Source organism: Lolium rigidum, chromosome 7 (genome assembly GCF_022539505.1).
Source record: "Lolium rigidum isolate FL_2022 chromosome 7, APGP_CSIRO_Lrig_0.1, whole genome shotgun sequence".
Classification (NCBI taxonomy): domain Eukaryota; kingdom Viridiplantae; phylum Streptophyta; class Magnoliopsida; order Poales; family Poaceae; genus Lolium; species Lolium rigidum.
Genome location: NC_061514.1, coordinates 340,059,649 through 340,131,552, shown reverse-complemented (window position 1 = coordinate 340,131,552; position 71,904 = coordinate 340,059,649). Strand labels below are relative to the sequence as shown.

Below are 71,904 nucleotides of genomic sequence, written 5' to 3'. Positions count from 1 at the left end.
GGATGGTTGATAAGTATCCTACACTAGTAGGGTTTAGTGGAATATGGTTAGGTAATGCTCAAGATTTGGCATAGTTGCTCCTGAGGTTCATCACATTGGTGTGATGCTAAGCATGGAAAACTAAGTTTGGTGTCTCATAAGTTAGGAACTAGGGTTGGTCCTATTTGATCAGCTAAGCATGAACACATTTAATACCAATGTATTAGAGATGGGTCTCTATTATCTTATGAAGCCATGGCAATTGTTTAGTTGCTACTATAGAGCTATGAATGAAATTAGAGTATCATGATCACATGTTCTAACCTAGGGTTTAGGTTTAGAGACAATTTAGGTTTCATAATGATTAATGGAGCTAGGGTTCCTATTTGTATTAGGGTTTTAGGAATCACATGAAATGATAAGGTTGTAACATCATTCAATATGTAATTAGGGTTTTCTAATTACCATATAGGTCTATGATTAATAACTTCATTATCAAGTTGAAGTTATTAATAACTATGAAATAAAAATAAGACTGGATTTGATATTTTTTTTTTATTTTTTAATGAATTAATAATTAAAGTAATTATTAACCAGAGTTTAAATCTCTCTAATAATGATTTAACAAAGTAACAAATAAAGAAAATTAGCTTTAATGATTTCTTTATTTATTTACTGGTTTTTATTTGATTTGGAAAGTTTTCCTAATTATTGAATTTTAATTGAATTTAGAATTAATAAATAAGGCTTAAATAACAAGTATTAAATAATTGAATTTTTATTAAAAAAAAAAATTCATATTATATTTTTATTGGATAGATTTTTATTTTCTAAGAATTTTGATAACTCATTTGTATTTTTCTGAGTTAATATGAATTTTCTAGATTTATTTAAAGTTGCAGCAATTTTCTGGAATTAAATTTAAATGAACAACACTTTTGTTACCGTGGCATACCCTAACCCTAGTCACTGACCGGTGGGGTCAGTGACACGTCGGCTGCCACGCAAGCGATGACTGGTCAAGTTTGACCGAGCGATTGATCTTGCCGACGGTTGAACGCCGGCGGTCAACTGGGGACGGCGCCGCCGATTTACGGCCTTCCCAGATGCGCGGCTAAGCTCTCTCGACTCCCCTCGACACGCGGAACACCGTGGTGGTGCTAGATTTTTGAATGGTTCACCGGAGCGTCGTCGACATACATGTCTGCGGCGGAGCAACTCCGGCGAGACCACGAAATTGAGCCACAGACGATTATATGATGTGCGAGTAGGCTCTAAAGAAGCGTGTACTCACCCTGGTATTGATGATACGGTTGGTACCGTCAATTGCGAACAGAGACGGCGAGGAATTCGCCGATTCTGGCGAAGTGCTGCGGAAGGAATTGTTGAAATTAGGCCGATTCCTAGCTCCCCTGGATGCGTGCTTCCGCACACTTGCTCTACGCGTCGAGGCGCATCTCCTGGACCACTTGCCGAAGTCAGGGGCGGCTCCTATCGTCAGCTTCTTCTCCGACTCCGACGGCCAGTACATGAGAATGGTGTGAGTTGGAGAGGGATTGAGAGAGAATGGTTGGGCGGAGGTGAACAAGGATGGCACGGCGGTCATTCTGGTGCTTTTATACGCCTCGAGGTGGTCTGGAACGACGACGAGTCGTCGGCGACGAGCGGCCAGGATACGGTGGAGATGCGGTTAGGGTTTTCGGTGCCCGAATCTAGATGGTCCGACTGGCTGCGGACTCCACGGCCATGCGCTAGGGTTCTGGGTCGACGCTTGCGTCCAGCTCGTGCTTATCGGCGATGAGGACGTGGCCGACGAAGTCGACCACGGCATCCCGTGGCGTCCATGCGAGGAAGACGAAGACCACGTCTTCTCGCACGATTTTTAAAGCAGGGTGAAACGGTATTTGATTTGGGTTGGGTTGGCCTGGTGGGCTACTGCTGGGCTGGTGATGGGCTGGTGGTGGTTGTGGTGCTGGGCTGCAGGTGAGTCCAGGTAAAGTCTTTCTCCTCTTTTCTTTTCTGTTTTTATTTTCTGTTTTATACTTCCTATTTGAATTCCTATTTGAATTCAATACTGTTTGCAAATATTTCAATTATGTTGATTCGATCAAGATTTGGTATACTGACTATTGTATTACTATTCTATTTGAATTCATATTTTATATTAGATTATTGGTATATTTGTGAACTTTACTCAAAATAGCAATTTAAACATGAATTGATATTTTCACTTAAATTTCCTTTTTGTTATTAATTCCATTCAATTTAGAAACATAAGAGTTGATACCTTCTTCTCCAGGTATTTCTGAAATTGTGATTATTTCTTAGTTCCTATTTGAGAAATTAATCACCTCCATGTTATTTCATGTGAGCAACATTTTATTATAGTTTTGAAGGTTTGATGATAACCCATATTAAATTAGCATTTGTGTTATGATCTATTAACACTTTGAATTATCTAGAGTAGATATTACTCTCCTCAAGGTTGGGTCTTAATTATATAGGTAAGTGGTTGATAATCACACTTATGGTTTTAATTATAAGATGTATCACAAGGTTTTCCTCAGGTTTAACAAATGAAGTATAAGATTTTATTAATATGCCATACTAGGGTTCTAATGATATTCACCTAATGCCAATTGGTTTGAATTTCAATTATGGCCTAGGTTCATATTATGATCACCATAGTGATACATAAACTAGGGTTGAGATATACTTTTAGTTTGTAGAGTTGGGATGACCTCATATTGCATTTGCTAGGGTTTAATCTCCCCTAACCAAGGTAATATGATTACTTGCTTAATTGTTTCTATTCTCCTTTAATTACTAAGGTATTTAGAATTGGTTTTATCTCCTACCAATAGATTTCTGTTATTATCCTTAATTTATCATTATAGTAACTAAAGTAGTTATGGTTCTTTTTATAGTTAACTTTGGTTACATGGATGAATGGTTTTCACCATATAAAGTATAAAGTTTAACTCTAAGGTTTTCTTATGTACTTTAGTTGAGGAATGAGTGGAATATAGATGTGATAAGATTCCATTTATGATCCCAAGTGATTCACAAGTTAAAGTTAGGATATAAGCCTATGGTTGCTTACTAGTTACCTCCCTATGATTTCATGTGGTGAATAACATCTACTAATCCTATTAGGATTTAACTTATCCAGTCTTACCTCAAGAGCATGATCATGGTTTAAGCATGATCAACTTGTTCTTATTATCTTTACCTCAAGTTCTTGGGTTTTATGATCATTACTCATTTTATAATGATCAAGGTTTGGCTTTCTAAGGTATCTCTCATTAGATGAGGTTCTCACTTCCATGATCAAGCACTGTATTGATCAGCTAGGGTATAGTACTTCTAATTTACCTTCTTGGATGGAACTATTATGGTTGCCTCATTAGTTTATATCCCAGGAGAATGCCTGAGATACTACTTAGGTATCTTTCCAGGGAATGATGATATAATCATCTGGGTATATGGATAGTTCTTTCCCTCAAATCCTAGTGTTGCCTTAACTAACTTGAGTGTGACACCAAAGCTTGGGCTCTCTCATTTGAGAAGGATTTTAGTACTAACTTAAGTTAGGTTCCATAGAGATTACTGTGCTCATCAATATCTATGTTTCACATAATTGGTTTCTCTCTCTAGGTAATGTATTAAATAATATCCTAGGGTTCTTCTTAAAGATGATGTTGTGATCATATGAATATATATCCAAGGTTTAGCTCAAAGTTTGTCAGTTCTTGTCTAATAAGTAATATAGAACTCTCACCTCTCTAGGTTTGATGTATTTTAATTTGGAATAGAGAAGGATATATACTTCTTGAGTGGATCTCCTTGTTATAATTCCAATGTTGAAGTGGAATGAATACCATGAGATTTCATGGTAAGATCATAGATTAGTTTTAAGACATGGAAAAGATAAATCAAGAATAGTTTCACCATTTCTTGTTACTTGATTTCCAATTAAATGGATGTTCATATGTTATGGCAAGGAATACCATATTATGATCTTTAATAAGATCAAGTAATTGATCCTTGATTAAGGTGTCGTTGTGTTTATTTTAATCTCATTTGATCTAACCCCTTAGATCAAATCATCTCTACCCAAAACATTATTTTAACAAATGTCACATTGAGGTTTATAGCGCTTGACTTGATGAGCTACTTCAATTCCACCAAGGTCAAGTGAAACTTCAGTTACTGTGACTGTTTTACTTTAAAGCGCGAAAATTCCCCAGATTTTCTATGCATGAATGCAATGCACACATCTGTTTCCTCTATTTTTGTAACCCCAATACCTGGGATATTACAACTAATTAAAGTAAAACCAACTCACATGAAGTCATGATTTCATTTATTTACTCTTGAATAAACCTTATATGATCCATTATTGCCACTTAGGAGCAAACCCTAGCTTGTTACCCACATATTAACAACATTGATCACCATCCCTAAATATCACACCATTGGAATCAACCTCAAGTATCATACCCTAGTAGAATCATGATGATCAACCCTAATACCAATCTTGTGTAGTAATTCACATCACATGCTCCTACTCAACTTGTTATCACCAGATTTTGGCTAAATCAAGAGGTGGGCCGCGATCAAGATGGGCTTGGAAGATTACATATGGAAGATCTATGAAGCGGCCTTGCACGGAGAATTGGGGCTAGTTAGCCCGTGTATCTTAATATGATAGATTGTGTATCGATTTAGAAGTTAGAGTTTATCTCGTGCACGGTTTAGTGCACGCTCTCATTAGAAAGTCCGCTGGACTATAAATATGTATCTAGGGTTTATGGAATAAACAACAACTCACGTTCAACCCCAAAACAAACCAATCTCGGCGCATCGCCAACTCCTTCGTCTCGAGGGTTTCTATCAGGAAGCGACATGCTGCCTAGATCGCATCTTGCGATCTAGGCAGCACAAGCCCCACGTTGTTCATGCGTTGCTCGTACTGAAGCACTTTTGATGGCGAGCAACGTAGTTATCATTAGATGTGTTAGGGTTAGCATTGTTCTTCGTTTAAGCATGCTTACGTAGTGCAACCCTTGCATATCTAGCCGCCCTCACGCCTATCTCAGGTGTGGGGGCGGCACCCCGCTTGATCATTATTTAGTAGATCTGATCCGTTACGATTGCTCCTTGTTCTACAAGGATTAGTTTAATATCCGCAATAGTTAGGCCTTACAAAGGGGGAGGATCCGGTGGCACGTAGGGTGGCGTTCGCAAGTCCTAAACGGGATGTTCCGAGGATCAACTTCATGTTGGTTTTTAGGCCTTGTTTAGGATCGGCTTACGAGCACCGTGCGTGGCCGCGAGGCCCAACCTGGAGTAGGATGATCCGATTATGCGGTGAAAACCCTAAACCGTCGTAGATCTCATTAGCTTCATCTTGATCAAGCAGGACCACCAAGTATTCGTGCACCCCGTACGAATCATGGGTGGATCGGCTCTTTGAGCCGATTCACGGGATAACCTCGAGAGCCGATCGAGGCTCGTATTTAATGTTTACATGTATGCCCTGCAGGAAACTAAGCGAGGCATCCCCATCACCTTCCCGACCGGTATAGGTCGGTGGCACGCCCTTGCACTTCGCATCGCCGCGTGTGACCGGAAGAGCATTGCGGGCCGTCGCTCGGAGGGGTCTCAGCCAGCCGCAGCTCTAGGCTCTTCCCGGCTCTACGGTGTTGACAAGGCCGCTGCCCGCCGGTGGGTTTTGGCAGTCAACACATTCTGGCACGCCCGGTGGGACAATCGTCTACATCAACCACATCGCCATCTGCATCTGAGATGGCGGGCGGCACGCCAGTCACATGCGATGAGATCAAGGCCATCCTCGAAGCCGAACTCATCGGCTCTTCCCACCAAACCCACTCCCATGGCGTCAGGGGGAGGGGTTCCACGCCCGAAGGCGCCTTCGATGAGATAAATTTCTCCACCTCGTCGGAGGAGCGCACCAGGTCGCTGAAACATGGGGATCTGCCTAAGGAGCTCAGAAGGAAACATGACGGAATCAAGGCAACCCTTGGAGCCGAACCCCTCGGCTCCTCTGAGAAGACCCGGCCGCACGATATCAAGCTCGGTAGAAACCCACGTCCGGGGCCCGGTGTCGACACGGTGGATCTCAGCCACCCCATAGGCTTTGGTGTCAATATGGCGGGATCTGCAAGCCGCCATGACAAAGAGGAAACAGAAAGCAGCCACTCCCGTGGCAAGGATGAAAAGGGAGCCGATCCGCGCGACCAGCCCCAAGGTGAGGACAGGCGGTACCTGGCAAGGGAGGGAACAAGAAGCATGCGGTATCAACGCCCACGCTCCAAGCACCCTCTCAACAAATACGAGCAACACCACGACCGACGTCGGCGCTACGACGCGGATGATGAAAGGAATTTCCAGTCTGATGCCGAGGTCGGAAGGTACCGCCAACATGGTAGAAGCAACGACGGGTACGATCGTCGCGCCGAAGGAAGGCCAAGGGGGCAGAGTGACATGGATAAGCACTGGGACTGCCCGTTCTTCAAACATTGCTGGGACTCAGGAATGAGCCGATTGCCAACAATCGAGGACTGCCCAGAATGCAAACAAAGGAAGAAGGGTGCCGCTAACGTGTCCCCTCAGAACAAGCGTGCTGAGTCCCCTCAGATGGAAGATCTCGAGGAGCTAGAGGACGGTGGTGAAGAATACAAATATCATCAGCCCAGATGGTGCCCTGATGGGCTCAGCCGTTCCCAGAAGCAAAGAGTCCAGCGTACTGCGTGGGTTGGAAGAAGCCGAAAGATTATACTCGCGCACGCTAAGGAAGGCACGGCCTGATCCGGCCGCCAAAATTCTGCGAATCTCGGACGAGGAAGGTCAGCCACAAAGAAAAGAGTGGCGCCCCGAACAGAGAAAAGCCGATGATGAAACATCGGCCGGCACAAATATGGTGTTTATCCTCCCTTCGGAGTTCGGTGCTCCGAGATTAGATGAGACATCCGTGGCACAACTTGATCGCGGCCCACGGCCGGTTATCTTTGAGAAGCCACGAGAAAGGAGCTACAGGCATCCGAAGGCCCCGTACTTACGAGGGTATATCGATGGGAGGCCTCGTAAATAAGATGCTCGGTGGACACCGGAGCGGCGATTAACATCATGCCGTACTCTATGCTACGTCGGCTAGGACGCTCGAGTTCGGATCTAATCAAGACCAACGTAACGTTGAGCGACTTCAACGGCCAAGCGTCTGAGGCACAAGGAGTTCTGAACGTGGATCTGACCGTAGGAAGAAAAACTATCCCTACGACGTTCTTCATCGTTGATAGCACGAGCGAGTTATGCTGTTTTGTCGGGAAGAGAGTGGATCCACGCCAACTGCCGCATTCCCTCCACGATGCACCAATGCATAATACAGTGGGATGGTGATGAGGTAGAGGTCGTCCAAGCCGATGACTCGGCCGAAGTTTCAACGGCTGGCATGAACGCATGGGAAGCAGCCGGCCAAGAACCCCTCTCAGGCATCAACTTGGACGACTGCGAGCGCATCGATGTGACAAAGGGAAGGGTTAAGCTAGTTTTATCCACTGGCCTGACCATGTAGTTGAAGCCGAGCGATGTGCAAGTTGGCGAGGCTGATCCTTGGGATCGGCCCCAAGGGTCTATGAAGGGGCATTACAAAACCTTCACTGAGCAAACAACGTGGAGGCCGATTCCGATGATCGGCCGTGAATATCCTCACCATCCATACTGCCGGGTTCAACACATTCACGGTCCAACGAGCCGATGTCATCAATTCTCTTGACGGAATCGGCTCGGGGGCGCCAAGTGGATAAAACACGAGGATATGCAGTAGAAGAGTCTCATCCTTTGATGGTGGATGATATTGGAGTATGGGGGCCGATACACAAGTCGGCCGAAAAAATTCGAACTTTTTTCAAGAATAGCCGATGCGCAGACATCGACTTAAGAGCAGAGGGCTAGTTCCCTCCAAGAGATGTCCCTCCAAGAGATAGCCAATGCGAAGACGGTCTCACCAGAAGCTCGGGGGGGCAGCTCGCCCCGAAATTTCCTCACTCTAAAGAGCCGATTTTGGTGAATCGGTTGATACGGCGTTGCGAGTTGGATAACCAAGGATGATCGGCGTGATCGGCTCGGCTGCTATTCCCGCCCGACTAAGGCTCGGGGGCAGCTCACCTTGAAGGTTCTCTCGCTCCGGGAGCCGATTTCGTTGGAATCGGCTAAACTCTCGCACCACAAGTTACCTAAAGGATGGTGCTTATGCTGCAAAATTATCATAGCCCGCTGGATCGGCTCGTATGGACTCTCGACGGAAGGGAGGTGATTGGTCGGTGGCCCCGCAGGATAGCTCTCTTGGACAAGGTTGAGCCCGCCCCGAAATATCAATGGTGATGATCCATTCTTTATCCTCGCCTTGGCTGAGGCTCGGGGGGGAGCTCGCCCTCGAGGTTTAACCAACTCTGTCGAAGTGGGCTCGCTCTTCGTGGCGGCTCGTTCGAAAGACAGTGATTATTGCAGAAGGAAGCTGCCGGAACTGAGCGAGCGGAATTCGGAGAGGATAATGCGGCGGAAGAAGGTTTGAAATTTAGAGGAGATCTGACATTATTTCAAGAGTTCGCCGCTAAGTTCAACATGACATCTTGAGAGATCTGCGTTTACAACTCATGGGATTTGCGCGATTAGGGCTTGGCCTTGTTTGACAAGGAATTTGGGTCCGGGTGGATCTATCTCGAAATCTATCGTGAGAGACCGATGCGATGCCATCGGCTTGTTGGGCATTGTCCAGCTTGGCAATCGCGTGAATCGGAAAGAAAGACGATCGGCTAAATTATCATAAAAGGAATCGGCAAAATCGAGTTGGGGAATTCCTTCATTAATGCGCCGATTTCTTACATAGAAGAGCTGATTGCTCTCAAAAGGAAATACCAGGGGGATACATTGCCCCGTCTACTACTCGCTAGCCCTGTGCTAAGACCCTATCTAGGGGCCGCTGCTGCCCTCGTCGTCGTCACCGTCGTCGCCACCGCCGGCGCTGCTCCCCGCCGGCTCGTCATCACCGCTCCGGCGGCCGCCGACAGGACCCTCGTCGTCTTCATCCTCTTCGTCGGCCGTCGTCGTCCACCGTCGACGTCGCTGAAATTCCCGGCCGCAGGTGGCGGCGTTTGGCCGGCGGCTCGTCGGAGGAGCTGTCTTCATCCTCCTCCTCCTCCTCCTCCTTCACCTCCTCGGAGGTGGTGAAGTCCGCCCAGGAGAGGCGGTCGTCTTCGCTCTCCTCCACCACTTCCTCGTCAGCAAGGAAGCGGAGGTCGCTCTCCCCGTCGGTGTGGGATTTGTCATCCTCGGACCTGACGGAGGAGTCATGGTCCTCTTTGTCCCACTTCGTTGGGGCGAGGATGTCGTACGCCGCTTGCGTACCCCACGAGGGCGTCGACTCTCGGATGGGAGAGGACACGTGGGAAAGATCCGACGAAGAAGAAGAGGAAGAGGAAGAGGACATGGTTGCGGGGAGGGTTTTTTGGAGTGCCGCTGCGGAAGGGGTAAAGAGGAGAACCGTTCGATGCGGCTAAATAAAAGGAGGTGGGGGTTTTTAATTTCCGAGCAGTTCTCGAGGACATGGTGCCAAAACTGTCAAATCGTGCGGAGAAGTTGGGAAGGCAAGTCGTCATGATGAGGCATGCTCGCGACAGCTTCCGCTCTGCCGTGACACGACCCCTCCGAGGAAAAAACGAGTGGTTTTGAAATTATCATTACCAAAACCAGGGGGGCATGTGTTATCACCGGATTTTGGCTAAATCAAGAGGTGGGCCGCGATCAAGATGGGCTTGGAAGATTACATATGGAAGATCTATGAAGCGGCCTTGCACGGAGAATTTGGGCTAGTTAGCCCGTGTATCTTAATATGATAGATTGTGTATCGATTTAGAAGTTAGAGTTTATCTCGTGCACGGTTTAGTGCACGCTCTCATTAGAAAGTCCGCTGGACTATAAATATGTATCTAGGGTTTATGGAATAAACAACAACTCACGTTCAACCCCAAAACAAACCAATCTCGGCGCATCGCCAACTCCTTCGTCTCGAGGGTTTCTATCGGGTAGCGACATGCTGCCTAGATCGCATCTTGCGATCTAGGCAAGCACAAGCCCCACGTTGTTCATGCGTTGCTCGTACTCGAAGCACTTTTGATGGCGAGCAACGTAGTTATCATTAGATGTGTTAGGGTTAGCATTGTTCTTCGTTTAAGCATGCTTACGTAGTGCAACCCTTGCATATCTAGCCGCCCTCACGCCTATCTCAGGTGTGGGGGCGGCACCCCGCTTGATCATTATTTAGTAGATCTGATCCGTTACGATTGCTCCTTGTTCTACAAGGATTAGTTTAATATCTGCAATAGTTACACGTAGGGTGGCGTTCGCAAGTCCTAAACGGGATGTTCCGAGGATCAACTTCATGTTGGTTTTTAGGCCTTGTTTAGGATCGGCTTACGAGCACCGTGCGTGGCCGCGAGGCCCAACCCGGAGTAGGATGATCCGATTATGCGGTGAAAACCCTAAACCGTCGTAGATCTCATTAGCTTCATCTTGATCAAGCAGGACCACCAAGTATTCGTGCACCCCGTACGAATCATGGGTGGATCGGCTCTTTGAGCCGATCCACAGGATAACCTGAGAGCCGATCGAGGCTCGTATTTAATGTTTACATGTATGCCCTGCAGAAACTAAGCGAGGCATCCCCATCACCTTCCCGACCGGTATAGGTCAGGTGGCACGCCCTTGCACTTCGCATCGCCGCGTGTGACCAGAAGAGCATTGCGGGCCGTCGCTCGGAGGGGTCTCAGCCAGCCGCAGCTCTAGGCTCTTCCCGGCTCTACGGTGTTGACAAGGCCGCTGCCCGCCGGTGGGTTTTGGCAGTCAACACAACTACACTCTACTTAAGGATCATAACCCACCTAGCTTAGAAGTCCATTATTAGGTTACTTAGTGAAACAAATAGGAAGTTATAGTAAACCCTAACTCATAGCATCACCTTGATAACCATCCTTTGATATGATAACCATAATCAACCATAGTAATAAACCTGCTCAATTTGCTGCATATAGACCCATTCTAACTAAGAACCAACTAGTCCCTATTAGAGAACTAAATGAATCCAATAGTAAACCCTAGAAGCCCACAGCTCCTAGTTATAGTAGTTCTTATTCTTATATAATCTGTTCTTCAAAAGTTATTCTTTTGAAGTAAATACACAAGTAAACCATAGAAGCAAATAGATTTTCTTGAAATACTTATTATTTCTTAACTAACATGTTCTTCAAAAGTTATTCTTTTGAAGTATAATATATGTAATCATCAACCATGCACCATAGAACTTAAAATTGACAACTGTTCTTTACATGTTATTCAACTAAAATTTCTTTATGTGTATGCTTGTTATGATGTCTTATACCCTTGTTTATGATACTAATATAACCAAAACTTAATAAGAACCTTGTTTGAGAACTATTCTAAAAGTGCAACACACCTTAAATAAATCTTTACAACTCACCAATCCTAAATCATCGAGGTTAGGTTACGCTCAGGACGATTGCATCTCATACTATGCATCATAGCATCTTAATTTTCCAGTTCTTTCAACATTGTCCTTACCGGACGATGATGGTATTTCAGAATTTAAAGTTATCACGTAATGAAGCTTTTTGCCTGCATAATCTTGCAGTCAAAAAAGGCAAGTTCATCGCTTGCTCATGTCATTTGATTATTTTTATCAAACTATATGAAAAGTACTATACTTATCACTCTTGCATTGAAAAGCAAAATATTATTTTACAATTATGAATATGACTATGTGGTGGGCAATGGAACCATGGTATGTGTTGATTGGTGGAGGTTCCATTGCAAGGGTTCTATTCATCTAGGACTAATTACCAATGCCGTCTAGTGATTCTAGCGCCGTACATATCGCGTTAACCATAAGATCTATAATGGCTCTCGGGAAGTCAGCTGTATTTTTTCCCTCTTGCATATCAACAGACTTGATAGAGCCTGGCTGGGTGTTGAGATAACACTGTAGTAGGTTAGAAAATCCTTTAAAATCCCCATCCGTGTGGATGAGAGGCTCTACCTTCTATGATGGATTGTCTATAATACATCGGGGGTAAAGTCGTATGATCGGGAGAAGTCTACCGGGGATGTACGGATGGCAAAAGGGTGGGTATGCAGGGTCGCGGAGAAGGCAGTGATTGGCTTGGTTTTTATACTGGGCCTCACACCAAGGAAGTGTGGACGGGATAAGCTGCCCGGTTGGCAACAAGGATAAGTTCTCTTATGGGAAAAGTAACGCACCTCTGCAGAGTGTATCATATTGTGGTTGTCACTTCCTGTTCCGGGAAGGGAACTACGAACGCGGCAGGAAAGGAACTCCGTGAAGTTCTGGTCAACATGTGAAGGCTGACGGGCATAGTTTTCAGAATAAAATAAACCTTTTGAAGAAATATTTACGAAAACTTGCATTTGCCTATGACTTTCTGGTCTGTGGATGTAGCTAGTGCATGATACACATATTTCCTATAATGAACTTGTTGAGTATGCTTGTACTCATCCCTCTTTGAATCCCCTGCTTAGTTATGGAAGCACCGAAGGAGAAACTACCGTGGAACTCGTAGACAAAGGAGTCAACTACAACAAGATGAAGAATCCAATCAAAGAAGTCAATGGAGTCAGCTTCTGCATCAGCTATAGTGGAAACTTAGACTAGTAATAGAAGGAAACCTTTTCCCCACTGGCGGAGCGTTGTGGAGACCATAATGGGCTCCGGCCCAGTCTTATGAAAGTGCAAAAAAATTACTAATACATCTGGCCCAAGCCCTTCCTTGCATCCGGCCAGAACTAGATCGACTCGTTCGCTGTACTCGTCTTCGTATACGCTGCGTCCGCCTCATCGCCTGGATTAGCTCCAGTTCCTCCGTCTGTCCGTCTCCCCAAATCCCCCTTTCAGGTCTTGCTCAAATCCCCACGCTAGGAGAGCTAGCAGCTCTCTATTTCTTCTAGTCCGTGATAAATCCTTGCTAGCTGCTCTCTGTTTCTCCCTCGAATTTTCAGATCGTGGTATGAATGGTCTTGCTCAAATCCCCACGCTAGGAGAGCTAGCAGCTCTCTATTTCTTCTAGTCCGTGATAAATCCTTGCTAGCTTCTCTCTGTTTCTCCCTCGAATTTTTAGATCGTGGTATGAATGGTGGTTAGAGCACATGGCGCCGTCCGCCCGGCGTGGTCATTACTAATGCAAAGTTATTTTTGCCAGTGCAGAATCAAATCGAGTAATCGACCAAGGTATCAATGAATTATGTCATGGAGTGTTTAATCCCCTTGCTGATCTGAAACTAGAGAATCATCATAGGTTTTTTTAGCAGCACATAAGACATTAATTTATATGTGTTGCTTTTCTTAAAACTGATCTATTATTTTTTGTGTAACACCATTAGGTAGCTCCTTCAAGTATTCCAAGACAAAGCCATGGATAAATATTACAAAAGAAAACGAAATGATGCAACTCCTGATGGTTCTTCTGGACATGAACATAAACAATTGGTATTGGTTGTAGTTGAACAACCTACACAAAATGAAGAACAACGGGGAGCGAAACCGGTCATATTTGAAGGCATTGAGTTATTGGAGCGAGATCCTGCCTTACGCCCGCAAATTTGGCAATATCCAGAACATGTGAGAGATGAAGTACGCAAAGCTTATATGCAGCTAGGTCCTATGCAGCCCAAACTAAAGAAGTACAAGCCTTCTGGACCACAAGGACATCAAAGACGTTTTCAGTTCAGTTGGTTCCATCTATTTCCACCATGGTTGGAGTATTCCGAGAGCAGCGGTCGTGCGTACTGCTTCTTTTGCTTTCTCTGCAGCAAAAACATCAAAAAAAAAGTGGTTTTGATGTCTTTACTGTGCTAGGTTTTGATGGCTGGAAGAGAGTGAATGATGGAAAGAAGTGTGCCTTTTTAGCTCATGTTGGATCTGGACCTTGCTCACAGGCTCACAGCACAACAACGCAGTGAGAGACTGCCAAGCTATATTGAATCAGTCAAATCACATAGCAACCATTATAGAGGTGCAAAGCAACAATGATAAAGAAAGAGATCGATTAAGGCCGAGAACATCAGTTGCAACCGTCAAGTGGTTAACAGTTCAATCTTGTGCTTTTAGAGGCCATGATGAAACAGTCGGGTAAAGAAACAGAGGGAATTACATTGAAATGTTGAAGCTTCTTGGAGAATTCAATCCTGATATTGCAGCTGTCATTTTGGAGAATGCTCCACGTTGTTCCAGCTACATATCTCACGAGATTCAACAAGAGATCTTGAGTATCTATGCAATGAAGGTTAGAGCTCATATCCGTCGTGAAATTGGAGATAGTGGACGAAACATGTGATGTGGCAAAAAGAGAGCAAATGACAATTGTTTTCAGATTCGTTGATAAAGATGGAGTTTTACAAGAGCGCTTCTTTCAGCTGTTACATGTAAGGAACACCAAATCATTAACACTAAAAGGAGAGTTATGTGCTGAATTATCGAAGCATTTCTTTGATGTCCAAAATCTCCGCGGGCAGGGGTACGACGGGGAAAGCAACATGATGGGGGATTTTAATGGATTGCAAGCACTTTTCCTCAAAGATTGTCCATATGCATATTATGTCCATTGTTACGCCCATCGTTTGCAGCTTGCACTTGTTGCTGCATCTAAGGATGTTGTTCCTGATAGCCAATTCTTTCAGAAACTTCTATTTATCATTAACACAGTCGACTCCTCTTCCAAACGACATGATGAGTTGCATGATGCCCATATTCTTGAGCTGGCACACTTGTTGGATATTGACCAAATTGACACTGGTAAATGGGGCAAATCAGATCAGGGCACTAAAGCGGCCTGGAGACACAAGATGGGGATCTCACTTAGCTTCAGTTTCTAGTCTCATGGATATGTTTAAAGTGGTTAGTTCAGTTCTGCAAACTATTGGCTCTGATGCAACAACTGGGTCAAACCGTGCCGATGGAGATACCGCTTTCAACTACTTGACCTCTTATGAGTTTGCATTTGTCCTATGTATGATGAGAGAAATATTGGGAATCAGTGAAGCGCTCGGAAAAGCTTTACAAAAGAAATCACTGGATATAGTAAATGCAATTCGTCTCGTGTCTTCCACTAAAGCTCTTCTAGAACAAATGCGGTCAGATGATGGTTGGGAATATTTTTATCTCCAGGTTGTTGAGTTTTGTCCTGATCATGGCACTGATGTTCCAGACATGAATGAAACATACATCCTACGTGGTGGTCGTGCTCGTCGCCAGCCTGACCATTTCACGAAGGAGCGTTATTTCCGAGTGAAAATATTTCGAGCAACATTGGATAGCCAGCTGACTGAATTAAACCTAAAGTTTAATGAGAAGGTGATGGGTCTTTTGTCCATAAGCGGAACTCTGATTCCGAAACATGGATTTGCATCCTTTAATGCTAAAGACATATGCAAAATGGTTGGAAAATACTATCCAGCAGATTTTACACAGCAAGATATGATTGGATTAGAGCACCAGTTGATTCATTTTGCTCATGATGCTTCCAACAATGAAGACTTGAAGAAGATTTCAACATTGACCTCACTTTGTTGCTGCCTTGTTGTTACAGGACGTCACATGATCTACAATTTTCTTGATAGATTGCTTCGCTTGCTTATTACTCTCGCGGTTTCGACCGCTAGTGCTAAGCGTGCATTCTCTAGCTTGGATAATTATCTTGCAAATAGTTTGCTGGTACAAGTAGAACGAGAAATTGCTGCACAATATAGCTATGAAGATATCATGGCGGACTTCAAGGCTCGCAAGGACAGGAGAGCAACTCTGTAGTTAGTATCCAACTCCCGTATCTAGATTAGTTTGCTTGTATTTTGGTAGATCATCTTTTGCTTTGGAGTACTAAATCTGAATCACTGCTCCATTTACTGCTCTAATATGGTATTATGTAATTATGTGAACATATTGTATATATTGCATCAGTATATCTTTATATGGCTATTTTTCTGTTTGCTTGGTTACACTTTTGCAAGAATTGCGTGCAATTTTTTTAAGCTTTACAAGCAATTGGCCCTCCCTTTGTTTTGCGCCACGCTCCACCACTGCTTTTCCCTAATCTTAGCACCTAAGTAGCTAGAATTCTATAGCAAGTCTAGTATCTCTAGAGATAATGATAGCAATAAGATAGACTACGAGTCGTTCTTCTGGAGCTTTATTTGAAATTTTACCTCACTATAAAGTATGAGGTTGTGTTGATCTTCTGTAAACAGTTCATGTATCCTTCCATAGGCATACCTTGGACTCGCATATGTTTCTATTGTACCACTCTGAGAGATGTAATATGAGTGGAACAGTGTTTCACTTGTGTTATGTCAACAACATGCGTACTACACCATGAAGTGGTATGCTGTGTCACCACAGGTACCAAACTAAAGCTTTTTTTTAGACATACCGGTGGACTGAAGATCAGGCTTCACATACCCAACTTCGTTAAGATATCATTGATCATCAGCGAAAAATATTTAGAAGACATGCTCCAATTTTATTAATTTCCATTTACTTTTATTTAAGTGTGATTTGAATCGATCTTCGCATTTGAGGACGAACTTATTCTTTAGTGTTTCCATATTCTAGCAGAGCCCATGCCATATCATAAATACGGTATACTAGATCATAATAGCGCGCTTTGCCGCGCCCGTCCATTTTATTGACAATGGTAAAAATTTACATAAAAATACAAATTTTAGTAATATATAAACAAAATATGTTGGTTAAATTTTGTGCGCATTATTAGATATATAGTTCTTCATTAATAAAAGGGTTGGCATTGATCTAGGTTAGTTGTACTATATGGTATTTTCTCTCCGCCGAAACAGAATCAATATTGATATTGTTAGACACGACACCAAGATATTGAAGAAATATCCGCAGGTTGTCGGACAGCCTATTTGTTTTTTAAGATATATTCACAAGTCGGAACATAATTGGAAGTGGGATATCATCAAAGCAACTCAAACACAACAGAAACAACTACAACCATCCCAAGTCTATACATAAGTATTACTTGCAAAGTGAACTTACATAATAGTTGAAAAGATATGTCAGAAACATGATTTTAGCCTGCTCTTGATAAGTGTACATCCGAAAGAACATGTTACAATAAAAAAGCACATTAAATGTTATACATTTTGATATTCTCAAATGTGGCATGGCAAAAGAAACTGATACATTACAATTGTGATACGAAAAACTTTGGAGGGTAATATTTCCAATCAAAAGATAATCTTGAGAGGATAAATGTAAGGGGGACTTAACATGGATCAGAGAACACAATTACTAATCTTGGTCAAAGTCCTTGTGCACGTAAGGATTATTAAAAGGAAGTTTTGCTTTATGTCTCACCAGAGGAAAATGTACCGATTGGACATTGTCTTGTTTTAGCTTCATCTCCTTAAAATTTCTAGCACGCATCCAACTCACTACTCAATTGAATGTACCGTGGAGAAATCCTAAGAAAAACAAAGTTCAGTGCATAGTGTCCACAGAAGTCAAAGATTTCTTATGCTACAAACAAAAATAACATGATCAGCATAGTGGCCACAGAAGTCAAAGATTTCTTATGCTACAAAGTTCAGCGCATTATCAGCTATTTCTTTGCTATGTCTCTCAAATCACACTTCATGATTCATACATGAATATTATGCTTTAAAAACTGATATTATTATGATAAAAATAGCTAGACACTTGTAAATTGTCATGAACATATTTCTTTTACATAATCTGTTGCATAAATCAGCAATAAACAGGGCACACGCTGGCAGTAGCGCGACATTAAAAATAGACATATAGGGGCTTATCATCAATGTTGATTGGCACCCGACACCAAATCAAACAACAACGATATCCAGAGTGGCCAAAGCATCATTGAATCAGGGATATATACCCATGCCCAGAAGACTAAGTGATAAAAAAGTACAACCATTGCAAAAGGGTGGAGGCACACAGACATCCAAACGTCTTATCAGGTAACGTGCAGCTTCCTCTTTGAAAGAAGTTTCTCTGCTTCATGTACTTCAAATGTAGGTTGTCATGACTGGACATAAATAGAAAGCTACATGTAATAAAATTGCAAACATTATACAATGTCTTGGTTTGGACAATAGAATTTAACTGTAATATCACAACAGTTTCAGAAATCAAACATTGTTGACAAAACTTCCTTGTATGTTTCATACAGACATTCTTTAGCAGTAAGTTCAGTATAAACTTTGAGAGAATTGTCGAAAATAGTCTCAACAATATTCCTATTTAGAAGAAGCTTCCAGTGCATGATAGATTTCCTTTGTTATAGTAGCTACATATTGACAAATGAAACAATAAGCAACTGGTTCCACAATACATATATGATATACCCAATGGTAAAGATAAACTTCATGTTTACATGAGGCCTAAGAAACTACACCTAATAAAGGATCTCATATCACCTGATAAAAGAAGAAACAACAAAAGTCTAGCTTCAAGAAAGTAAATAAAAATTGTGATAATATTATCTAGAGGATGGTATTTACAACCCATCTACCATGAAATTAATATGCTCGGATGTAAAGAAACACTCCTGAAATAACGTTGTATAATGTACATAATTCAGAATTCTTCAGAGAAGGGAAAGAAAAATGCAGGACAATATCTGAACGTATGTATTGAAATTGAAAGGGCATGAGCCATGAGACATACTTAGAGGTCAAATGAGACATGAGTGAATTTGCATGTGAAGGACTCAAAAATCCTTACTAACAATGGATTTTAGTTGCTCCTAAGTTATTACCTTAACATACCATCAAAACTGATTAGAAAGTACATATGAGACGTGTTTGATTTATAACATGAAATGAACTGTCGAGAAAAGGAAAACCGGAAATATACCAATGGTGACCAAATTGATAGTATACAGTTCGCATTCGGCCATGCATTTTGATATTCAATTTATTTTTACATAGGGTAGATGGAGGATATGAGGCTACCGACTCTTCTGAATATTTCCTGCAGTTAAGCACTTCCCTTGAAAATGATTCATACATCGTTCCAAAGATCCATTGAACCGGAACTGGTGTGCCAAAGTGCAACCTAGTAATATTTGAAACTATTGTGCCAGTAATCTAAAACAACATCAGAGCTTGCAGATAACAAGACAGAGAAAAGATAATGGGAGCAGAGAGGGAGAGCTAGATCGTTGAGCAGAGGCGGATTACCTCCAAGCTCACAATACTGTTGGAGAAACAGGGTGGCGATGAGGCCAAGGCGAGCAAGGTGCATATGGCGGAGTTGTCACTTCACATCCAATGCGTCGTTCACTGCTGCTTGGGTCTAGAAAACTGCACTTACCAGGGTTAAAATCCAAAACTAAAAATAAGAACATAGGCAAAACCGTAGAAATCGACTTCAGATAGAGTGCAAAGTATTGCAGTTTGAACCTTATGCATAATGCGATACATTAAATACCAAAATAAACCACTTTGGACAGTATAGGGCCGATTGTTGTGGTGAACTTGAGTATAACAAACTAAATATCGGGTTGATTTCTGCACCAAAGCACAGTGAAAAAACATAAATCGTACCAATACAACGAAATTCTAAATTCCGTCAAATGGTAGCTCTAGAAGGAAAGGGCGATGGCCATCGTATCTTTCACTTCATGCATGCCATTCAACGCTGCCTTTTCTTGCTTTGCTGATAAAGTGGAATTTCTCACTAAGTGTGGCGATGCTTCGATTCAGCCTATGGAAGAGATGCAGTGGTAAGGGAGCTTAGGTAGTAGACGTCGTAGTTCTACAAACTTTTGATTTGAACGTATGTACCACCAAGAAGATACATACCTTAACAAATTGAAAATCCTTCATATATATCAAGGAATATTCGAAATCACCATAACTTGAACCAATGCATCAATTCCTAAGCCACTGATTCCACAAATTCCTTCAGCAAGTTGCGGACATCCCTACCTGCTCTGGTCCGTGAACTCCATAGATGAAATTAGCAACCTGCAAAATCAACACACGGCTAATTCCCAATTGATTAATCTAACAAGTGTGATGATGCCCCGGGAAGAGGTATGGAGTAGTACGGTACCTAAACCAAAGGGAAGGGAAAGTTTTGCGCGAAGAAGCAGCGGTGCTCGCATCACCGCGGAGAAAGAAGGCCACCCTGATGGGTGAGGAGGAAGGGCGAGACTGCATTCGCCGTCGTTGCCATCACCTGGTGCCGCCTGTTGCAGGGTATGTGAGGCAAGGCCGGTGGAGCAGCGCAGCAGAATACTTCACGCCACCACCGCCTCCAGCCGACAATGTTTAGGGCCTTGGAGACGCTGCGAACCAACACAGAGGAGAGGACTTTGAACCGGGAATGGATCACCCACGTGAAAGCTGTTGCGTAGCTGTGGACGCTCCCACTGGAGGTCGAGATGGGGGATGGAGTGTCGCCGCTCGAGGTCGCATTCACCTATGGTGCCGGATAGCAGAAGGGAAGGCAGCGGATCCGTCAGGGATATGAGGCGGCGCTGCAATAGGCATAGAGGAGAGGGAAGGATGGATCGAGGGTTCGGTAGCCAGCCAGCGACACGGATAAAAAAGAAGGCCTCGAAACCTAAGAGTCTTACTCGGCCCGATTAACCACAACACTCCTAGCTCGGTCAGCGGAGTAGCAGCCCATCAACGCTAGCTGGCCCTATTAGACGTAAGTTCGATCGGGGTACCGATTCGGCAAGGGCAAATAGATGTGGATCATTGGATTGTCCGATCTAACGGCTTAGAACGTCCGGACGCTGTGGTGACCTCCTAGTGGTTCCATTGTACTGGTTACTAATGAGTTACTGTAGCCAGCTTTCACGGTATTTTTTTTACTGGATCAGTTACTAAATAAAATTGCATCTCAACTCCAATAATGACCTGCTTTTCCCCTGCGTGCCAGCTCGCTGCTCGGCAACTGACAGCTCGGATCACACCACCCCAAGGCCCAAACCCAACGGCTCGCAGTCGCAGCCGCACCAACCGCCGTTTTCCTCTTCCTCCTCGCCCCAACCGCCGCCCTCCTCGCCTCCACCGGAGGAGCTGCTTCCCGCCGCAACTGGGCGGATCCCGCGAGGCGCAGGCGGAGATCCAGTAGCCAGCAGTTCAAACGAGCCGCCATGGCGGCGAGCGACGTGCCCATGAGCCCCGAGCTCGAGCAGGTCGACGGCGAGATCCAGGACATCTTCCGCGCCCTACAGTGAGCCAGATCTCTCCACCTTCTCTTTTTGGCCGGGGAATGCTGTTCTTCCTTCAAAAATTTTGGTCTCAATTTCAGCTAGCAAAAGTTAACTGCTCGACTGCGGGCATCAGATTTAGCCAACTCGTGTTCAAACTATGCCTGCTTGCTTCTTTGCTGGTTGACTGATTCTTATGGGGGATAAATTTTTTTGTTTGTTTGCTGCAGGAATGGGTTCCAGAAGATCGACAAGATCAAGGACTCTAACAGGCAGTCCAAGCAGCTGGAGGAGCTCACTGGGAAGATGAGGGAGTGCAAGCGGTAGGTCTGCCTGAACCCTGCCATCTGCTCTGATGATGCATCATTGCTGTTCCTACTTGAACATGCAATTTTCAGATCTTCTGCATGTGGCTTTGGTTACCTCTTTACATGGAGAATGTAGCACTGCTGAGTTCGCATACCATGTCTAAAATTTGTGCAAATTTGCTGCGACTTCTTGCAGCTTAATCAAAGAATTTGATCGTGTACTCAAAGACGAGGAGAAAAGGAACACTTCTGAGGTCAACAAGCAGCTAAATGACAAGAAGCAATTTATGGTGAGTAGTTTCCTTCATTGCTGTTTTTTGTTATGCCATATTATCACACATGTATAATTTGTAAGTTCGTGTGTTATAACAGATCAAGGAGCTGAATTCCTATGTCACCTTGAGGAAGACGTGAGTACATGTTTCAGTTTCTTTTATTCCATCATGTAATTTCTACCGTCCCAGTGTAAATCAATTGCTGATAATCGATGTGCTTTGCAATCTTTATCATGTTGCAGGTACCAAAGTAGCCTTGGTAATAAGAGGATTGAACTATTCGATGCCGGTAATGACCATGTGGCTGAGGACAACGTTCAAATGGCATCAGGTGAAACCGATTGTCATAAGGTTGTGTTATTATTATTATGTGCATGTAAAGGGTAACATTCTCATCCAAGTAGCTCGTTCTTTTTGCAGAAATGTCAAATCAACAGCTCATTGATTCTGGGATGAAACAAATGGACCAAACAGACCAAGCTATCGAGCGTTCAAAGATGGTGCGCTGCAAACTTGCACTTTCTTTTGTTGGCACCCTTTAATAAGGAATTTTATAAAAGTGCCAGAAAATATATGGAATTTATAGAAAGTGTTTTGTAGGTCGTTGCACAAACTGTTGAAGTTGGAGCTCAAACTGCTACAACTCTAACACAACAAGTAAGTTTTCTGGAACGATGAAATGGCTGCAATTTAATTTGAATGTTTCTCGTTTTCAAATATGTTCTCACTGGGAGTGGGGCACTATGTTATGCCCTTTTTATGTTCAACAGATAGTTCAACTGTGGTTCGTAGTCTATTTCTCCCTTTCAAGTATATTCACAGCACTTACTTAAACTAAAAGCAACATTCATCTTTATTCAAGGAGCTTACGTAAGGAGTTCCGATCAATCTGTACTTTCCAGAGCAAATTGGTCTCAGTATTTGACCAGAGGACCACAAAACCAGAACCAATGGATCTATGTACAATAAAAATGTTATATGGGTCTCTATAAACACATTCTGTAAACCTTAATAAATAGATTAAAGAATCTTGTTTCTTGATCTGTTAGAAGCTATGATTTGAAGGTCAGTTTTGGTAAGTGTCATGTACTAATGGAAATGTGTCATGCCCTAGCTCTCTTAACTTATCCATCATTTTCAGACTGACCAAATGAAGAGAATTGGTAATGAGCTAGATTCCGTTCACTTTTCATTGAAGAAGGCTAGTCAAATGGTGAAAGAGATTGGTCGCCAGGTTCTCTTGCCCTGTTCTTTCATCTTAGTTTGAGTTGCGTGAAGAGAGAATTGCAGAGACTTACAATTTTTGTTGTTGCAGGTTGCAACTGACAAATGCATCATGGCGTTTCTGTTTCTGATAGTTTGTGGTGTGATTGCGATCATTGTTGTCAAGGTATGATATGAACTGTGTTAGTGTTCGTATTGTACTTCAATATGATTAGTTGGTAGTTGAGGGATAAGCCCTCGATAAGTAAGGTTCGACTAAATGCGCCCCTCCAGTGATCGGAAATCCTTGTGCAGTCAGTTGAGTCTCCTGCAGTTAGCTAGTTTCCTCATATGAGTATACCTTGTAGATAGTTAGCTAGTTTCCTCATATGAGTATACCTTGTAGATAGTTAGCTAGTTTCCTCATATGAGTATACCTTGTAGATAAAATGTCCAATGAAAAAGCGGGAATAACCAAAATCCGTGCATAACCTGTGATGGAGTTGGGCACTTAGCTGATGTCCTTATAAGAGGATACATTGGAGATAAAATATGCACTGAAAAAGCATGCACAACTTAGTAAAGTAAAAAAAAATTAAATCACATCAATTTTGGGAAGTAAAGGTGGGGAAGCCAAATCCCCTCTGGGGAGTCAGCTCCTGCACCCATCTAATTTCCTGATTATAATATAATTGGAGATAAAATATCCCACGACAAGTGGAAATCTCATTTGGATAATAACATTAAAACAAAAATAAATATGGCGCATAGCAAATGGGAAATAACATTAAAACAAAAATAAAATCTGATTAGGTTACTAAGATTAAAACAAAGCAGCAGCACTTCAATGGTTGGGAAATAAAGGTTGGCAATCTTGACAAAGTCTCTAGCAGCTGATTTAATATCTTTGCATGCATGCACACTGCCTTTTCTTTTTTTGTGAAACCATGATATGTTATTTTCTGATTTGATATCCGTGTCTTTCTCCCAGATCGTCAACCCACATAACAAAAACATCCCAGACATCCCAGGACTGGCACCTCCTGCACCTCCAGCACAGAACCGGAAACTGCTATCCATAGATGGTTTCAGAATGCTCTGAGCATTTGGGATGTCTTCTGCAGAAGCCAAAACACGCATTGTTAACTCTTCCATTTGAGCTTGTATAGTGTCTCCTATGTAATTTTCTTCAATTGGTTCATTCTTTCGGCTTCAGTGTTGTTAGCTTCAGATCATTGGTGGCACTTCGGTTGTGTGTGTGCCTTTTGCAAATCACCCAGCTTTCTTGGTTGTGTATATGCTTAGTGCTGAGAAGTACGAGATCGATGTTGTCCATTTATTTTCCTGGTCTTTGTGAATTATAAGCATGTGGCTTTCTTGGTTGTGTATATGCTTAGCGCAGATCCTCGACTAGCAGATCGCTGAACATGGATTATCAACTATCAAGGAACTCATCAAGGGAAGCTCTAGCAGAACTGCAGAAGGGCATGAGGAAACCCGTCACTTGAACGACCCGAGACCCTCTTGTATTTGTCGTGCAACATCTAGGGAAGTGCCACATCGGTTGTCGTTCCCTGAAAATACTCACCTCGGATCTCTCCTGTAGCAAAATATCCATGATGCCTTTTTTTTTTTTCTGCAAGTGAAGAGCCATGATAATAATTTCTGTTTAATGGGAGATTCAAATTTAGACAAATCTTTAACATCCTTTTCGAGACGGATGAAGTAGAAATGACTGCTATTGGCATATATATGGTAAAGAAAAATCTCTTGTCAATATGTAAATTTACCTGCGTCCCCAGCATTCCTTGTTTTTTTTTCATTTCCGGGTAAGCTTCTGGCGGCACTTACGAGAACCATGCACTAAAATTTTAAAATAGCTCATAAGGGTTTATTATGGAAATCCGAAAATTCATCATTTGAAAACCTGCGTGTCCATGGGTGGGCCCAGGATTTATTTAATGGGTATTCAAAATAGAAATAATTACCAAAAAAATTGCAAAAAGGTGAAATGATTAACATAGTGAAACTATGCTTCCTATCAACTCTAGAAATGGTTTGTATACATAGTAGACCTGAGTTTATGGCTGTATCATATAATATGAAAAGTTTGCCATTTTTTTTGGCTATTCACCTGAATACCCATGAATACACATGGGCCCACCCATGTGCGTGTCTCCTTTCGGTTGTTTAAAACAAGTTAGGGTCTTTAGACAGGTCAAGAAAGAGAATGGAACCACCTCGACATTCCAAAAGTATTCTTTCAATATTTTTACTACCCACTCCGTTCCAAAAAGGAGGTTGAAGATATGTTTAAATTTAGATGTATCTAGAGGGCATGCAGTTTTGGCACCCGAGCGCATATGGTCTTGTTATCTGAGCCATTGAAAGCTGCTGCAAGATCTGTGTCGGACGCATTAATGAAACAGATACTAGCTGTGGTAAATGTGCTATACACGCGTGGGTGCTACAATGTGACGGGAACAGGGTGGAGGATGGCGGAGCACCAGGCCCGGCGCTGAGCAAGTGCAACCGGTGCAACCGCACTGGGCCCCCAAGTGCTTGGGGCCCCAACCCAGGATAGTTTACTAAGGCACGGAATGAAAGTAGCCCATTAGTCCATTGCTAGCTACCGTACAGTACAGTCCTCTGATCCAATGTACGATTTCTTCTCCAGGTCTCCTCCTTCGTCTTTTCCTCTGACCTGATCCCTTCTCTGTTGGCGCCTCCTTGTTTCGCTCCGCAATCATGGCGCCCCACCAATCCGTTGTGATTACTGTTTGTTTCCCAGAAATTAATGGAGGAAGAGCCCCGATTCGAGTTCATCTGGTGCTCTCCGAATTCCCAAATTCTCTATAGGCTTTGATTTTCCTTTCAACTCGATGCAATAGCAAAGACACGGGGATTTGCAGATTGCCGGAAGCCAACGTGCAGCGCCCAGCCGGGCTGTCTCAGAGCAGATCGGCAATCTTGCGGCGTAAAACACATGAAGCAAGCAGCTCAGCTTCTGCCTCTGCGGCTCTATCCGACTATCCGACTACCTTCAGGTGCTTTTCTTTCCATTACAATTTTACGGAAAGTCTTTTTATTAAATTGAGAATTGTTGCCACTACTAAGAAGATGCGTACTTTGTGTTCTTAATGTATGTTTTGAGTACTTTATTTACGGGAGAAATATGCCGAGATTTTACTGCTTAATGAAATTGTTACAATCAGCTAACATTAGCTGTAAGATACAGTGCTACCACCCAACGCATCATTATTTCTGCCTCCAGCGCATCATTAAAATGGGAGAGCAGATTTTATAAGCTATTGAATTATGAACAAGTGATTTTTTTATAATTATATGTGTATAAAAGGCCCATTTTATTGTTTTGCACCGGGGCCCCAAACATTTCAGGGCCGGCCCTGCGGAGCACGCAACCCGGGTGTTCTAGACCGGTGGTCCAGAAAAAGATTCGACCTGCAACGCAACTTTCCTCCCTTGCTCACATTCTCGCATGCAATGCATGCATCTATAGGCAGCTCGTTTGTCGACGACACAGAATAGCTTCCGCGATCAGTAAGTCCGATGGCGGGCATCAACCACATCGCTCACAACGGGCGGCCGTGGCCACCGGCTAAGAGCATGTCTGACAGGCTCCGTATTTTTTCGCCCCTTAAAACGCGAGTAGAGGGTCCTGTATTCACTTTTCGCCGGCCAAAAATTCGGACGAGTAGCAGCAGAACCCGTATCCCTAAACTGTAAAAGGGCATATTCCTAGAATATGTCAAATCAACTTTTTTTCTTTTTTTCCTCTTCTTCCTCCTCCAGCCACTGCCCCTACCCCTACCCCTGCCCGTCGCCCCCGCCCGCCCCGGCCCCCTGCACCAGGCCCTGCCCCGCTCCGGCCGGCCGCTGCCCCTGCACGCTGCTCCGCCGGCGAGGTCGGCTATTGAATCCCGCTTTATTATACACAAATCTGGGCTACAGGGAGATGATTCCAATACGCCACGCCAGTTCGAAATCAACAATCATGTATGATGTATCTGCTCAATTATAACGGCTAGCCCATTTGGCAGCTGGGGACAAGGCAGGCAACAGCTGAGCAAAGTTCCTCAAGCGAGTGATTGGCGCGTACGCACAGGTCAGGGGAAAGCTTCACGCCGGCTACTCGCTGCGGGCGTGGCTGCTCTCCGGCCGGCCGACGCGCAAGCACGAGCGAAGGCCCAGCTCGCCCAGACGAATGCGGACGCGGAGAGGCCCAGCTCGCCCAGACGGCAAGCGCGGCTGCTCTCCGGCCGTCCGACGCGCGAGCACTCGCACGAGGCCGAGCTTGCCAACGCGGACGCCCTGCGGGAGTGGCTGCTCTCCGGCCGGCCGACGCGCGAGCACGAGCGAAGGCCCAGCTCCCCCATACGAACGCCCGGAGAGGGCCAAGGCGGCGGCGGCGCGCGCTGGTTGGGCGGGAGCTTCATCCGGCGAGTCTGGTACAAGTTGTGTTTTTTTGAAAGTTCAGCGCGTCACGAGTGAGGGGTTGGCCCTCTATCCCCGCTCCCACCCCGTACAAGTAAGGGGCGAAGACCCGCCCCGTAATCGAAAACAGCAAAAATTGGACCGGGGGCCGTTTTTACGGGATCTGCTAGACGGCCGGGTAGAACCGAAACCCGTATTTCAGCGGTTATTATACTGATTTGGCCCTTTTACGGGGTCTGTTAGACCTGCTCTAACAGCAGCCTCGCCGCCGAGCAGGTCATTCGGTCAAATTACTCAAATGAGATGTACTCCTATCATGTATGCGACGCAGCGACGTTCTTTGATCATCTTGATGCATGGCGCCTGTGAGCCATACGTGAATGTCCATTGTCTAAGCACGCGCGCATGCACCTGTACGACAACGCGTAGCTTTACTTTTTTTTTTTTTTTTTTTGGGGCGCATGTGTTGATGTAGAATGGGAGTAGGTCCGCTCCTTGTAATTATCGTATCGTGTGCCCCCATTATGACGTGTGGAGTTGTACACTATGGCCAGATCGAATGACGGACGAGGTGTACGACGCCCATGATGAGCTTGACGACGACCCTCTTCCGACGTGCTCCAACTTGGCGGATCCTGGGTCGATCAGAACTCTAGATGGAGGACACGGCGAAGCTCCAAACTGATCAGCTACCACATCTTCATCAACACATCGAGGCGTGGAAGAATGAGACTTTGATGAAGCACGTCGGGGACGTCGTATTGGCACCAAGCGGCGTAGTCCACAAGAACCACAACGTACGATGAGCAGAGCACAACGAAAGATGTAGTACTATATGTAGTTCTTCAGACCGGAGGTGCGGCGGCGCCGGCTGCCGTCGCTGCTGTTGAGAATACTAGACCGGCCTCCGGGGTCCGGGCTGCTACTACTGAATATCCCGATCACTCGCACCTTCTTCATTTTATAGATAACATGTACTAGTATGTTTCTTGCAAGGAATTGCAAACGCGTGGGGAGTATAACTCATGGTGTTCTGTATGGCATCGAACATGAAAGATACTGGCGTGCGAGTGGATCATCTCCAGTTTGGCGAGGAATGGACGCCGGTCAGCGACGTTGGCACAGGTCTATGCAAACCCGCCGGCCTCTGACCATTTTCCTGTAGTCAGATTGTGAGAAGGCGACGACAGATGCAGCTGCGTTTTCGACGAGAAGACGACGATGACTACAGTTTGGGACGGCCGCAGAGCTTGCTCGACAAGGAGACTATGGGCGACGGGCGAGCGCAATGGAACTTCAGGTGTTGGCGGGACTGCTTTGGAACACTGGGCGGGGCTCATCTGGTCCAAGAAAATCCAATGACATCTGTACCATCGAGGCAGGGGACGGTAACTACCAAATTTATTTCTGTATGGACACGGGTCTGTGTGGGACATGACACTGTTCCAAATGGCCACTAACTTGTGAAATACTGCTCAGAATACAGGGACTTGACTCAGTCTCCGTGCATGCCATTGGTCCAAACATAGAGAGCACCTACACCCGGGAGCCAAATTGGCTTTCTGGTATCTAGGCATGATTTAATATATAGATACATCTAAATTTAGATAAATATGTGGCATTCTTTCGGAACGGAGAGAGTATGTAATATTTGAATTCAATTTTTCGGAGTCTTGTTTGATCATATCCAAATATTCCTACTCGGATTGGATCTTGAAATTGACGAAGTCACCACAGACGCCTCGCTGTCGACGGGAACGTCGCCTCCCACTTAATGAATATTCCGCCTACCACCCTCCTAACCACCCAACCTCAGGTTGGTTCTCTACCATACTCATATTCTACCCATTGATATCCTTAACTGCAAGAAAAGGGGGCCGGACAAATGTTGTGCCGGGACGAAATAACCTAGATCGCCTCTTGTTTCTCCAGCACCTTCACGCACGGGTTCAAGCCAGCCCTTACCCAGGATATTCACCGTGTGAGGGGAAGTTTTAGCGAACGCCATAGGAGCAGCGACTGCTAATAGAGTCCGGCAAAACCTTTAAATACCATAACAATATAGTGCATGCAAAAGTAAAATGAAACTCAATAATGGCGCATTTCATAAGGACTAATCAATGGCATGGTTAGAGACCCTGCGGCAATCAGATGCCGGTTCTCGCTGCCCCTGATACTTTTCAAACTAGATTTGCTCACTCTTGAAAAAAGAAGAGAAGCAAATCTAGTTAAAATTTATCCAAAGGAGGGAAGAATGTCAGTTGATGTGGTGCCCGTTTGGCACTAAACTCTGCTGAGAGCATTCCCGATCAAAGGATTCTCAGTAGCTTCGCACCTCATAAATCAAAGTACACGACGTAATCTTGAACATACGGGTTCAACGTTTGCTTCCGTAAATCTCAGCCTCAAGCGGCGTGCTGGGCTCAATGCTTGCTGCGACCTACCATGGGCAGGCTCGACTGCATCAAACACATAGCTTACATACTACATCGATATATACAAGTAGTCCTGTAAGCAAGCTAATCATCTTTCTCGCAGGTAAGCTAATCAAAAGCACATAAATGCTAAATCCTAAACTAATGAAAGGTTAGGCATCTTCCTCTTCTGACAGCAGATCACTGAAAATGGGATCTGCGAGGCAATCTCTAGCAGAACCACATGAAGAAAGCCGTTTCTTGAATGACCGGAGGTCCCTCTCGTCCTTGCTGGTGCACGTCTAGCAAAGTGTTCACAAAGATTGAGAATCTCGCAATTTTCATTTTCCGGGAATGCCAAAGCACATACAAATGCTAGAATTATCAGAAAAGTGTGACACACCTCGTATTTCTTCTGTAGCACAATATCCACAAGGTAAATTAACCAGACAACGTTTGTCTGTGGGAAGCTGCAACAAGTACATGATCAGATCTTGTCGGGTCTGCAAATTTTTGAGTTCAAAAGTAATAGCTAATTCATATTTATATAATCTCCTAATTTTGTTTTCTAGGTCCATTTACTGATAGCTGATTATGCATTTATGCACAATATTTTTGCAAGCGAAGAACCCCCGGTGAAAACAAGAATTTATACATGCTACAAGCTATGGGCGTTTTTAAGCAACGATAGCAAGGTATGACTTGATTCCAAATAGCATGTATTGTGAAGAAAACTCTGCTGACACATATAAATGTACCTGCCCTCCCAGTATTCCTTTGTAATCTGTTTCATTTTGCGATAAGTTTCTGCCTGCATATACGAGAAGCATGCGTTAAAATAGCTCAAAAAGGGTTTATCATGGAAATACGAATAATGATCATCTGAAAACCTGCTTGTTTCCTTTTAGTCCTTTAAATAATTCAGGGTCCTCAGACAGATCAAGAAAAAGAATGGCATCCCCTGGAGATTAATATTACAAGGAAAAAGGTTATCAAGGTAACAGGAAGTTGGGAACACATGGGGAGCAGCAGAGGAGTGAGAAAGCACAATGTATTCCGAACAAAAAGGCAATGTAAGCACCTGTATTGATCCGAGAAAGAGTGAAATCGATTATGGAGATGCTCAAACCAAACGTTCTAGCACAAATCCTCTTCCCTTGAAGAGTAGCGGTCATTGTGCGGTTCTTGTCTGGAATTTCATCTCGAGCCAAAAGAATATTACCCCTGCCATGCAAGTCATGCCGGTAAGTAACCATTAACAGCTAAAACTGCAAAGCAACAAGAAATAAATAACATGCAACCGCAGGCTATAGACATGAATGAGAAACGGAGCTGAAAGGGCAAACCAATGCAAATCTCGGTGTTCAAATTCGCAGGCACTTTCAGCTACAGCTAAGGAGAGAGTGACCTGCATCATGGAAATTTTATGGTTACCTAACAACTTTGTAGTTAAAGTAAAATGTCAAAGCTTAGAAAATGCCAAGTGCATACTTGAAGCAGTAAACTACGAGCCTCATTGTAGTCAAGTAAAGAGAATTTTTCAAGGTCTCTCCCGCCATCGGCTTGTACGAAGATAATATAACACTGAAACAAAAGACTATCTGTGTGAGGGAGGTAATTGAGAAACATGATCCTCAGTTCTTGTTCATGCTCCACCACAGTGAGTGAATGTTGTGCTCTATTTGACCTAAGCTCTTACCTGATCTTCTGCAAAAACATTTGGATGATCATTCTCAGATACATATTTAGCATCCCAATCTTCCCAAGCTCTAACGAGTGATGGGTCATATGGTCCCTGACAGACCCAAAAGCTGCAAATAAAAAAATTGAGGACCCACAAGCTGCAAACACACAATATTGAGGACCATATAGAAATACCCATAAACTGTTATGCACGACCATGCGCAAACAAAATCAAGTATCTTGTTGTGTCGGACAAGCTTACTCATTTTTATGATTTCAACATCTTGAGGGTATAACATAAATTCTTTAGACAAAATGATATATGTGCAGTAAAATTGTATATGTGCATTTTTTTCCACAGCAAGCATGGCGGAAGAAGCATACTCTTTAGTTTCAATGAACCCATTGCAGGAATATTCTTTCCCCTTAGCCCCCCGGTCCGCTCTCAGGTTATTGAGTGTTAGACAAAGCAAAGCTTCCTCAAGTACTTCTTCTGATTTCTACAAAACAGAACAATCTAATGAGTAGCAGAACATTTCAGAGTGGACAACAATACATATGAAAGAAATAAACCTTCTGAGTCTCTCCATTGACCAATGAATCTCCATCGAAGGGAACCACTTTACAGACAGTGCTTCCAGCCCTGTAGGCTTCCCCATACGTTCCTTCGCCAAGCTTGACTATGCTGCCTAATGTGCTGTTTGCACAAACATCTTTGTTAAGTGATAAATAAAAGCAACATTGTAGGTGAATAAAAATGGGGTTTTGGTTTTTCTACTTAACTAATTTTTAACATGTTATGACAAACTGATCTTCTAACTGCACAATAAAACAGAGTTAAAGAAATTTACATGGAAGGTTGAAACACGTACCAATAAGCAGAAAAAACGTCTGCTAAAGTAGTTGGTACAGATTGCCCGCAAACCATGAGAAGTTGTGCAAAGGCAGTCAGAGCTTCACCACTTAATGATGGAATGCTGGTGCGCGTGGGTTCATCCTTAATCTTAAGTTCACTAAAGGATGTGTCAATGCTGGTTTCGGCTGAAATGTTCTTTAAACTGTTAATAGTATACCCTGAAGGGATTGTCCTTCTCGTAGGGTGCATCCCTGAGATTCTATCCTTTTCAGGGGTTTTAAAACTCTCGCCAGAATATTTATCAGTGCTGCAGTTACTGAGGACTGATGGTACGAGTGGGGTTTCCATGATATCAAACAAGGGACCGGATGTTGCACATCTTGCAATCTTGGAGATTTTCCACCTCTCCAATATTGCAGACAGATCATGCACGGTGATATTCTGCTCTATTCCTCTAGTCCAAGTGCCGAAGTTCTTGGGTGAAGGGCTCTCTTCCATCAACTCAAAAGCATCTACTTCTTCAAAATAAGTTTTTTCTTTCCTCAAGTCAGGTGGCCCCCCATGAGTATTCTTCTGTAAAAGGGAAGCAAACTTAAAAGGCAAGCAACTTCAACATTATCCGAAAATACAACAACAACATCAAACCCTTTTTCCCAAGCAACATTATCAGAAAATATGCCTGAAAAATGTGAGCAGTACCTCTCTGTTACATGGCTTTGGTGGTCGTTTGAGCGCTCTGCTGGGTTTCTGCTGAGGCTGGATATTTGTGCCCGGGGCAAAAAATATACTTTCCCGCCCTCTATCAAGTTTCAGCAAATAATGTTAGGTAAAAAAGTGTTAAGAGATCCATAGTACTAAATTGCAGTAATTAATGGGAAAATCTTCGATGAGCAAACAAAGAAGATAATGCACAGGACGTACAATTCGAGAAAACAAATTTCTCGACCCAAATTTATTTTCAGTTTACAAGAACAATAGCAGCTGCAATATTTTTATGAGCAACAATTTTCTGAAACAAAACACAAATACAAAATAATTGCACCAAATGTTTCAAATCTTGAATGAATTCCATCTAGGTCGCTATAATTGATACTTTTTCAGATAAGTGCATGAACCAGCTAGTTGTGCCAATTAAATATGTTTATCCTTCAGCTAAATAGTAGCTCTGCCATCCCAGGGACCTAAGACTTGTTACACACTTGAAAATCCTCGGAAAATCAATGTAATTTCGAAGTACAATATAGTGACATACAAAATAACATGATTCACAGACACTAGTGCCCATCCTCCCCAGGGTGCCTCACTTCTTAAAAAAGTGCGCTGGGTGCTAGTGCCCATGGGTCAGAGTTTTTTTTATAAGATACCTGATTCGCTAAACTTCCAAAAAGAAAAAACGAAAAAGGTGGTTGAAACCTCCTCTGCATCCCAATATTTCTTATTGAACACCAAATTGCTAGCTCTACAATAAAAATGAGAGGAGATAGACACATCCAGATTTGGATTCAAACACCACAGAACCACATCAACAAGTTATGATATGCTAAAGGGAAAACAAAAAACCTTAATGATATGCTAACTGACGAACAAGAATTTCAGAAAGCTTCCGTGTTAAGCTGAACCTCCTCACATAAGGTTCAGGGCTGTCTCGTTGCCCATGCTTACAAAAGGCGGCCGTACAGACAAGGTAGATTACCAACTGAACTTATTTACTTGCTTTGACCAGATTAAGAAAAACAACCAAGACGAATTAAAACGAAATTAAATAATAAGGAAAAAATAAACATTGTGCGCGACAACTGATGGACAGCGGACAGAGGTATAGCACTTGATTACAGCAGAACAACGATTTCAGCACATGCCAGCAGCCAAACACATTCGTAAAATGACAGAGATCAAAAGAAATGGAGCTCCGCGGGCGCGCACGCACCTGATGGAGAGCGCCCGGTTCCAGCTGTTCCTCCTGATCGGCACGAAGCTCGGCCGGTTCTCGTCGACAGCCGCCAAGCTGACTCTCCTGAGCGGCAGCAAAAAACATGGTGGGGATCAGCGAAACCCTAGGACCGACCAAATCCCGCAACCCCAAGGTCGGCGAACCCGGCACTTACGCGTCCGCGTTTCTCTGCCGCGACGCCTCCTGCGCCCGGCGGCGCACGTAGACCGCGCCGATGTGGGCCCCGCCGCCGCCGCCGCTGGCCAAGATCTCGGACCACGCGTCGTCGCCGCGAGCGCCTGCGGGGAGAGAGTGCGATTGGGTCAGTAAGGGGCTGGCGGAGGATGGTTTGCGCGGCTAGGGTTTGGGGTTTGTACCTTCGTGGGACGCCATGGCCATGGATGGGGCTTCGCCTTGAAGAGGGGAGAACAAGGGGACAAGTATCGGGGTGCGGAAGACGAGGGTTCAGAGCCTTGCGAGTGAGTTTGAATTTGAGTTCGGCTTCTGCGGCCGTTGCAAAAGCTGAGGCGCAGTAAAATGGTTACTGCTATTTATTTATTTTTTCGGCACACAGGCTAATGTCTGGTTACTGGGCACTTGTACGGTTGCCCCTTCTTTACTCGGGGGAAATTATGCTTTCCCATTTTTCACTATCTACAATTTCAATCAAATTTCATGGCGTCCAATTTTACGAAATCTGAATACCCTGAATTTTATTCTAACCCATCTTATTTCGTAGGGTAGCAGGGCACACAACACGCACACTATGACTCGCTATTCGAGGGCTCCTGACATGGTGCATGCCTACATCAAGATGATTGGTAGGTTGCCCGGCATCTAAATAGGCCTTGGAAAGTCGAAAACCGACTGATTGAATGCATGTGCTCCCTCCGTGTCGTGGCCCACGCGCATCAAAGGAGTCTGAGGCTAGACCTAGCGGCAATGCCCGAATGGCCATTCCCCTCGAGGTAGATCCCGTTGAGCGCAGCGGGAGCCTTTCTCCTGCACGATTGGGGAAGAAGCGCGAGATGCCGCATGCGGTTTGGGGCATCCACCATAAAATTCACCCACTGTCCACTCCTTTTGTCTCTCTCTCTCTTCTCACTAACTTCATCCCAAATCATCAACGGTTCATCTACCGAGATAGGGTTCAATGTTATCACTTTTCCGATTGTGATTCAGTTTGTGTCATGCATTGTCTTCTACATATACCTAGTGATTGATTGTGCTTATATTTGATTTGTGCAGTGGTTTCTTGGTTCACTAAGAGTAGTTTGATTATGCGTACTTTTGTGCTTTTGCCAATGATTTAGCAATGTGGAGATAGTACATCACTAGGTAATCTGCATTTAACATGTGTTTTGTTCAACCAAATTGGTTGTGCGTGGTATTTGCTAAATGTTGAATTATCCCAGTGAGTACTTGGTGTTATGTTAGTTGATTGATAGGATGCACTTATCAGGCATTTATGTTGCGTCGTTGTGATATTCTTATGTCTGTTTTATGTTTTATTAGGAAATTGTGATTAAACTCATATACAATGCATTTACCTTGATACACTGGCTCCACGCGCCTTCATACTATATGAGGCCCCAATACTGTTCTTTCTTACGCTAGTGATTAAACTGGTATTCATGGGATGGTGCAACCAAACCTAGTATTATATCTAGAGATAAATCTATGCGTTTATCTTGATTCGCTAGCTCCATCCATGAGAATGCTCTCTTAATATATGAGGCCTTATTGTGATCTGTTCTTTTTTATGTTGATTGTATGAGACCAGTGCTTAAACCACGACAACAAAACTAAGGGATGGAGTAAATGAACCATGGTGCATTGTACTAACAACAATGGTTAGTAATGTACTAGGTTTACTCACGGTAAGGGGTACATTGCCCCTATGTGTAGTTTTGGTAACTAATGATAATCTCCATGGACTAAAGTTTTTCTTGAGGTCAACAATTTATATATCTCTCTCATACTCCATTGTTGAAACTCTAAAAATTGCTTTCTCTCTCTTCCCTCATATGATTATTGCATCTTCTTGAGGGATTTGGAAGAGCAGAGATCTACATCTACATCTCCATTAAAATTAATTTCTCCTTGTTAGAATTAGAAGAGGAGAATGATTTTCCACACATTGTGGTCTTTCAGGTATCTCATATATATAGGCATTTACACAAGATATACATGGATACCAATCCTAATCATAATGGCCCAATATCAAGCACTAAATATGGCAGGGTATAAACCGAATATGCTAGGTATATGCTGGGCATATTCGGTTTGTCTAACACTCCTCTAAGAAGAATTCTTGGGATCTAGATCTTAGAGTCATTTGTTGATTTCCCTCCAGTATTCCTCCTCTCTAATTCCTCCATAGCACTTGAATGCGCAGAGAAGTACGTCAAAAGCGAAGAAGTCGAGTCCTTCGCATATGGAAGAGCCACCACCATTGGAGATAGTGTTGGTCATTCTGATCCGAAGTTCGAAATGTGCAACCCCTACCTCACGCACCAGCTGTAGAGGTATTTACAATGGTATATTTTGTTTGGATAGATCATGCACCTCGCAGGCCTAATGTGCCATGTAGGTACTCTCCTGGGCTACATCCAGATCCAATCGACATCATTGTTCCTAGGTCCAGTTGGCCCATATAAGTTGGGTGAGGCCCATGGCCTGATCGCCCAGGCAAATCCCTTTGGTGATAGGCCCGATGGGCTATATCCCCATCATGATAGTTCATGCTCAGAGATATACAAGTTCAGACCGCAGGCGTACAATGTTCGGCAATAACCTTACTTCACGTTTTATTTTTTTAAACAACATTTTGAAGTTTCCAAAATTCTGGCAAAAATCCTATATGTTGTTCATGAAGTGTTCATTGGTCCTGCAAAATACCAATGCGAAATAATTTGTATACTAGCCTACACAAACAAATCTGAAGGTTTTCAAAGTTTGCACTGTCCACTACCTCAAATCTGTAAATTTGACATTTTTGCACAACCGACGATACATTAAATTTTGAACTTTTGCACACATGTAGAAATCATCACTGCCCACATCTAAGCTTGTTTTACATAATTTTTTGAAACTTCAAAATGTCAATTTTTTAAAAAAATCCTTCAAAATGAGGTTCCCGCACCCCCCCCCCTTATACACAGTGGGAATTAAAACGTCCGAGGGAGTACTTTATTTTATTAAGTTTGGTTTCGAAGTTCTTTTAAGATTCAGAGACCAATACTCTAACTGAACATGAAATCTAGTCAAAATTTATCCAACATAGTGGGGAGAATGTCTACTAGTTCCAAGTATACAAATATGATCTTGAACATTGCTTGCTTCCACAGCTCTTTACCTCAAGCTGTGTGCTGGGCAAGGAATAACGAGTGGGAGCGTTGCATCTTGGGCGGAAGCCAAAGCTAGAATCCACCGCGTGTTTACAGAAGACAGGAGCAAAATATACAGAAGACTAGCCAGGCACCAAGAATCGCACGCTGCACGTAACACATTTACAGATGCACCAACTAGGTACACCTCAAACAAACAAAACTCCTTTGCAGCCGTCGCCATTCTGACCTACATTCAGAGAGGAGGCGCGTCCGCCTCTGTAGTACAAACACAAGCAGTGTCTGATCTGATCCGACGTTGTATGTACCGTCCGTCACTGGTGTCTGCCGTGGCGTGTCCTCGAGCTCCCTGCCGCCCCGTGGGTACGGGAGCGCTCGTGTCTCGCGTGGGAGACGAGCATGTCTGATTGAGCCAGCCTCCTGCTGAACTCGCTGCTGGCCGAGCGCTGGCTATCCCCCTGTAAAAAAAAGATCAGATTTGGGTCTCAGAAGAGGGAACTGCAATTTCTGGAGGATTTGTCAGTGTTGGAATGGGCGGCTGGGGTGTTCACCATTCTGAGAGTCGTGTCTGCTCTGACTTGATTTGAACCTTCTAGCAATTCAATGGTCTCGTCCATCTCCATGATCTTCTGCTGGAGGTTCTCTTTCTCCATCTACAAGAACAGAAAAGTTTAGTCTAGCATCACATGTGTAACCCGGTACTTTGGATACAGTAGTATACTTAGGAAGTTCAAAACAGGCAGGGTTCAGTAAAGACATTATATTTTGGAAGTTTAAAATAATTATCTGAACCTGTAGCATTTCGTTCTGGGCTTCGAGCATTTGCTCCCTCTGCTCAAGTTGTTCGACGAGCAGTTGGGTCTCCAACAGGTCAGCCTTTCTTTGGTCCATGTCATCAAGCAAGCTTAAACAGAGAAAGTGTTCCATATTAGGTAATTTGCGGTGCAGTTTCAGTGTGCTTCCTTGATTGAACAGTCGCAACTGGAAATAAAAGCAGAGACGGTTCAGGGTGTTAAGACTCACCTGTCCCTGTTTTGAATGAGTTGACCAAATTGTTCCTTCAGAACGTCAAGTTCTGCATCCTAGATTTATAATACAGATGAAAATTGCAAATGTCATCGTGCTATATGATGGAAGATAGTAAACAGAAATTTGATTTGTTGTTTTGACCTACCTTCGCTTTTGACTGTTCAATCTCTTGCTGGGATGCTAGTAACAACTTGTGCACTTCTTCTTGGTCAAGCAAATTCTAGATGTGTGAAGAATCAAATCTCATATAAGTCAACTAGTACGTGATGAGCCATGATGCGCTCCAAGAGGTACTGCTGCAACTTACAGCATAGTTTGTCATGTCTAATTTGACGGTGAGTAGTTCCCTTATAACGTCATGTGTCATGCTATCCACAGCTGCCAGTCTTGATGTTAGCAAGCATATCTACAAACAGAGGAGAAAATATGAGTGCACCTTTGAGGTGCTTCATTACACACTGGGTATTGAATTCATATGCTTTTTAAATTAGAAGTGAACACACAGAACGCAGCTACTCTTTTAGTGTTTCCTAGGGAATATGGGAAATACCACGTTCTTAGAATTGATATAAAAATGCTCTTTACATATTGCATCCAGTTACATGCTTGTTTTCATGACATTTACCATGGTCTCAAGCAACTAACCAGGACATGTCTTAACCGACCACATTGTAATCTAACTATCTAACGACATATATAGCACTGTGCATACATATTGCATCCAGTTACATGCTTGTGTTCATGACATTTACCATGGTCTTAATCAACTAACCAGGACATGTCTTAACCAGTAACTGTAGTGGACCATATTGTAATCTAACTATCTAACGACGTATATATCACTGCGTGGATATTCTGTAATTGACAGAAGCAGTTAAGTCCAACAACCTCAGTAACCATATTAGAAATATATGATTACGAAGGACCATTGCCAATTAATTTTCCTAAACTATGATGAAAAGGCAAAGCCAAAAGTATTACCTCTTTCTGTTTGTTACTAAGCAAAGCTTCAAGTTCTTCAATTCGCTGGCGTGCCAAAGAGATTTCTTGATCTTTCTCAGAGTTCATTTGTTGAACAAGGCTAGATATGCACCGAAAAGGTGAACCAGATCCTCTTATTCGCCCTGAAGGCTTTTCAGCTTTTGTATGGATAGTCTCAGAGCTAGATTCATGTGGAACAAACTTCTGTTCAGAAAACATGTGCTCCATTTCCCGATACTGTACAGGAAAAAAATGTTAGCATTTGTGTAGTATTGAGTAGTTGTATAACTATATTGGGTAGTTGTATAACTATATTGGCAATATATAGCTGAAGGTCTTGTACCTTCTCCTGAAACAGCAATGATTGTGCTTCTGAATGTAGGACCAGCTCTGCTATATGCTCTTTGTATTGCCTTATCTATGTACATCAAAATGATATAAAGAAGATTAATTCCATACACGAAACTAACTTATGAGAAGATTATTTGAAAACACAGATTATGTATGATTACTCCTCTATATACCTCCTCATCTTTACGTTTTGCCTCAATTTTGAGTCCTTCAATCTTTTTTCTAGCATCTTGATGTGCCATGATCTCAGCTCGCAGTATCCTACCATTGAATGCAATCGATTGAATGAGTACACAATTACATCTGGCAGGGCCCTTTAAGAAAAACAGAGGGAGAAAATTCTCACTTTTTTAGTTGGCATTTCCTTGGACACAATCCTTCATTGCCATCACATCTTGAGGCAGTATCTAGCGTAAGCATCTCTTCAACTGCTTGAAATTCAGCTTCGGACTGTTTGTGTGCTTGATAGCTCCTTACTTCCTCTTTAAGGTTGCGTACCTTCAGTAAAAACATATACATGATGAAACTCATAATTTGCATCAAAACTTAAGTATTCAGCATCACTTGATTTTTGCACCAATCCCTAGATCTACACACTAAAAGCTCTAGCTCTAGATTGTTGTAAATTTTTTTAGCCATCTCGTATTACTCAATCCTGCTATATTGGGGACATTGAGGTCATTCCATAACCGTTCTAGCACCATTACAGTTGATTATGCAACATCTCGAAGAGCCAATTATCGAAACGGCGAATACAATAGATTAGAGAAATGAACAGCTTACCTCTTCCTCGAGAACAGTAATTGTAGATTCAAGTTCCTCAACAGAATGTTCAAGAATCGTAACCTCCTCTTCTTTCTCTTCTGCGTGGATTTTACTTATCTCTGCAGTCTGCAAAAGCAGGACAAGTGAATATTTGTATAAATTGTACAGAAAGCAAAGGGCACTAGTAATATACTCTCCCCCATTCCATATTTCTTGTCGTGGTTTTAGTTCAAATTTGAACTAAAACTATGACAAGAATTATCGAACTGAGGGATTAACACTTACTTGCCGAGCTTCAACAGTAGCAGCTTCATTCTCCTCAGCTAAAGCCATTGCCATCTCAAGCTGGTCATTTAACTTAAGTATCTCTGCTTTCAAGTTTCTATTTTGGTTACATAAAATTTCGATGTTGTTATTTAGTTTTTCAACATCTGACCTTAGTTTTCCTTCTTCAGAAGAATTAAGCAATAGGATTTCGCTCTCCAATCCCTCTATGACCTTAGCTTTGTCTTCCAATAGCGCTTTGATTTCACTGGTCTTCCCAGTTTCCTCCTCCAACATCACTCTCAGATCACCATTCTCCTTCAACAGGACAGATGATGAGTCTTGAGACAGCTCTAACTCTGATCTTAAAATAATGAGCACAGCTCCATTTTCAGCTAGTTCTTCCACTAGTGCCTTTTGTTTTACTAACATTTCTTCTGTCTCAGAAGTTTTTATTTCGAGTTCTCTTTGAACGTTTCTAAGGGCACTTGATACATCATCAGCTTTATCTTTCATGTCCTTCGCATATGAGGTAGACTCTTGCAGTAATTTAAGGTCAAAAGACAATCCTTCTGCAATATCGCTTTTCCTGTCAAAGTCTCTTCTTAATGATGCGTAGTCTGCAGTGTAACCAGCCTGAGTATTACCATTCTGTAAGCATATTTGCTGATGCTTCAAGGCTTTCTTGTGAACATTACCAATTCCATGAAATCCTTCCCAAGTCATATCAGTTAAAGATATAATATGCTCCCTGGAATTCTCCGGAATTGCTTGAGTTTCATGAAGGAAAGCAGGATTGCTGTCATCCACCTCACATGAACGTGAGCCAACTTGTTGACACACACATGTACACGCATTTGCATTAAGAAGATGAACCTTCTGAGCTGCAGAAGTGGCCTTTTCTTCTAGAACTGACACAACGCTTACCAGATAAGACTTTGAATCACGTATCCATCTCTTTAATTCCTGCCCAAAATTAATAATTTCCGAGCAAAGCCCAAAGAGTTCCACTGTAGTAACCCGTTGTATTTGGTGAAAAGAACCCTTCATTAGAGTAGCAATGTTTGTCATTTCCTTGATACATTCATTCATCTGTTGATTTAATTTGTTGTTCCTCTGTGCTGTACAAGAACTTGACGCTTCAAGCTGCTGCAACTCCTCGATTAGAGAAGTTTTCTCGGCCAATAAAAGTTCCACTGCTTCACTGCAACTATCTTTTTCAAGCTTTAACTCCTCATTGGCCTTCAACAAAGCCGAGAGCATAAGGTCAGCCTCTTTCATGGTTTCTTGAGCCTCCTCAAAATTTGAAAATAAGGCCAAGACCTTATTTGACTTGTCTTCAACAAGATGTAACACATCATCGAGCTTTGACTACAAGGTATTAGAAAATGAAGTGCATATTAGTGACCTTGTTAAGTCTATGATTAGAAAATAATGGAGAACCCATACAATATCTATACAGAAAGAATTTCTGGTATCTAAACCTGATGCAATATTCTGTTTATGTCTTGATAGATGATACGTAACATAAAACAGCTTCTACTGATTTAGAAATATATGAGCAAATTGTAGCAAACTCTGTGTGAGGCATTTGATCTGATGGTATGATCGCAAAAGCAAACGTGAAATATGAGCAATGCATCTGGTCTGGTTAGAATGATCAAATCTTGACATGGCACATGCACATGCAGCACAAATATAGTTTTCTGAAAACCTTTGTTCAAATATAACTTCTCTGTAGATCTAGAATTTGTGCATTTAAGAAACACAAATTATGATTAGTAGCATAAATAAAGAGAAACATCATTCGCAGTACAGAAGCTCCTTCCGGAACATAATTTTTTTTTCTATTTTTGCTAGCCAATATGTGTGAAATAGAGTAATGGACTGCCCAGTATGCAAAAAAAAAGTAACTGTCCAGTAATTCGATAAAATGGACTGTCCACGTAATGTCTACTTCACAAGTAGTCACAGTAAAGGCGCTCCACCTATTATCCTTCAAAGCTAAGCCATGTGAACATGTAGAAGTTGGGCAATGGACTCGGTATGTTTTATATTGAATACTTCACTTTAAATTTCAAAGAATTGTCCTACTTTAGAATCAAATGATATGCTGATCCTGTATATTCTCGAAGATACAGTCTTGCTTGTTTTAATAATGAGGAAAATCCTAGCGAGTTATCTCCTGTTACAACTGCAATTCGAAACTCTCTACACAAACATTATCACCGGCTTCGCATCAGGTCAACCATACAATTTATGTAACTACGGTAAAGAATGCATACCTGGTAGTCCGGAATAGCTTCACTGACTGCTGATCCATCTTTATTATGAATCTTCTGTGCACTCATGTCATTCTTCCTTTCTACTGCTTGTGCAAAGAGGCAATTTTGCTCTTCCACATTGCAATCCTGTTGGCACTTATTTTCTCGTGTTTCCTGAGAACTTTCATCATTATATAACTGCTGAGCTTCACTGATAGCAAGTGTTGCACCTCTTAAGATGTGCAACTTTTCTTTCACTTCCCTGCCCATACGGTGTGCAGCTTGTAGCTCGATCTGAAGCCTGAAGATTATTTTTTCCTTTTCAATGCTAACTTTCATCGCCTTCTCCACATGTTCACTGACAGTATTATTGCTGTAAGGAAATGAACTAATCATATTATCAATATTCTGATATGCATCATCTAGTGATCTGCAGCCATCTGTCAAGAAGCTTGTTAGATCAACTATTGCCATCTCCCATTCTTCAGACAAAGAGGCAATTTCTACATCTTTGGCAACAATGATCTCTGCAAGCCTGGCACTTTCTTCAGCCATAGTAACTAACTTCTTTCTGAGTTCTTGATTTGTACTTTTAATGTGCACCAATTCAGCCTGTAATACATGTTTACTTGAGCTCGGTATTTCTGTCTCTTGATGGCACAGTGAAGTCTCTCTATGCAAACATGTATCCATATTTGGTACATTTCCATTTATTTGATCTATTTCATCATGCTGTAAATTCAATATTTGTTCATCTTCTTTGTGCCCACTAATGCCTTTGTCAAATATATTATGTGAAGATCCAACAGCCAAGCTGTAGCATTGAGACAATTCATCACCACACTCTGGCACTTGCGTACAATCATTCACACCGCATCTTTCTGAATCAAAGGGATGCAGATGAGAATGGGACTCCTGGTCTTCACTAGTAATTTCAAAAGGTATCTTGAGTTCAACTGATTCTGTACTATTTGTTGTTATCTCAGCATCATTGTATGCTAAAGATGAGAAGTTCCATCCCACTGGATCCTGATATAAAGTTCAAACATAAGAGCTACAGAAAAAGGTAAAGCAAGTAAAATATTTGGTTATCGAACACAAAATAAAAAATGTGTAATCATCTCACATGTTGCATCTGACTGATTTCTGGGATCCCATGGTTCCTCTCTGTCTCTGGAGCAACCTGAATAGTGATGAACATCAAAGCACCATACATAATTTGATCAAAACAAATAGCACAAAGAATTGCTAGTGGCTGCAAAATTGTCATACATACTTGGTGTGCACTAGACTCCTGGTGTTGTTTCAGTTCACACCGCAGCTTATTTACTTCACTGCAAACAATATGAATAATCATAACCGTCAATTAGCAATGTACTCAAAACAAGCAGACATAAGGTGTGTGACTGTAATTATCAGAGTGAAATTCCTGATTCGCAAGACGTAAGATAGATGAAGAATAAATAATCAGACATACTGACACTTCCGATTGAGAACATCGGAATTTCATTGCTCAGGGAGGTGAAGCTAACTTTGATTACAGTCTATTACTGCGCAATTTCCAGATTTAACAAAAAGGTGAGAATGAGGACATATGCTGCTCTATTTGCTTTCTCACCACGGGGGTGTTCACTGTTCAGTCATTCTCATTTTCTGGAACTCAAATGTCTTTAGTTTTTTTTGAACAAGTCTTTAGTTAATCAAGAGCATCACATAATGCAGGATTTGCACAGGGAGGTGAAGCTAACTTTGATTACATTTTATTACTATGCAATTTCCAGATTTAACAGAAATGTGAGAATGCGGACATATGCTGCTCCACTTGCTTTCTCACCACAGGGGTGTTCACTCATTCTCATTTTCTGGAACTCAAATGCAAACATACATCGCGGCGATAGGATTGATATGGCCAAGAACTTACCGTGCTAGCAGAACATTATTTTCTAAGCACGCATCCAGCTCATTCCTGCAATCGTTTAGTTCCTTGATGATCTCGTCACCCTAAATGCATTGCAGACCACATCAACAACTTACAAAGATTCAGGTTATTCTACAGTATACATTTGGGACATGTGGTTAATACAAAGTTTCCCCTATATATGTTAAGACATGAGAATATTGCTTGTTCTTAATTTCAGTACTAAGGTTGTGGTCATCTTTGGAACAGAAAAAGGAAAAATGCATGTGGATAAGTGCTTTCGGAAGTAACATTATATCCAAATGAGAACACACCTGAGCTTCTATATTCCTAGGAGGTGTTGCATACTTCTGCTCCAGAATATGAAGGAACTACACATATATAATAAAAAGATAAGAGTACATGCGACAACAAAGAAAATGAGATCAGCAAAAAAGTTCAGGGAGAATGAACATACATGATCACGCAAAAGAGATATCTCTGTTAACAGCATCTCTCGCTCCCCTTGCTTGTGGAAGTTCTGAAGACTGTACAGTACAGTAGATTAAGTTATCGCCAGTTTATTCAAGTAAATAAAATTATACCAACTTGCTGTGCAAAGTGTGTTGTCCACAAACTCATAGTGCAAGTAAGGACTCAAAACTGCAGTACTGGGACATTACGTTCTAACTTGCTCGATTAATCTCTTGTTTTCAAAAGCAAACTGAGTCAGCTGAGGATTTTCATTGATTTGTTTTTGCAGTAGCTGAATCTCTTGGAACATTGCAGCATTTTCATCAACCAAATAGCCATCAGATGGCACTAGATCATCTGCTAACAAATGCAATCTTGTTAGTTTTTCGTCACGAAGTTTCAGCATCGCTCTCAAGCGTTGGGAATCAAATTCCTTCAGGTCGACCTGCCAAAACATATAACAAGTGTCATTTTAATATCTAAGAGGCATGCACTGCTAAGGCAGCAATAGCTGTTCATGTGGAAGATGATTAAGCTCTGTGGCTTTGAAGAATATAATGTATCCTTGAGCTTTGCCATATAGAAGAATATAGTATTACCAAACGACTCAGATGCTTTATTTCAGCCTCCAGCTTCCTGATATCCACCTCAGCCAGTTTTTCTCTCCTAAGGCTCCCAACCAAAACAGCTTCCAGATGGCTAACCTGCATTAGATATATAAGTAATTGTTGCAAGTAAACTGTAGCACTTCATTATTCATTTTCCAATCAAATAAATCATGGTATGTGACCTTTTGCTTTAGAAGATTCAGGTCACAGCTTGATTGATGATCTTCAGCCGAAGTATTATACTCATTATCAGAGCCTGAATTTAGCAGGTGAAAGCTAGGGGATCCAGGGACATTTTGTTGCTTCCTCAAGCATGTTAATTGAACCTGGTAAAGATAATTAAATATTTTAACTAAAAAACAATTCTAAATCCAGAAAAGAGTTTTCAGCATGAAGCTTACCTTTAGTTCTTCTATCTGCCTTTGTAAAGCCATAACATCTCCTGAAGCATCTTCATTTACTTTTGCCTAGAACAAGTAGAAGAATCCCCAAATGAGTCAACAAGATAAACTTTCTGTACAAAACTTCAACATGCTTAGAACACAAGTACATTGTTTTGAATCAACTTCGCCCGCTGAGCAAACTTTAAGGTACTCAATGTCTCATTGGAGGAACTGCAATAGTGCAATCCAAATACCGGTTAAGGATACTATTCAGATCTAGCAAAATAAACTGAATACTAGAAATGAAGGTACACAATATGGATACCAAATAGATGGGCTGATGTTGGCAACAATTGTTGTTTTCGAGTTTCCTCCGAGAGAATCCTAGGGAAGAAGGTATAATGAGCCAAAGAAAACAAATACAACAGAGAGAAGTCTCAGGAGCATGTTTTCATTGTGAATTTACCTGGAGGAGAAATGTAAGCCTCGAGTCTCTATAGGGAACATGGCGGCTTTTCCCATTAGCGACTTCCCCTAGAGTCATGATAACAAGCCTGAAACGGATAGCTGGATTATCACCATAAATAGTGCTTCTTGAAATAAATTATTGATTTGGTAACCCAACACATGTACTCCCTCCTTGCCACAATGTAGTACATATTAGATTTTAAAAAAGTCAAACTATGTTAACTTTGACCAAGTTTTTTGATAAAAATACCATATTAAAATATACATCTTGAGGAATCTAATGCTGTTAATTTGGTATTCTAGATATTCATCTTTTTTCCTACATAGTTGGTCAAACTTTACATCGTTTGACTTTTAAAATTTCTAATATGCACTACATTTTGGCAAGGAGGGAGTATATGCTAATATAAGAAAGAACTTTGTAATGAATACTAGAAAAATTTACAAACTTCTACAAATGCTTCATTTGAAAAAACAGGTACCAATACCGAACTACAACATTTTGATGCACAATGCACACGTGGTTATTTTCATTCAATGCAAGACAAACAAAAATGTATATGGACTGCATCAAAATTTATGAATGTTGTCTGGGAGGAAAAGGTACCCAAGAGTTGATAAGGATCTATTAATGTTTGCAGCTTCTTTCAAGCGTTCTCCTTCAGCACCCGAGCTTTTCTGCCTAGTTGGAATTCAGTCAGTATTTGTCAAGAGAAGAAAATGCGGTCACCTTTATTCTGTAACTCACCTTTCAGAACCAGCAAGATCAACCAAATTCAGCCGCCCAAAGCGGAGATGTGCCATTGAATCCCTTTCCCAACGGCTCTCAATGACGCAAGTGAAAACACTATGTGAACGGCTGCTCTCACTGTTCATATTTGTGGCTGCCATTTTCCTATTAGCAACCCCCTAAAATCACATTTTAATAAATGCATTAGTGTAAATTAGCACATGCCCGCTATAGTTCCTCTGATTCAATTAAGCATACAATGAAGAGAAGATATTCCGTCACCTGTAACAGTAACAGCATAACGTCTTTAACAGATGACACATAACACTCAGTTAGGTTGTCAACATATACACCCTTCTTTATATCTTCACGGATCTACAAAGGGAAAATAAGTGTGGGTCTGTTAGATTTCATATTCAATACATGCATTACAAATTTTCAAGTACTAAGTAGGATACCTGAAGATTGGTTGATGATGGTTCAAGTAGATCAGTTATCTGTTCATTGTATATCTCCAGAAAAGAGCATTTACAGATATATTTCAGTCTGTCATCTCTCCGTGTCTCCTCTTCCTTCAAATAATATATAATTAGGTCCATCTTTTAGAGAAAAAAATCATCAAAGTATTTGCCTGGCATACAAACACCTCACCTCCTTTATCCGAGCAAATAAATACTCGAAAATGCGAGGCGTCAAGCCAGAGTCATTGTTAAGTTCATCGCCCTCCTTACTAAGCTCTCCCATCATTGTGTAAGTTTTGCCGCTCCCTGTCTGTAAAGGCGATTGTATGTAACTACATACAAGCCGACGAATTCTTGAATGCGCATAAACGTGTTGCATATTAGTCTTACCTGGCCATAGGCAAACAAACATCCATTGTATCCAGACATGCAGTTCTCCACCATTGGTAGACCAACTACCCTGAACAGCTTTCCCTGAAATCGTTGCAGAGAATATTTCTTAAGCTGAAGGTTGACTGTTTTGGAAAGAATTAAGTTAGTTGAAGACTTGCAGTACAAACTACATACCTGGGATATTGTTTCACAAGCGACATGATCAAACGTGAACATTGTTTCAGGGTGTCCTATCCAGCTCAATGCCTTTGAGCTATCCTGTACCAAACATCTTTTTTGACCATGGGCAGTGCTCTCGGTGGCACTAATCGGCCTTATTCTTACCAAAACCTGTAAATCACACCAACATTTAGATTTTTCAAAAAAAAAAACGAGTAACATTCAACCATATTAGCTTCGAAACCATATTAGTTTTAAAAAACCATATTAGCCTCGAAACCACCGGACCATACACATACAAAATGAAAGTAGTCATTATATTAACTGCAGTAGTGTGTTAACTCACACTTGTGATACACACCATAGTGGATTTGGCCGTTTGGGAAATGTGTGATATTCAACAAAATCGTATAGGCCACTTTGTTGTGATATTTGCTACTCCCACCCATCCAAATTAATCGACTCCACTTTGCCTAAATACAGATGTACCTACATGCGTTTATTGACTAGACACATCCGTATCTAAACAAAGTGGCGTCAATTAATTTGGATCAGAGGGAGTAATTTAATTGGACACATATTGGCTACTTATGTATCATTGGCTCACTCCAACACTTTGTGTAACCATCTAGTCCACAGGCATACGAACCTGCACATTGCGATCCATCCAGAAGGCGGGGTCCTCGTCGAGCTCGAAATGCGGCACCTCCACGGGCACCTCCGTGGCCGCCAGATCCCTGGGATCGAACACGCGCTTCGCCGCCCCGCCAATCGAGGTGCTCCGATCCCTGGCCCCAGACGCCGCCGCGCAGGCCCGGGGCGTGCCAGCCAGCGACTTGGGCGTCCCCGGCGCGGACCGGGGGTTCCTGCCCGGGTCAGCGATGGCCGCGAGCGGCGACCTCGGGGGCAGCGCGAACGGCGTGGCGGCGGCGGAGGGGGAGGAGGAGGAGGGCGCGGCGGCGAGGTCGTCGTTCTCGTTGGGCTCTGGCGCGGCGCGGCGGGAGGCGCGGGACGTAGAGGCGCGCCGGCCGCCGCCGCCGCCGCCGGGGGCGGCCATGGCGGAGGTGGGGGTGGAGCGGATGGCGCGGCGGTGGCGGAGTGAGGTGGCGTGGCGTGGAGCTCAGCTCGAGCGGAGGAGGGGAGTGAGGGGGGAGCGGGTGGTAGTGGAGACTAGTAGTAATGGCCAATGGGGTCTTCCTCTTCCAGTTCCAGCTGTTGGGACTCTCCGCTCGATTTCGAATTTGAACTGCGCATGCGTTGCGTGTGAGGAGGAGGTCGGAGGTGGATGGATCTGGGGAAGTGACGAGTCTCGGCCGCCGCTCCTGTCGTTAACGACTGACGATAGGAAAGTTGTTTCCTTTGTTCCAGACTTATACTAATGAAGACTTTCATGACAAAAACCCACTTTCTAATGATTCTAACTACTAGTATATACCAACAATCTTTATATATTTGATATGTCATCGGTATCATCAACAAAAATAGTCCATGTCAGATCTTCTCCTCCCCAAACCTAGTATAAAATGTGAAGGTGCACACATGGCACAAGAGAGAAAAACCACATTCCACCTCCATAGTCTGATCCAATCTACATCGAAGCCTTGTCGTCGCCACCATCAACTTCACATTATAATCATCATCACCATCATCTCCATCCTCTCTCCCATACTTGTAATCTTGATTCATTCATGATTGGAGATATTGTAAAACTATTTATCATCCATCTCTTTGAGATTTATAATACAGTACAATGTTTATGATTGTTGATCTAATCATGTGTGAATAGTTCTCTCGGGCTATGGGTTGAGGCCTAGCCTCGCAACATCATGTGCATCTATTTACTTATGGATATTATGTAGTATTGTAGTAGAGATCCATTTCAAGTCTCAAGGTTCGACATGTACCCGAACTAGAAGGATCGGTAAAGATATTGAGGTTTGAGTACATGTAGTTGCTTGATTCGATGTCATGCTCAAGTGACAACATTTATGGATAGGTGGTGTGATTATCTTTTAGGGAGTAATGGTGATATAATTAATCCTAATAGTATTCTACTTTATCTTAATATCAAGGCTCCGCGTGTTGCGTAAGGTGGATAATTGATCCGTGAAGACCACGACATAGGGCATTATGGTGTTTTTAGGTTGCATCACCCACGTTATATGTTGCATCTTTATTTTGATATATTGACGCATGTGAGCTTTATTTTATCTTTGAAACACGTTTACTAAAGGTGAAACTTTAACTTTAAGCCCTGGCCTATCTCCAAACCATTGATACACAAAAAGAAATATAAGAAAATTGTTGGTCCGGTAAAGCAAAAGTTAAGCGAAAACTAGAAGTTTTGTCCGAATGATCTTACACCAAAAGCAATCTTTATGTGGATTCGATAGACCTAGGTCTCTAGAGAAAAAGGCTTCAATACTACCAATATATAATCGGAATCAAAGGTATCAACCCTTTCCCTAGCATCATTGCCAGGGAAGCAATTGCTACTGGTGGTGAGGTCAATAGAGATTCCTTTTAATAGTTCAATTTCTATTTTAGTTTATTACTTGTTAGTAGCTTTCTTTGTGTTCTTAATCAAAACCTAAAAATATTAGTTTATCTTTTTGTTCTTAGTTTACTTGTTGACTTATATCCCCCATAAAAAATTGTAGTATGGCAGCAAAGAAGTTTGGGGAGTTTGCAAATTCCAACAATGATTATTTGCGTGTACCCATCACTCAGCTCGTTGTAGATGCAGAGAACTATGAAACTAAACCTCATTTTCTAACCTTGGTTCAACATAACTAATTTGGAGGTTCTCTTCTGAGGATGCACTTGAATACTTTCACAGAGATATGTGCTATGATGCACATTAAAGATGTTAATACCAATGCTATTAAATTGTGCTTATTCCCTTTCTTGCTTAGAGGGAAAACAAAGAATGGCTGATATCACTTCCTTCGGGAACTATTACTTCATGGAAAAAGTGTTGCGATATGTTCATGACTAATTTTTTTCGACTTACAAAAACTATGCAACTGTGTTCTGATATCATAGGTTTTAGACAAGAAGACCGTGAGCCACTAGCGCTCGCATGGGACATGATGAAGTATTCCGTAAGAAACTGTCCCAACCATGTGATGGAAGAGTGGCTCATCCTACATATATTTTCCATGCTTTAAACTCAATGTTTAAGTCTATGCTTGGTACTATTGCTGGTTAAATGATATGCCAGACAATCATTCACAACGGCATACCGAACGATCATCTTCAAGAAAGATGAACTACGTCACCAAACAAAATAATGAAGGTCTGATCGCAAAGTTGGGTGACCTCCACCCTCGGCTCCCGTCGCCACCAATCGTCGTCCTCGCCTCCCGTCACCGCGTCGCCGCTGCGGCATCGTAAAAGGCCGCCTTGGCTGATGCGGCCGCCGGCATCCCGCACTGACTGGTTTTTTCTCGGAGGACATCGACGCCCCGTACTGCGTGGTTCGAAGGACACTGACGCCTATAGCTGGGCATGGGCATCCCGGCCCGAAAATCACGTGCGGGCCTGGGCCAAGATTGCATGTCGGCATGGGCTCGGGCCAGAATATTGAGCCTGAACATCAGACCGGACCAAACCTCGGGCCTACGAAATGCGCAATTTGGTCTTGGTTGGGCAGAGCCACTCGGGCTTTGGGCTAGGATTTTTAGGCTTTGGGCCAGGCTCGGTCCTGATTTCTAGGCCTGGCGATCAGGCCGGGCCAAGCTCAGGCCTGGATTTTTAGCTTTAGGCTTTTTTCAGGCCCGGCCTGAAGCCCTATCCAACCCAAGTTTTGGCGAGCGCCCCATTCTGCTTAGAGGATGCCCACGGGTTTTGGTCGGCATCGTGGTTGTCATTGTGTCCATCTGCCCCGTCGCCACCGAAGAGGCTTGGGAGCCGCCGCATCTACTCACTCCGTTATGTGTTGCCCTCCTCTGTTCATTGGCGTGGGCCCTGCATCGTCCTCGCCCAATGCTGGCCAAGCTCGTCTTGCTCTAGCGCGCCAATGACCACCGCCCCGACGTCCTAAACCCCTGCCCTCCCGCTCCTGCCCGCCAACTCCATCCATCGGCATGCCGTTCGAGGATGCCGCCATAGCTTCGGCCTTCTCCAGGCGCAGCTCCGGCCGCACGCCTCCTCCATCCCGTTTTCCAGCCAATTTGGGGAATTTATTGCGGGGGGTGGGGTAGATCTGTTGAAATATTGGGCCCACATTTGGTGGCCCATACTAGATTTCAGATTTTCCCTATAAATCTCAAAGCCCACTTAGTGGCAGCCTTGTGAGTTTGAGCCCAAGTTGGTGGCAGCTCACTAGGGAGTGGCAAGAGGTGGGAAGTTTAGTCCCACATGAAAAGTTGGGAGGAAGTTAGACCACCTTATAAGGTGGGTTGTTTCACCACTAGTAAGTGAGTGAGAATAGGAGTGCTACACGCGCGCACTCCTCCTCCTCCTCCTCGCTCGCTCGTCTCGACTCGACACGACACGTCACGTCACGACGCGCGCGCCGCGGTCGTGGTGAGTGGATTGAGCCTCGAGCCGAGACTTTCCTTACTTTTTGCAGCTCAGGAAAACGAACAGAGTCCTAGACGGACGCGTCGCGGTTAGTCGGTTCGGGTCGCTCCCGGATCGTGGGCTATCCGTAACCGACTCGAAACGTTCGTGCGACGTGGGCGTGGCCCACGTTGCCTAGGGTTTCCCGAGCCTATATAATCTCTTGCCCGGCTACCGCGTAAACAAACCGAATACACGAGTTAGGGTTTCCACCTCTCTCCGCTTGCGCCGCCATCGTAGCCTACTCCATCCCGCGCGCCGACGTGCATCGGCGAACGGGAGAGCAGGTCTCCGGAACCGCTCGTCCTTGCGATCCTGTACGGGAGAGGGCGAATTAGGGTTTTGGGAAGCGCTCTGCGCGACTGCTCAAGCTCTTCATCACGGGTCGCCTTCCGTCCAAGTCGGGCGGTGCTGCTTACCGCCGTCTACTACGACCCGTCGTCCCCGTCATCAACAACGTTGTCATCAACAACGTTACTGCTGCAACATCGTCTGCTACACCTTCACCGCCACCTCCACCAGATCGGTACGCGCGACATATCTCGATCTGTTTAGCGATGGATGTTGTACTTGTTTGCTCGCTACTCGTTCATGTTGATCATCGCATCTAGTATGTTCGAGTTTCACATGTTAGTAGTTACTGTCGTCATGCTTAATATTCTGGAATTAATCATGGAAATTGTACCTAATTATCCAACAATCCAAAAACCTAATTGTAGGCAATTTCCTGAGTTAACAATGGCTTGTTTTTCCGATGCACTGAGGCCGGATAAGTTTACCGGTGTGCACTTTAAGAGGTGGCGAGGTTAAGGCCATGCTACGGCTTACTCATCCGAAAGTGTTCGAAGTTATCGATGGTTTACTCGAAGGAACTATATCCGACCAAGATCGGAACAAGTTCAAGGAAAACAATACTCTCTTCGTCGGATGCGTTCTAAGTATTCTTGCTCGATCGTCCGTGTGATGTGTACATGCACATAACAGATGGTAAAGAGCTACGGGATGCACTAAATGCTAAGTTCGGTGCAACCGATGCGAAGCGATGAACTGTACATCATGGAGAGCTTCCATGACATCGGGATGGTTAACAACCGTTCCGTAGTCGAACAAGCTCATGAGATACGAGTGCATTGTGAAAGAGCTTGAACTCCTTAAGTGTGCCTTACCCGACAAGTTTGTGGCTGGATGCATCATCGCTAAGTTGCCCCCTTCATGGAGGAACTTTGCCACAACTCTCAAACACAAGAGACAAGGAGATATCGGTTGAAAATCTGATAGCATCTCTTGATGTTGAGGAGAAAGCTCGGGCTAAGGATAATACTGAGAAAGGAGAGGGTCGAGTCTAGCGCCAACATGGTGCAGAAGAAACCCTACAGCAAGAACAAAGGGAATAACAAGCCCTCCTTCAATAAGCCTATGAAGACTACAACCTTCAAGAAGAAGAAGATGATAAACAAAGCAGATCTGAGCTGCTTTACATGTGGAGAGACTGGCCACTTTTCTAAGGATTGTCCAGAGAGGGCAGACCGCAAGAAAAAGGCGAGGCAAGTCAACACGGTGACTGCTAGCAATGCTGATGGGTACGGTAATCTCTTTACTGTTCTTTCGGTGTTTCAATCTCCATGTTGGTGGATTGATACAGGTGCTAATGTTCATGTGTGTGCTGACATATCCATGTTCACTTCTTACCAGGTCGCCGGGATTCTTCCGTCTTGATGGGGAATGGGTCACATGCTTCGTTCGTGGTGTTGGCACGGTAGATCCGAAGTTCACTTCGGGGAAGATCGTGCAGCTGAGGAACGTGCAGCATGTCCCTACTATGAACAAGAATCTCGTTAGCGGCTCCCTTCTATGTAGAGATGGGTTTAAGGTTGTTTTAGAGTCGAATAAAGTAGCTTTTCCAAGTTTGGACAATTTGTTGGTAAAGGCTATGAGTGCGGAGGCTTGTTCCGCTTTTCGCTTTCTGATTTCAGTAATAAGTCTGTGAACCATATTTGTGGCAATGTTAGTGATGATACCAGTGTTTGGCATTCTCGTTTATGTCACATTAATTTTGGTTTAATGTCTCGGCTATCCATTTTAAGTTTAATTCCGAATTTCACCATTGCCAAAGGTTCTAAGTGCCATAGTTGTGTACAATCAAAGCAACCTCGGAAGCCTCACAAGGCGGCCGAGGAGAGAAACTTGGCACCTCTAGAACTCATACATTCTGATCTATGCGAGATGAATGGTGTGTTGACAAAAGGTGGAAAGAGATATTTCATGACATTGATTGATGATGCGACTAGATTTTGCTATGTTTATTTGTTGCGAACTAAAGATGAAGCTTTAGACTACTTTAAAATTTATAAGGCCGAAGTTGAAAATCAACTAGAGAGAAAGATCAAGCGTCTTAGGTCGGATCGTGGTGGCGAATATTTTCCTAAAATCTTTGATGAATTCTGTGAGGAACATGGCATTATTCATGAGAGGACGCCTCCCTATTCACCCCAATCAAACGGGGTTGCCGAGAGGAAAAACCGCACGCTGACCGACTTGGTGAATTCCATGTTAGCCACCGCTGGTTTATCAAAGGCATGGTGGGGGAGGCTTTGTTGACTTCATGTCATGTCCTGAATAGAGTTCCTAACAAGAATAAAGAGAAAACCCCTTACGAGGAGTGGGCTGGGAGAAAACCATCACTTTCGTATTTGCGCACATGGGGATGTTTGGCGAAAGTCAATATTCCAATCACTAAGAAGCGCAAACTCGGACCAAAGACGAGTGGATTGTATCTTTCTAGGTTATGCTCCGCGGAGTGTAGGATATAGATTTTTAGTAGTTCAATCCGAGGTACTCGATATGCATGTTGATACTATTATGGAATCTCGTGATGCAACATTTTTTGAGAATATGTTTCCTATGAAAGATATGCATAGCATTGCTAGAATTTCTACTGAGATAATTCCTGAGTCTAGTACATCTAATGAGTATTTTGAACAATCACATGAGAATGTTACTGAGAAGGATGACAATGAAGCTCCTAAACGGAGCAAGAGATGAAGGGTTGAAAAATCCTTTGGTGATGATTTCATTGTGTACCTTGTGGATGATACTCCCACTTCCATTGCGAGAGGCATATGCATCTCCGGATGCGGATGACTGGAAAGAAGCTTGTCCATAATGAGATGGACTCGATTCTTTCTAATGGAACTTGGGAGCTATCGGAACGACCCCATGGATGCAAGCCTATGGGCTGCAAATGGGTGTTCAAGAAGAAGCTAAGACCCGATGGTACTATTGAGAAGTACAAGGCGCGGCTTGTAGCTAAAGGCTACACAGAGAGAAGGCGAAGATTACTTCGATACCTATTCACCTGTCGCTAGACTTACCACCATTCGAGTACTACTGTCCATGGCTGCCTCCTATGGTCTTATCGTTCATCAAATGGACGTAAAGACAGCTTTTCTTAATGGAGAGTTGGAAGAGGAAATCTATATGGATCAGCTCTGATGGGTTTGTAGTAAAAGGTGAAGAAAGAAAGGTGTGCAAGTTGCTGAAATCTTTATATGGCCTCGAAACAAGCACCTAAGCAATGGCATGAGAAGTTTGACAGAACTTTGACTTATGTAGGCTTTGTTGTCAATGAGGTCGACAAGTGCGTTTACTATCGCCATGGTGGGGGCGAAGGTGTTATACTATGTTTGTATGTGGATGATATTCTGATATTTGGTACAAACATGAAAGTAATACTCGAGGTCAAGTCTTTCTTGTCAAAGTGCTTGATGTCTACGGGTGCTTCTATTCTTGTAGACAGTGTTGGGCCTCCAAGAGCAGAGGTTTGTAGAACAGCAGCAGTTTTCCCTTAAGTGGATCACCCAAGGTTTATCGAACTCAGGGAGGAAGAGGTCAAAGATATCCCTCTCATGCAACCCCGCAACCACAAAGCAAGAAGTCTCTTGTGTCCCCAACACACCTAATAGGTGCACTAGTTCGGCGAAGAGATAGTGAAATACAGGTGGTATGAATATATATGAGCAGTAGTAACGGCGCCAGAAAAGTGCTTGCTGGCGTTGAAGGAGATATGCCCTAGAGGCAATAATAAAGTGGTTATTATTTATATCTTTATGTTTATGATAAATGTTTATATATCATGCTATAATTGTATTAACCGAAACATTAGTACATGTGTGATATGTAGACAAACAAAGAGTCCCTAGTATGCCTCTTAACTAGCTTGTTGATTAATGGATGATTAGTTTCATAATCATGAACATTGGATGTTATTAATAACAAGGTTATATCATTGTATGAATGATGTAATGGACACACCCAATTAAGCGTAGCATAAGATCTCGTCATTAAGTTATTTGCTATAAGCTTTCGATACATAGTTACCTAGTCCTTATGACCATGAGATCATGTAAATCACTTATACCGGAAAGGTACTTTGATTACATCAAACGCCACCTGCGTAAATGGGTGGTTATAAAGGTGGGATTAAGTATCCGGAAAGTATGAGTTGAGGCATATGGATCAACGAGTGGGATTTGTCCATCCCGATGACGGATAGATATACTCCGGGCCCTCTCGGTGGAATGTCGTCTAATGTCTTGCAAGCATATGAATAAGTTCATAAGAGACCACATACCACGGTACGAGTAAAGAGTACTTGTCGGGAGACGAGGATGAACAAGGTATAGAGTGATACCGAAGATCAAACCTCGGACAAGTAAAATATCGCGTGACAAAGGGAATTGGTATCGTATGTGAATGGTTCATTCGATCACTAAAGTCATCGTTGAATATGTGGGAACCATTATGGATCTCCAGATCCCGCTATTGGTTATTGGTCGGAGTGAGTACTCAACCATGTCCGCATAGTTCACGAACCGTAGGGTGACACACTTAAAGTTGGATGTTGAAATGGTAGAACTTGAATATGGAATGGAGTTCGAATATTTGTTCGGAGTCCCGGATGAGATCCCGGACATCACGAGGAGTTCCGGAATGGTCCGGAGTATAAGATTCATATATAGGAAGTCATATTCCAAGTTTGGAAATGATCCGGTGCATTTATGGCAGGTTCTAGAAGGTTCTAGAAAAGTCCGGAAGAAATCACCATGGAAAGTAGAGTCCCGGAGGGACTCCACCTTGCATGACCAGCCAACCCTAAAGGGGAGGAGTCCAAGGTGGACTCCCCTAGGGTGGCCGGCCAACCCACCTCAAGGAAAGGTGGGAGTCCCACCTTGGGTAGGACTCCTCCTTGAGTAGGTTTCCCACATATGGGAGGTTTTAGTGTTGGGGTCTTATTCGAAGACTTGGACTAGAACTCTTGGTGCTTCCACCTATATAATGAGGGGCATAGGAGAGGGGGCTGACCACTTCAAGCCTCAGCCTTGGCCGCACCCCTTAGAGGGCCGGCGCCCAACCCCCCTCTCTCCCCAAACCCTAGCGGTCTCTCTCCTCCACCACATCCCGCACGCTTAAGCGAAGCTCCGCCGGATTTCTCCACCACCACCGACACCACGCCGTCGTGCTGTCGGATTCAAGAGGAGCTACTACTTCCGCTGCCCGCTGGAATGGGGAGGTGGACGTCGTCTTCATCAACAACCGAACGTGTGACCGAGTACGGAGGTGCTGCTCGTTCGTGGCGCCGGAAGCGATTGTGATCAAGATCTTCTACGCGCTTTTGCAAGCGGCAAGTGAACGTCTACCGCAGCAAAAAGAGCCTCATCTTGTAGGCTTTGGAATCTCTTCAAGGGTGAGAATCGATAAACCCCTCATTGCTACCGTCTTCTAGATTGCATCTTGGCTTGGATTGCGTGTTCGCGGTAGTCAATTTTTTGTTTTCTATGCAACGTTATCCTACAGGCGTGTGGTTGATGGTGGTAATATTGCAGGAAGTACAGATGCAGTAAAACAGTAAACAAGCAGCGGTAGCAGTATTTAGGAACAAGGCCTAGGGATCATACTTTCACTAGTGGTCACTCTCAACATTGATCACATAACAGAATAGATAAATGCATACTCTACACTCTCTTGTTGGATGATGAACACCATTAATTGCGTAGGATTACACGAACCCTCAATGCCGGAGTTAACAAGCTCCACAATATTCAATGTTCATATTTAAATAACCTTAGAGTGCATGACAGATCAACACAACTAAACCAAGTACTAACATAGCATGCACACTTGTCACCTTCACACTATGTAGGAGGAATAGATCACATCAATACCATCATAGCAATAGTTAACTTCATAATCTACAAGAGATCATAATCATAGCCTACGCCAAGTACTAACACGGATGCACACCCTGTCACCATTACACCGTGCAGGAGGAATAAACTACTTTAATAACATCACTAGAGTAGCACATGGATAAATTGTGATACAAAACACATTGCAATCATAAAGGGATATAAATAAGCACTTCACTATGCCATTCATAACAGCGAATAAGTATTCTGTGAAATATAGCCTAAGAGACCCACACGGTGCACACACTGTCACCTTTACACACGTGGGACAAGGAGTCTCCGGAGATCACATAAGTAAAACCCACTTGACTAGCATAATTCTAGATTACAAGCATCATCATATGAATCTCAATCATGTAAGGCAGCTCATGAGATTATTGTATTGAAGTACATAGGAGAGAGATGAACCACATAGCTACCGGTACAGCCCCGAGCCTCGATGGAGAACTACTCCCTCCTCATGGGAGACAAGCAGCGTTGATGAAGATGGCGGTGGTGTCGATGGAGAAGCCTTCCGGGGCACTTCCCCGTCCCGGCGGCGTGCCGGAACAGAGACTCCTGTCCCCCAGATCTTGGCTTCGCGATGGCGGCGGCTCTGGAAGGTTTCTCGTACCGTGGCTTTTCCGTATCGTGGTTTTAGGTCCAGGGGCTTTATATAGGCGAAGAGGCGGCGTCAGAAGGTCGAAGGGGCGACGACACCATAGGGTCGCGCGGCCAGGGGGTGGGCCGCGCCGGCCTATCATCTGGGGCCTGTGTGTCCCCCCTCTGGCGACTCTCGGGTGTTCTGGATGCCTCCGGGGATTCTAAGATCTTTGGCGTTGATTTCGTCCGATTCCGAGAATATTTCCTTACTAGGATTTCTGAAACCAAAAACAGCAGAAAACAACAATCGGCACTTCGGCATCTTGTTAATAGGTTAGTTCCAGAAAATGCACGAATATGACATAAAATGTGCATATAACATGTAGATATCATCAATAATGTGGCATGGAACACAAGAAATTATCGATACGTCGGAGACGTATCAGCATCCCCAAGCTTAGTTTCTGCTCGTCCCGAGCGAGTAAACGATAACAAAGATAATTTCGGAGTGACATGCCATCATAAACTTGATCATATTGTAAACATATGTAATGAATGCAGCGATCAAAACAATGGTAATGACATGAGTAAACAACTGAATCATAAAGCAATGACTTTTCATGAATAGCACTTTCAAGACAGGCATCAATAAGTCTTGCATAAGAGTTAACTCATAAAGCAATAATTTTAAAGTAAAGACATTGAAGCAACACAAAGGAAGATTAAGTTTCAGCGGTTGCTTTCAACTTGTAACATGTATATCTCATGGATAATTGTCAACATAGAGTAATATAATAAGTGCAATATGCAAGTATGTAGGAATCAATGCACAGCTTCACACAAGTGTTTGCTTCTTGAGGTGGAGAGAAATAGGTGAACTGACTCAACATAAAAGTAAAAAGAATGGTCCTTCAAAGAGGAAAGCATCGATTGCTATATTTGTGCTAGAGCTTTTATTTTGAAAACATAAAGAGAGCATAAAAGTAAAATTTTGAGAGGTGTTTGTTGTTGTCAACGAATGGTAGTGGGCACTCTAACCACCTCATCAACCAGACTTTCAAGAGCGGCTCCCATGAAGGACGTTATCTCTACCAACAAGGTAGATCATCCCTCTTCTCTTTTGTTTACACATGTACTTTAGTTTAGTTTTTCTTTATTTATGGATGACACTCCTCCCAACCTTTTGCTTACACAAGCCATGGCTAACCGAATCCTCGGGTGCCTTCCAACATTCACATACCATGGAGGAGTGTCTATTTGCAAAATTAAGTTGCTTACCGATGAATCGGAGCAAAACATGTGAAGAGAATTATTAATGAAAGTTAATTAATTGGGGCTGGGAACCCCATTGCCGACTCTTTTGCAAAATTATTGGATAAGCGAGATGTGCCACTAGTCCATTGTGAAAGTCTCGTCAAAAGTAAATGACAAGATCGAAAGATAAAACACCACATACTTCCTCATGAGCTATAAAACATTGACACAAATAAGAGGTGATAAATTTTGAATTATTTAAAGGTAGCACTCAAGCAATTTACTTTGGAATGGCGGAGAAATACCATGTAGTAGGTAAATATGGTGGACACAAATGGCATAGTGGTCGGCTCAAGGATTTTGGATGCATGAGAAGTATTCCCTCTCGATACAAGGTTTAGGCTAGCAAGGTTATTTGAAACAAACACAAGGATGAACCGGTGCAGCAAAACTCACATAAAAGACATATTGTAAACATTATAAGACTCTACACCGTCTTCCTTGTTGTTCAAAACTCAATACTAGAAATTATCTAGACTTTAGAGGGACCAATTATGCAAACCAAATTTTAGCAAGCTCTATGTATTTCTTCATTAATAGGTGCAAAGTATATGATGCAAGAGCTTAAACATGAGCACAACAATTGCCAAGTATCACATTATCCAAGACATTTTACCAATTACTACATGTAGCATTTTCCGTTTCCAACCATATAACAATTAATGAAGCAGTTTCAACCTTCGCCATGAACATTAAAAGCTAAGAACACATGTGTTCATATGAACCAGCGGAGCGTGTCTCTCTCCCACACAAGCATTTATTCAAACAAAAACAAAAACAAAAACAAACAGACGCTCCAAGCAAAGTACATAAGATGTGGCCGAATAAAAATATAGTTTCAGGGGAGGAACCTGATAATGTTCTCGATGAAGAAGGGGATGCCTTGGTGTCAACACCCGGATTTTTAAGTCCAGATGCCTATTATGCCATTCCTCGCAATCCCAGGAATATTGTTTTTGCGAGACATAATAGATTGATATCACAACACATCATTCATTACAACACATAATCGTCTTACAAATAAAGGATCACATGATCCAGTCTCATTACAATAATAGAAGTTCTATTTATTCATTACATAACACATAGCGGAAGCGAAAGTAGCGTAGTAGTAGTCCATCTATTCCACAGTAACCGTTGACGTCGGGAGTGATCCTAGTTGTCGTAGACGTCCTGCTGTCCTTCTTCCGGGTTCTGGTACTCGTCTTCATAGTCTGGCCATTTGAATAGCCAGGGACACAGCCGTGAGTACTTCAAAGTAATCGCAAACTAATACTAAGATAAATACTATCAACTATCATAAGGGGGTTCCAAGCTCTAGTTTCATTTGCATAAAGCCAGTTTTATTTCATAAACACTTTAGTAATCAAAGCCTCTTCATTGACTTAACTAACTCAAGTGGGAACATTAGTGTCATTCCCACAACTCAGTTGTGATTCAAAGTCAAAGTCACCTTTCAATTCAAATCACAAGTCACCATTCATATTTTTAGAAAAGTTCGATGACGGAACAAGTATGGCCTTTCCAACTGTCCATAACCGAGGACGCGGCTATTCGAATAGGTTTAACTCTGCAGAGGGGTACACTTGTGCCACAACAATTGCAATAGTTCGTCGGGGGTAACCGGCCCCGATTTATCGTACGCAGTACGCGAACTACCAATCCTAACCTTTCATTTACATATGCTAGTATAGGCACCTCTCCCCATGAGCTTGGCCTCCTAGTGAAAACACGCGGTCAACCTGGGAACTGCACAGGGCTTGGGCCGGACATTCACCTCATTTCACGTCATTTCACATCATTCCTTCTTGTAAGGGTATTTCACCCTTATCCATTATTTTGGTAACGATGACACCGTGCTAAAGTATTTGGCCTAATGTGTTTATAAGGATAATCTCAGGTATTAGGCAATGAGGCGTAAATGGTGTATCAAAGGAACAAGAAGGCTAAAGGAGACCCCCCATTTCAACAACAATCAAAAAGGGGTTACAGGAGAAATCCGATCACCAGCCCGGTCGGACCGGGCCAGCAACCGGCCAGTCCGGCGTGCTGGCCGGTCAACCGGCCGGAAACCGGGCTCCAAAAGAGAAGCCAGCAGGTCCGGCTTGCGCCCGGTCAACCGGGCTCCTGACCGGCGGGTCCGGCTCTCCGTCCGGTCGACCGGTCGGAAACCGGGCAGCAACCGGCCACCAACCGGAGAAGCGCCAGGACGACGCAAAGGAGCCCCGGTCACTGATCCGGTCCAACCGGCCCCACGACCGGGTTGTCCGGTCTGTGGCCCGGTCTGACCGGCCTCACGACCGGGCTGTCCGGTCTGTGGTCCGGTCAACCGGGTTTATCGAGGAAGAATGCTGAGGTGGCAAGTGGCAACGGCCAGATTTTGAAGAACACTATAAATACCCCTTCTTCTACCTTGGAAAGGTTAGGCAACATACTACAAGCTGTTCTTGAGCTCTCTCTCTCTTACTCCATTGCTAGAAACACCAAAAGCCTCGGATCTCCCTCCTCCTCCACCCAAACTCAAATCCCTCCGGGAATCACTAGAGGAGGACTCGATCTACCGTTCTACCAAGCCAAATCGCATTCCCCTTGTATTCATTGAGAAGCTTGCTTCCTAGGGTTCCTTGGAAACCCTAGGTGGGCAAGAGGAGTCCGGAAGCATCCGGGCCGTGGATTTGCTCCGGGCAAGATTGTGAAGGTTTGGAGGCTACCTCAAAGTCTACCACAAGTGAGTGAGCTATTCCTTCGTGGGATAGGCTCCGGAGAATAGGGTGAGCCTTCGTGGCGCGGGGAATCCTTCGTGGGACCTCCACTCCTCCAAACGTGACGTACCTTGTTGCAAAGCAAGGGAACACGGGAATACATCCTCGTCTCCGCGTGCTATCGGTTATCTCTAACCGAACTCCTTACTTGTGATTTAATTGCATGTGAGAGCCATCGTGCTCGAGTTAGTTGTATACTCATATAGGTTGCTTCACCTAGTTTGCATTAGGCTCACCTTTATATTCCGCAAAGCCTAATATTGCAAAGAAAGAATTAAAATCCGTAGAAACCTATTCACCCCCCCTCTAGGTTTACCATCTCTATACTTTCAATTGGTATCAGAGCCTGGACTCTTATTAAGGGCTTCACCGCCTTAAGAGTGAGATGGATAAACTCTTCGAGGGTCTAGATGACGACTCTAACCTTTCGGTTAAAGAGATGAAATCTAGACTCTTGGCATATGATGCCGAGAAGAAGAAAAGGGAGGATGAGCTACAAAAACAAATGACAGAAATGACTGCCATGCTTAAGAACTTAACTCGCTAGGTGGAACTTCTAGTGGGGCTTCGGTCTCTAAGGAAACCTACCATGAAGCTAACCATGACTATCCCAAAAATACTTCACCCATGCCTCATATAAACCATAGTGGGACCATTCCCCATTTTGATGGAACTCACTTTCCACATTGGAAATCTGCTATGGAATCTCATATTCGCAGCTGCAGTGTGGAGCTATGGGAGCTCATTGTTCATGGACATCGGGAGCCACAAGATCCTACCCGGTTGACCTCCACCGAGTTCTACAACCGTCAACTCAATGCCTCCGCACGTGACAAGATTAGAAGTGGCATCAACCGTAAGCTCCTTGATCAAGTTGATGACATTGTCTCCGCTAAAGAGTTGTGGGATCGGATCGTAGTACTCCAAGAGGGAACCGATTTGATCCAATCAGCTCTCTATGAGACCGCAAAGCAAGAGGCCCACCAGTTCATGATTCGAGATGGAGAATCCGTATCCGATGCCTATGCTAGGCTTGGTGCTCTTAGAGTGAGGGTCAAGGGACTTGGTGTTGAGAAGTACAATGATGGCTTTGAGATGAATGAAGCATTCATAAAGTCCAAGGTCATTGCTATGATTGCCGTCAAGCAAGAAGACACCAACCTTGCACTCAACTTGCAAATCATGACCAAGAGTGCCGATCTCAACTCCGATGATCTCGTCTCCTATGTGGCCGCCAATGAAAACATGGCCAAAGCGGGAAAGAGGCTCATGGCAATGAACCGTGTGGATGAAGCCTCGCACAACCATGAAGGGTCACACAACCTTGCTCTCAAAGCTAGGGCCGATCATGGGAGCAAAGAAGACTATGAAATTGAAGAAGAAGAAGAGATGACTTCAACTAGTGACATGGCTACCGACTTTGCTTTCTTTGCCAAGAAATACAAGGCAAAGTTTCCAATGCTCCTCAATGACAAGAAGAAGAAGAGAACTTGCTACAATTGTGATGAAGATAGCCACTTTGCAAATGAGTGCCCTTATGAGAAAAGGGTAGACAAGCCAAGATTCATCAAAGGGGTCAAGCCAAGATTGAAGCCAAACCCAATCAACGATCGATTCAAGAAGAACAAGGGAAGAGCTTTTGTTGGAGCCGAGTACTTGTCCGATGATGAAGATGAAGATGAGGAGAAGGAGGCCGGGGTGGCCGGTTTGGCTTTCTCCAAGCCCGGGTCACTCTTCACATATGACTACTCCAAGGACTACTCCACGGAGAATGATGTTGGTTCCTCCTTCATGGCAAGAATCACTCAAGATGATGACTCCGATGACTCTTCCTCCTCTACAATCGTTGGCTCTTGTCTTATGGCAAGGGAAACCAAGGTAATGGAATCTCCACCTTCCCTATCTAGTGTTCTTGATGATGAAAATGAAAATCAAGATGAACTAATTGTGCTTAAGGAACTTTACAATGTTAGATGCACCCTTCGTGGTGATGCTCTTGTCAAGTTTGATTTCTTGATGGACTCTCTCAAAGAAAAGGATGAGTCCATTGAGGAATTAGAATATCAATTGGATGAAAAGGAACGGAGATTCAATCTCCTAAGACAAGAGCTAAAAACCGAAAGGTGCATATCTCAAGGCCTTAAGCAACAAATTGAAACCTATGAACTTGATAAAGTTAAGGACCTAGAAACTATTGATAGGGCTCAATCTTTGACTCAAGTGCTCCATACCTCAAAAGAGGAACTTGAAGTTGCTCATGCTTCTCTCACTAGGGATCTTGACCACCTTGAAAGAGCTAACAAGCTTGTAAAGGATGAGCTCAAGAAACTTGGAGAGAACCATGACCTACTCCAAGAAACCTACATGAAAGCACTTGAATCAATGAAGGATCCCATTGTTGTTGAAAAGCATGCTAGTCCCTCTACATCTTTTACTAGTGAGCATGCTAAGCTTGTTGAGGAACATGTTCGTTTACAAGAGGAACTCTCTTTGCATGTTGAGACCAATGCATATCTTGAATCCTTGGTGACTAAATATGGTCTCGACTATCATCCTAATGAATCCTCTTGTGAGCATGCATCTATTCTTGAGGAAAATGTTAGGTTAACAAAGGAACTTGCAAAGTTCACCACCGCCAAGAACAAGATGGGATTGGATGACCTCTTGAGTAAGCAAATGTCAAACCATCAAAAGTTTGGACTTGGATACGTTCCCAAGTCTCACAAGAAGAAGAACTACAACAAGGAGAAACCCGCTCAAGATAAGAACAAGAAGGTCACTAATAATGGCAAAGCCTCAAGGGGCAAAGCCACTAGTGGTGACCGCACGGGGCCAAACGATCACTATGCATTATTTGTTGATTATTATGGTGATGTTTATGCTAACTATGTTGGCCCTCCTAATGGATATGCTTATAGAGGGTACTCAATTTGGGTACCAAAAGATATTGTTGCCATTGCAAAGGAACCCATTAATCGATGGGTTCCTAAATCCTCTACTTGATTTTGTAGGGGTATTCCTCCGGTGGTCCAAAATGGGTGTTTGATAGTGGATGCACCAATCATATGACCGGATGAAAAGGTGTGCTTGATCAATTCATTGAAGATATCAACAAGAAGTCAAGCATTACCTTTGGTGACAACTCAAAGGGAAAGGTACTTGGGTATGGCAAGGTAGCAATCTCTAAGGACTTGTGCCTTGAGACTGGTTATGCTTGTTGAACACCTTGGCTATAACTTACTTTCTATATATCATCTTGCCGATGCCGGTTACAATTCATATTTCACTAAATATTATGTGCAAGTCTTTAGGAGTGACAATCTCAAATTGGTCCTTGTTGGATATGTGGAGAACAACCTTTACGTGGTTGACCTCTCGAAAGAGAGCCCCTCCTTCTCCACATGTCTAATGGCGGCCAAGCATGACGAAGGTTGGTTGTGGCATCGCCGCCTTGGTCATGTTAACATGAGGAATCTTAAACAACTCCTAAAGGGTGAGCATATTGTGGGACTAACCGGCGTTTCTTTTGAGAAAGATCGTGTTTGTAGTGCATGTGTAGCCGGAAAGCAACTCAAGAAGAAGCATCCCATTAAGAGTATTGTTACCACATCTAGGCCTTTGGAGATCCTTCATTTGGATCTCTTTGGGCCATCACATTATGATACTCTTGGTGGGAGCAAGTATGGACTTGTCATTGTTGATGATTACTCAAGATACTCTTGGGTATTTCTCCTTAAGTCTAAGGACGAGACCCATAGAGAGTTCATCACCTTCGCCAAGAAAGCTCAACGTATGTATGAATCCGAGATCAAGGCAATTAGGACCGACAATGGCACCGAGTTCAAGAACTACACTATGCAAGAGTTTGTTGATGATGAGGGCATCAAGCATGAGTTTTCGGCGCCATACACCCCTCAACAAAACGGTGTTGTTGAAAGGAAGAACCGGACTATCATTGAGATGGCAAGAACCATGTTGAGTGAATTCAACTCACCCCACAACTTTTGGGGAGAAGCCATCTCTACGGCCGTTCACTACTCCAACCGGCTCTTCCTCCGTCCCCTCCACAACAAAACCCCATACGAGCTCCTTACCGGTAACAAGCCTAATGTCATGTATATTCGTGTCTTTGGATGCAAATGCCTTGTTAAGAACAACAAAGGAAAGCTCGGTAAATTTGAAACTAGAACCATAGAGGGTATATTTGTTGGATATGCGGAGAACTCTCACGCCTATAGATACTACAACCGGTCCTCCGGGACTATTGAAGTATCTTGTGACGTGGTGTTCTTGGAGGATAATGGCTCCCAAGTGGAGCAAGTTGTTCCATGTGTTGCGGTAATGATGATGATCCATCTAGTGCCATCAAGCATATGGGCATTGGACACATCCGGCCCATGGAGGTTCATAATGATGATCAAGATGATGGAGTAGATGTTTCAAGCACGCCACAAGTGGAGCCTAGCTCAACTCAAGCCGAACCATCAAGTGCAACTCAAGAACCATCCTCTACTCAAGATGGGTCTCAATCCGAAGAACAAGAAGAAGATCCTCATTCCATGGAGCAAGATCATGATGACGATCAAGAAACATCCTCAACTCATGATCGAGCTCAAGTGGTCCCTCATGATCAAGTACTAGCAAGAGATGAATTCATTGATCATGAAGGAACCATTCGGAAGATCAAGGCCGCTACAAGGGCAAGTGACATGAAAGTGGATCAAGTCCTTGGTAGCATCTCAAAAGGAGTGGTAACTCGTAGACACCATGCATTACTTATCACTTATTGTCAACATCATGCTTTTGTGTCTAGTTTTGAACCACTCAAGGTACATGAAGCCTTGGTCGATCCGGATTGGGTAATTGCCATGCAAGAAGAATTGGAGTGTTTCACTCGTAATGAAGTATGGTCTCTAGTTGAGAGACCCAAGGATCATCGCATCAATGTCATTGGGACCAAATGGGTATTCAAGAACAAGCAAGATGAGAATGGCATTGTCATACGAAACAAAGCAAGGTTAGTGGCGCAAGGGTTTGCCCAAATAGAAGGTATGGATTTTGAGGATACCTTTGCGCCGGTAGCCCGTCTTGAAGCTATTCGTCTTTTGCTTGCATTTGCATCTTTCCACAATTTCAAACTATTTCAAATGGATGTAAAAAGTGCATTTTTGAATGGTCCTCTAAAAGAAACCGCATATGTGGCTCAACCCCCGGGTTTCGAAGACCCATGCCGACCCAACCACGTGTATTTACTCCATAAGGCACTCTACGGTCTCAAGCAAGCTCCACGTGCTTGGTATGAGTTCCTTAGGGATTTCTTACTACATGATGGGTTTTGCATGGGTACTAGTCGATTCCACCCTTTTCACCAAGCGGGTTAAAGGGGGTGGCTTATTTATATGTCAAATATATGTTGATGATATTATCTTTGGTGGAACTAACCCCAATCATAACAAAGCTTTTGAGCTATTGATGACTAGGAAATTTGAGATGTCCATGATGGGAGAGTTGAAGTTCTTCCTAGGCTTCCAAGTGAGGCAACTTGCAAAAGGCACCTTCATCTCTCAAGAAAAGTATGTGAAGGACATGCTCAAGAAATTCAACATGACCAATGCAAGCCCAATGAAGACACCCATGCCCGTAAAGGGGCAACTTGGTTCATGTGACGGTGAGAAGGATGTGGACATAAAGGTAGTTGGAGTGGTGAGACACGTGGCAATGCTTCCAAGAGAGGAAGGACTGATCCTCCTCGCCGTTCTAGTAGCCGCGTTCCCCCTCAAGCTCAACGCAGGTACCGGCAGCCTCGCTTGGGGGTAGAACCAAGTCTGTTGCTACCAATCACAAGGATAAGCATGTTGCCCACGAGGATGATGAGGTAGTGCCAACCATCAATGTTGGGGCTGCAAACCGTCTTGAGTGGCAGGAATGGAGGACAGTGAATCCGTATCGCTTTGAGAAGCCAACTTACACTCGTACGGACAAGGCCTTCTGGACCAACACACAGGCAGCCCTCTGGGAGGGTTTCTATGATTCTCATGAGTATATGAAGCATGGTAATATTGTATCACCCAAGGTCATCAATCGTGACGAGCTTGCCTTGCATGAAGCCACCAAGTACCGTTTTGTGGTTCAAACCTTGAAGAGTCTGGGATTGTATGACCTCGTGTGCCTCAAGCCTGATGATACTCAAGATGATCCTACCTTTTGTCCCCTCCTTGTCCGCCGTTCCACCGCACTCTGTCTTCTTCCATGATGATGAGGACCGCACCCTCACATGGATGACCGGCAAGACGAAGTACTCATGCTCCTACTCTCGGCTCCGTGCAGCCATGGGTTGTGGTGATGACAATGAATCTAGGATACAGGATTCATTCACGGTCCGAGCTTACTAGGGGTGACATCTCTTTCTCGCTATCCCGCGAACCCTTCGCCCGGACCTCCCACTATATCCGGGATGTACTACTCCTATCCGGTACTTGCCAAGCTGTTCCGTGAGAACCTCATCGGCAAGTCCGGCGACCACAGGTGAAGTCCGGAACTATCACCTCAACTTGATGTACTATTGTCATCCCGACAGGTAAGGAAGATTGATGGCTGTGATCTTATCTACCGTGAACCGAGGAGGGCAATTATGGACCGCATGACTCCCAATTATGCTCAGGTATGTTCAGCCGGCTCATCAACTACATTGTTCCCGCTCCTCGAACACCGTTGGTGAAAGTGTCATCATGGAACCATTCAGGTCCCTCTTCGGGAGGCCACTCGTCCGTACGTTCCCTCCATGATGCCCACCACCGAGCGCCGTTCCAAGGCACACCATGATCATGATGCTAGCTCCAGTCACTCTCGGCGCTCCCAAAGATGGGGCCGCTCGATTCTTCACATGCATGTTCCAAATGTGCAAGAACAAGCAATGATGTTGCACATCGACCCTTTCTATGACCCAGGAGACACGGAGGCGCCGGAATGAATTCATGGCCTCAAGGAACCACCCCGTTCCTCCTCCCGGAGATGAGCTGGAGCCCGTGGTAGCTCCTCGTGGGAGATGCCTCTTCTTACCGATGAGATGCTCCGTAACTTCGACTTCTCCGTGTATGCTCATGGTGCTCTTCCTACTAGGACTGCTCGTGCTCCCACTCCTCCTGCTGATGATGCTGATAATGATGCGGGTGATGATGATGCGGATGATGATGATGCTCGTGAGAGCTCCTCCTCGCTTGGGTTTGGTCACTACTGATGGGTGCAATAGCATCTCTCCTCTTTTCTTCGCCTTTTTGGTGTTCCGATGCCAAAGGGGGAGAAGAGAGTAGAGTCTAGGACCACGGGGTTCTTTGAGTGCCACAAGCCGTGGGAGTTGCCTTATTTGGATTTTATATGGCTTGTGCTTGTTTACTTTGAGTTTTTCAAGAACCATTTGCTATTTCCAATAATTCATGTA

The 71,904-nt window shown here is 43.5% G+C and overlaps 3 protein-coding genes across 3 annotated transcripts; 1 reads left to right on the top strand and 2 right to left on the bottom strand.

The window, feature by feature from the left end:
• The first annotated feature begins 21,133 nt into the window (after positions 1-21,133).
• On the top strand, positions 21,134-24,470 carry LOC124674359 (novel plant SNARE 12-like). The gene is made up of 10 exons (XM_047210399.1): positions 21,134-21,319; positions 21,527-21,619; positions 21,801-21,894; positions 21,977-22,014; positions 22,122-22,210; positions 22,300-22,379; positions 22,480-22,536; positions 23,021-23,113; positions 23,195-23,269; positions 24,074-24,470. Exons 1-10 carry the CDS (start codon positions 21,240-21,242, stop codon positions 24,182-24,184), a joined length of 810 nt encoding a protein of 269 aa, XP_047066355.1. The 5' UTR covers positions 21,134-21,239; the 3' UTR covers positions 24,185-24,470.
• Positions 24,471-29,699: 5,229 nt separating this feature from the next.
• On the bottom strand, positions 29,700-34,819 carry LOC124673532 (serine/threonine-protein kinase haspin homolog). The gene is made up of 15 exons (XM_047209594.1): positions 34,798-34,819; positions 34,596-34,719; positions 34,418-34,504; positions 33,190-33,289; positions 32,507-33,063; positions 32,208-32,331; positions 32,019-32,134; positions 31,651-31,762; positions 31,443-31,535; positions 31,298-31,359; positions 31,033-31,175; positions 30,842-30,912; positions 30,710-30,762; positions 30,355-30,421; positions 29,700-30,253 (listed from the first exon to the last, which is right to left on the bottom strand). The coding sequence occupies exons 1-15, from the start codon at positions 34,817-34,819 to the stop codon at positions 30,125-30,127; spliced, it is 1,860 nt and encodes a 619-aa protein (XP_047065550.1). The 3' UTR covers positions 29,700-30,124.
• Positions 34,820-37,725: 2,906 nt separating this feature from the next.
• Positions 37,726-50,054, bottom strand: LOC124674129 (kinesin-like protein KIN-12E). The gene is made up of 33 exons (XM_047210168.1): positions 49,647-50,054; positions 49,013-49,168; positions 48,836-48,919; positions 48,636-48,755; positions 48,443-48,556; positions 48,267-48,359; positions 48,003-48,163; positions 47,862-47,936; positions 47,253-47,340; positions 47,112-47,170; positions 46,954-47,017; positions 46,805-46,870; positions 46,586-46,729; positions 46,395-46,499; positions 46,005-46,240; positions 45,800-45,869; positions 45,657-45,713; positions 45,346-45,425; positions 44,701-44,758; positions 44,551-44,607; positions 43,446-44,453; positions 41,182-42,531; positions 40,915-41,022; positions 40,478-40,629; positions 40,305-40,392; positions 40,124-40,198; positions 39,781-40,017; positions 39,107-39,205; positions 38,945-39,019; positions 38,794-38,852; positions 38,563-38,674; positions 38,322-38,423; positions 37,726-38,228 (listed from the first exon to the last, which is right to left on the bottom strand). Exons 1-33 carry the CDS (start codon positions 50,052-50,054, stop codon positions 38,085-38,087), a joined length of 5,904 nt encoding a protein of 1,967 aa, XP_047066124.1. The 3' UTR covers positions 37,726-38,084.
• Positions 50,055-71,904: the final 21,850 nt, after the last annotated feature.

Excerpts from the sequence above, each read along its gene's own strand:
- LOC124674359 (XM_047210399.1), top strand. The coding sequence starts at position 21,240 with ATGGCGGCGAGCGACGTGCCCATGAGCCCCGAGCTCGAGCAGGTCGAC. Across the intron at positions 21,895-21,976 it reads ATGACAAGAAGCAATTTATG|ATCAAGGAGCTGAATTCCTA; the intron begins GTGAGTAGTTTC and ends GTGTTATAACAG. Across the intron at positions 22,380-22,479 it reads CTATCGAGCGTTCAAAGATG|GTCGTTGCACAAACTGTTGA; the intron begins GTGCGCTGCAAA and ends AGTGTTTTGTAG.
- LOC124673532 (XM_047209594.1), bottom strand. The coding sequence starts at position 34,819 with ATGGCCATGGCGTCCCACGAAG. Across the intron at positions 33,064-33,189 it reads CAAAGCCATGTAACAGAGAG|AAGAATACTCATGGGGGGCC; the intron begins GTACTGCTCACA and ends TCCCTTTTACAG. Across the intron at positions 31,360-31,442 it reads CTCGTAGTTTACTGCTTCAA|GTCACTCTCTCCTTAGCTGT; the intron begins GTATGCACTTGG and ends TCCATGATGCAG.
- LOC124674129 (XM_047210168.1), bottom strand. The coding sequence starts at position 50,054 with ATGGCCGCCCCCGGCGGCGGCGGCGGCGGCCGGCGCGCCTCTACGTCC. Across the intron at positions 40,630-40,914 it reads TTACTGTTCTCGAGGAAGAG|GTACGCAACCTTAAAGAGGA; the intron begins GTAAGCTGTTCA and ends TTTTTACTGAAG. Across the intron at positions 39,206-39,780 it reads TTAGTAACAAACAGAAAGAG|ATATGCTTGCTAACATCAAG; the intron begins GTAATACTTTTG and ends CTCTGTTTGTAG.